At 50.0% G+C, this 53,280-nt stretch overlaps 5 protein-coding genes and 1 long non-coding RNA gene across 6 annotated transcripts in view; 2 read left to right on the top strand and 4 right to left on the bottom strand.

Annotated features, from left to right (window-relative positions):
- Window positions 1-8,599, bottom strand: part of LOC125400493 (uncharacterized) — a 22,031-nt gene extending 13,432 nt beyond the window's left edge. The window contains exons 1-2 of the mRNA XM_087904998.1: window positions 8,533-8,599; window positions 103-887 (exon numbers count right to left, since the gene is read on the bottom strand). Of these exons, the coding sequence (XP_087761124.1) occupies window positions 103-887; window positions 8,533-8,599 (852 nt within the window). The remainder of the gene's footprint in view (window positions 1-102; window positions 888-8,532) is intronic.
- Window positions 8,600-15,728: 7,129 nt separating this feature from the next.
- Window positions 15,729-27,660, bottom strand: Catsper4 (cation channel sperm associated 4). The gene is made up of 11 exons (XM_087904498.1): window positions 27,539-27,660; window positions 27,375-27,452; window positions 26,859-27,002; window positions 24,755-24,856; window positions 22,470-22,567; window positions 22,160-22,280; window positions 21,822-21,955; window positions 19,369-19,540; window positions 17,835-18,046; window positions 17,413-17,578; window positions 15,729-16,896 (listed from the first exon to the last, which is right to left on the bottom strand). Exons 1-11 carry the CDS (start codon window positions 27,584-27,586, stop codon window positions 16,846-16,848), a joined length of 1,326 nt encoding a protein of 441 aa, XP_087760624.1. The 5' UTR covers window positions 27,587-27,660; the 3' UTR covers window positions 15,729-16,845.
- Window positions 27,661-28,289: 629 nt separating this feature from the next.
- Cnksr1 (connector enhancer of kinase suppressor of Ras 1) lies at window positions 28,290-39,931 on the bottom strand. Its single transcript, XM_048434053.3, has 21 exons — window positions 39,774-39,931; window positions 37,304-37,461; window positions 37,006-37,187; window positions 36,213-36,297; window positions 35,751-35,792; window positions 35,570-35,674; window positions 34,520-34,579; window positions 34,348-34,410; window positions 33,931-34,029; window positions 33,790-33,851; window positions 33,182-33,255; window positions 32,932-33,038; window positions 32,823-32,853; window positions 32,189-32,361; window positions 30,871-30,944; window positions 30,634-30,705; window positions 29,872-29,945; window positions 29,669-29,730; window positions 29,491-29,575; window positions 29,225-29,406; window positions 28,290-28,914 (listed from the first exon to the last, which is right to left on the bottom strand). Exons 1-21 carry the CDS (start codon window positions 39,823-39,825, stop codon window positions 28,639-28,641), a joined length of 2,118 nt encoding a protein of 705 aa, XP_048290010.3. The 5' UTR covers window positions 39,826-39,931; the 3' UTR covers window positions 28,290-28,638.
- Window positions 39,932-39,980: 49 nt separating this feature from the next.
- Window positions 39,981-43,501, top strand: LOC146894142 (uncharacterized). Its single transcript, XR_015002240.2, has 2 exons — window positions 39,981-40,263; window positions 40,732-43,501. It is a non-coding gene; the product is annotated as an uncharacterized LOC146894142 (long non-coding RNA).
- A 4,182-nt stretch (window positions 43,502-47,683) lies between these two features.
- On the top strand, window positions 47,684-47,830 carry Znf593os (ZNF593 opposite strand). Its single transcript, XM_085690578.2, has one exon. It carries the CDS (start codon window positions 47,684-47,686, stop codon window positions 47,828-47,830), a length of 147 nt encoding a protein of 48 aa, XP_085546704.2.
- Window positions 47,831-48,125: 295 nt separating this feature from the next.
- Window positions 48,126-49,205, bottom strand: Znf593 (zinc finger protein 593). The gene is made up of 3 exons (XM_087904497.1): window positions 48,776-49,205; window positions 48,507-48,569; window positions 48,126-48,412 (listed from the first exon to the last, which is right to left on the bottom strand). Exons 1-3 carry the CDS (start codon window positions 48,973-48,975, stop codon window positions 48,271-48,273), a joined length of 405 nt encoding a protein of 134 aa, XP_087760623.1. The 5' UTR covers window positions 48,976-49,205; the 3' UTR covers window positions 48,126-48,270.
- Window positions 49,206-53,280: the final 4,075 nt, after the last annotated feature.

The raw sequence follows: 53,280 nt of genomic DNA, 5'->3' as shown, positions 1-53,280 counted from the left end.
TACTGAGGATGAAGTTAAAGCTGACTTCTCAGAAGCAGTGGGTGTCCCAGTTCCAGATGTTGGGATGGCGTCCTCTGGTGTGCTTATTGTGTTTAATGCCATTGAAGGTGTTGTCATTGTTCTACCTGTGTCCCCGGAGCTTGGGGACATTGATGAGCCCGTTCTAGTGCTGGTGGACTTTGGTGGTGATGGAGTTGTGTCTAGAGTCATGGCAGCATCAGAAGTCATCTGTGCAGACTGGGAAGGTGTCTGTGTAACAGAGCTGTGCTGTGTGTCTGGTGGCTTGCTTGTTGTGGGAGTTGCTGCTGGGGTTGGGGGTACAGCTGCAGTGTCTTTTTCCTGTGTCTCACCTGTGGCTGTGCTAAGAACAGTTGTCCCCGGGGTGACTGTGGTAGATGAAGGGTTGTGTGTAACTGCCATGGTTGTCATGGGTAAAGGTTCCTGTGTGTCCCTGGCTTTGTCCAGTGTTGATGAGGGTGGAGTTTGATTCAGTTGTGGGGTCTCAGCTGAAATGGCCAAGCTGAATAAAACTGTGGTTTTGGATGTCCCTATTGATTCCTTTACTGCAGGGGTCATTGTGGAATCTGACAGTGACATGCTATTAGTCACTGTCATGGCAGGGGTGTGCACTGCTGTCATTCGTTCCGTGGGCCCTGCTGTGCCTCTGCTCTGGGGTGATGTTGAAAGAGTAGGTGATGTCATTTGATCTTGGGACTTAGATGTGGGTGTCTCAGGCACAGACGAACTGTTGGGTTCTTCTGTGGAGTCATGGCCTTTCGTACTGTGAGACAGACTTGAACTTGTAGATTGGCAGGGCAGATTTCTGTTATGCACAGAGCTCTTTGTGGAGGACGAGTCTGAGGCAAGCACCCAGACCGAAGCACCACCTACAGAAACAACAACAGCAGCAAAAATAAAGACACCAACCACTATGCCTTTCTTTCCCCCCATGCTCTGACTCCAAGTCTCCTACTGAGGAGATCTAATGCAAACAACAGCAACATTAGTCCATATAACGAGCTCGCACATGAACTTTTTTTATTGGTCGAGCCAGGGTCTCACTAAGAAGCCCTGTGCTGTAACCTAAACTGGCCTGGCATCTGTGGCCACACCTTCCTGCCTCTGCCTCCTAAGTTCTGGGGTTGTAAGGTACTTGGCACCATGACCAGTTTTTTTTTTGGGGGGGGGTTGTTGGGTTTTGTTTTGGTTTGGTTTGATTTGGTTTTGGTTCTTCAAGATAGGGTTTCTCCGTGGCTTTGGAGCATGTCCTGGAACTAGCTCTTTTAGACTCGGCTGGCCTTGAACTTACAGAAATCTGCCTGCCTCTGCCTCCCAAGTGCTGGAATTAAAGGCCTGGGCCACCATTACCCAGCTGGGCCGTTGCTCTTTTCACTTGAACTTGCCTCCAACTTTCCCTACGTAACCAAGAGTGACCTCTGACATTTTGTTCCTCAGCTTCCACCTTCCAAGTGCTGGGATCACCCACGTGTGCCAATCATGCCTCTTGTTTTATTTTCTTTTGTTTTTTTTTAAATTAGTGTGTGCATATGTGTATGTGCCCCTGTGCAATTCCTGCCTCTGAAAATGATCTATCAGTTACTTAGCAGCCTTAGTTGGTTGCTTCAACATTGCAAATGAGACTTTGGGTGATTGCTCAGGCAGCCAGTTGTCTCTGTCATCTACTGCACATTTTGGAAGTTCCTTGATTGCACTTTCTGCCTACTCAAGTAATATTATCTCCCTTCTCAGGCCTTCGATGAGGTTGAATATTAGATAGTCATAGTTACCTTCTCATATGATCTAGCCATGCCATTTCCAATACAAGACTTAGACTCCTTAGGATAGAATGTTTAATAAAACATTAGGATATGTTCCTTGCTTAATATTGTCTATGCTGGTTGTAATTCTAACTTTATACTTGATATCTGTTCCTAGTACATAGTTTTGTATTGGGTTTGGAACTCTTATTTAAACAAAAGGGGGAGGTGTTGTGGGAGCTCCTTAAGCCAATAGCCTTTAAGATATCAGCCCACTTGGGTGTGGTCTCATACTACAAATGTAACTGTAAAGCATGCACTCATTCTTTTGCTTCAGGTTCTTGTTTCTATCTGCTAGATTCGGTTCCTGTTCCCTGTTCGTGCAGAGGACTGTGATCTGTGAGTCTACCCCTAAATAAATAGCCCCTTATTATACGTATCAATGAACTAGTGTGGGATGATTTCCTCTCTACCATATGTACATGGCTTCCTGGGTTTGAACTCCGGTTGTCAGGCTAAGCAGCAAGTGATTCCATCCACCAAACCACTGAACCAACCATTCCTACTTTGTATCTAGTTACTTATTTATGTATTATTTGAGACAGGGTCTTTCTATGTATCACAGGCTGGCTTCAAACTATGTAGACCAGGCTGAGCTTCAGACTCATAGATATTCGCCTGCCTCTGCCTCCTGAGTGATGGGATTAAAGGCATGTGCCACCATACCCAACATTTTTATGTATACACATGCTTTTCTGTATGTATGTGCACTGTGCATGTGCAATGTTCTTAGAGACGAAAAAAGGGCATTGGAACCCCTGGAACTGAAGCTACAAACAATTGTGAGTCCCCATGTGGGTGCGTGCTGGGAACCAAATCCAGGTCCTGTCCGAGAGCACCAGTGCTCTTATGGCTGAGTGGTCTCTTCAGCCCTCTATGTTGTTTTCATGCTGGATTTATTTCTTCTTTAATATGCTTGTGTGTTTTGCCTGCATGTATATGTGTGCCTGGTGCCGTTGGTGGTCAGACGAGGGTGTCAGCTCCCCTGAGACCCTCAGACACGCTGAACCCACAGGCGGCTGTGGGTGCTGGGAACTGAACCCAGGACCTCTGGAAGAGCAGTCTCCATGCTCTTAACCACTGAGCCATCTCTCCAGCCCCATTCTCCAGCCCTGCTGCGGTTTTTGTTTAGTTTTTTTTTGTTGTTTTTGTTCGTTTGTTTCATGTGTCTAGATGTTCCGTTTGCTTGTAAGTCTGTACACTGTGCGCATGTCTGGTGCCCATGGAGGCCAGAAGAGGGTGTTGGATCACTTGAATTGAAGTTACAGGTGATTGTGAGCCACCTAGTGGATTCTGGGAGCCAAATCCAGGTCCTTTACAAGAGCAGTAGCCAGTGCTCTAAGCTGCCGAGCCATCTCTTTAGCTGCCTATTTTTTTTTATTAATTTTTTCATTTATTTTACATACCAACCACAGTTTCACCTCTCTCTTCTATTTTTTTTAAAGATTTATTTTTTTAATTAAAGATTTATTTATTTTGTATAGTGTTCTGCCTGCATGTATGCCTGCATGCCAGAAGGGGGCACCAGATTTCATTTTATATGGATGTGAGCCACCACACGGTTGTTACAATTGAACTCAGGACCTCTAGAAGAACAGCCAGTGCTCTTAACTTCTGAATCATCTCTCCAGCCCTATGGGCTTGAATTAAACAAAGTAGAATAAATAAATAAGTCTTTATTAAAAAAGAAACAAGGCCTTAAAAAGCCTACCTTGTATACAGGGCTAGCCTTGAACTCACTATGAGCCCAGGGTGGCCTTAAATTCCCTATGGTCTCACTGAATTTCTTCTTTTGCTTTGTTGAGATAGGCTCTTACGTATCTTAGGCTGGCCAGACTACACGGCAGAGGATGACCTTGATCCTCCTGCATCTACCTCCTGAGTGCCCTCTGAGACTGGCTTTCCGCGTCTGATTTCTTGATAACTTGTTTGAACTTAGTTGAACTAGTGGCTCAGTGCTTAAGAGCACGGATACCCAAAACACCCACATTCAGTTCTGAGCATCCACATGGTGGTTCTCAACCATCTGTAAGTCTCGGTGAGCTACACCCTCTTCTGAATTCCAAGGGCACCAGGCACACACATGTTGTGTTGTACATACATACATGCAAGCAAAAACACTCATACACATTAAATAAATAGGTAAATCTAAAACTAAAGCAACATGGGGGTGGAGAGACAGTTTAGCAGTAGGAACACTTTCTGCTCTTCTAGAAGACTTGGATTCGGTTCCCAGCGCTCACGAAAGTGTTATGCAGCATAATGCAAGCAGGCTGGGGACACAGCTCAGTGAGAGAAAGTTTGTTTTGGCAACTTTGAGGCCTTGGCTTCAATCCTTAGTACCATAAACACCAGTGGTTCTCAACCTTCCTAATGCTGCGACCCTTTAATACAGTCCCTCATGCTGTTGTAACCCTCCCAACCATAAAATTATTTTCATTGCTACTTCATAACTGTAATTTTGCTACTGCTATGAATCATAATGTAAATATCTGTGTTTTCTGATGGTCTTAGGTGACCCCTGTGAAGGTTATTTGACCCACTACACACAAGGGGTCGTGACCCACGGGTTGAGAACTACTGACACACACAAAAGCCAAATGTGGTAGCAGATGCCTATAGTCTAGCACCTGGGAAACAGGGGAGGCATGCCTTGCAGCAAGTTTGAGGTCAGCCAGGGCTACATAGCAAGACCCTGTGTCAAAACACAAAGAACAAACAAAACCCCCAACAACCTAGGCTGGGCATATGGGATAAGCCTTCAATCCCAGCATGGGAAGGCAGAGGCAGGCGCATCTCTGTGAGTTCCAGGCCAGTCTAATCTACAGAATAACCTTTTTCAAACAAACAAATAAAGCAAAAACAAAGCAGCACCCCCCCCAACAATTTTACTTCTTAATTTTTTTTTCAAGGCAGCATCAGTAATATGGTTTATCAGGTAAGAGTGCTTGCCTGAGTTTAATCCCTGTATCCCAGTCAAAGAGAACTCACCTGAGGCTTGTCATCTGACTTCCTTCACCATGGTGCACTCCGACCCTAACACACACACACACACACACACACACAAACACACACAAACACGCACACACACACGGTGGGGAATGATAATAGTGGTAGTCATAACAATATATTTTTAAAAAATATTTATTTATTTATTATGTATACAATATTCTGTCTGTGTGTGTGCACCTGCAGGCCAAAAGAGGGCACCAGACCCCATTACAGATGGTTGTGAGCCACCATGTGATTGCTGGGAATTGAACTCAGGACCTTTGGAATAGCAGGCAATGCTCTTAACCTCTGAGCCATCTCTCCAGTCCATAACAATATTTTTTTAAAAGCATATCACTTGACTTCTGTAACTGAACCATGATGCACTCTCAGCCTGTAGCACACACACACACACACACACACACACACACACACACACACACACAGAGAAACACACACAGAAACACACATACACACACACACACACTAAAATAAAGGTGTTTTAAAGCACTGGTGGTTATGGATGCTCAGCATCTTTCCCTCTCATTTGTCCAGAGCAGAACTGATACGTTGTTTTCTCACTGCGGTGAGGCCTGCTATTTCTAGATACCAGATCAGGGAAATGAAGGCTGAAACAGGGAAGGCATCCGTCCAAGGCCACACCCCAAGGAAGTGGTGATGCTGCATTGGAAACCAGACCATCGGACCCCTCACTCTGCTTTCTCAACTGCGATATAAAGCCCTACAAAAACATCACCCAATTTCCAAGGCTGAGCTGGCCACTCTCCCTCGAGAGGAAAGCCCTCACACACACGCTGAACTAGATCCCCAGGGCACCTTGCTCTTTCTCTTGGGCGATGGGCAGAAACGGGCCATCACCTGATGCCCTGCTCTGGAGTCCTAGCAATTATCTGAGGGCTGATTCAGGTGCTGGCATGGGCGAAGCCCTCCTCCCGTCAGTACTCTGAAGAGGCACTGGCCTGGCCTTCCTCCACCCCCCCCCCACCCTGTTCCTGCTTGCACCTGGCCCACCTCTACTCTGACATCATCCTTGTGTACAGAGCTGAGGGGGCAACACAGGGTAGCAACTGCCTGGGAGGCTTGCAGAGAGTAGGGAGGCATGGAGTGGGGACTGATTCTATGATGTATTTCTTTTTCTTTTTCTTTTTTTTATTTCTTAACAAAACTTTATTCAAAATTACAACTAAAGCGTATGCACATAAATTTTGCAGAGTATATTTCACTGGGAATGAAATTTAAATATTCTTTTTGTGAGACAGTCTCCATCATAACTGTAAATCTATATAATGTGAGTCCTATAAACATACCAAGGAAACTTTTGTTATTTTTTAATTTTATTTTTTAAGAAAACAAACTATATTTTTTTCATTTTATATACCAATCCCAGTTCCCACTCCTTCCCCTCCTCCTTTCCACTCCACCTTCCCTCACCCCCATCCACTCCTCAGAGAGGGTAAGGCACATTGCTTTGGGGAAAGTCCAGGGCCCTCCCCCACTATATCTAGCCTGAGCAAAGTATCTATCCAAAGAGAATGGGTTCCAAAAAGACAGTGCAAGCACTAGGAATAAATCCTGGTGCCACTGCCAGTGGCCCTGCAGTCTGCCTAGCCATACAACAGTCACCCACATTCAGAGGGTCTAGTCTGGTCCTATGCTGGTTCCTTCCCTGTCCGGCTGGAGTTGGTGAGCTGCCATTAGCTCAGGTAAGTTGTTTCAGTGGGTGTCCCATCACGGTCTTGTATTTCTTGTGTGACCTTGTGGTATTCCACCCCTTGCTCTGGTCTCCATGGCCCACTCAGCATAGTGAGATTCCTGAGCTCAGTATTAGGGAAGCCACAACAGCCCAGACTAACAGAGCAGGTGACTTATTAGAGGGACTTAGGTTTGTATTTGCAAGGAGGGCTATCTCCATTGGCTTGGAATGCATGCCTTTTTTTTTTTCCTTTTGGATTTTTTGAGACAGGGTAGTCTAGGCTAACTTTGACATCTGGATCCTCCGCTTCCCCAGGGCTGGGACCACGGACGTGAACTATCACACCTGATCTGACTTTATGCTTTTTCTAAGCAGACAACCTGTTGCTCTGTCCCTATGCAGGAGTCCATCTTTGCCCACTGATGGACCACACTGAGCTGACATTCTGCAGCCAGCGCAGCTCCATGCTGTCTTCCGGTCAGCTGGTTTGCTTCTATACCACCGCACTAACACCACCACATCATCTGTCACTTTAAAGGACGTGGCAGTATTTGGTGGGCACGTGGGAGGGCTGGAGAGACAGCTCACAGAGAAAAGCACTTGCTGCTCTTCCACAGGACCCAAGTTCCATCCCCAAATGCCTGTGTCGCATGGCTGACGATGCTGTATAACTCTGGCTTCCGGGGCTCTGACACCTTAGTAATAGCTTGGACTTTCAGTGGACTGAGGGCCCGGGATTTTGGACTTGGTACCTTCCCCTACACTTCTCTGTTTTCTGTAAAATCACCAGTCTGATGCCTGACCCTCCCATCTTCCCAGGGCTGGGATTACAAGCATGTACCACCACACTTGACCTGACTTTATGCTTTTTCCAAGGGATCAACCAATTGTTCTTCAGGCTTCTTCATACACACATGCGCGCGCGCACACACACACACGACACACACAATATCGTGGATATTGTTGACCTCTGTTCTTTTATGCTATTTGTTGTTTTTTATTTTTGAATTCTTCGAGACTGGAGCCTAGGCTGACTTTGAATTTCTGATCCTCCTGCCTCCGCTTCCCAAGTGCTGGGATTCCAGGTATGTGCTAACACAATCGGCTTCCCTCTGTCCTTTCTTACACACTAGAGTCAGTTGATTTTAGAGTACAAGCCCTGATTGGGATTTTAGTTGGGAATAGGCTGAAATTTCAAATTTGGTGAAAATCTTCATGGTGATTGAGATTCCCTGCCTTTAGCAATGGAGTATCCTAGACTCTGGAGTCAGACCTGTGTGATTGGGAGGACGTGGAAATCGACATGTGACTGGAAGTTCCAGTTTCTATGGCGGCAAAGCAGGGATGTGATCCTGAGAGTCTTAAGGCCAGGGGAGCCTTCACACAGTGCTCAGCACAGGCACAGTGGACCCCGTTCTTGGAGTCATCGCTCTCCCACCCCGCTGCGGTCACCATACCTACTGATGTGTTTCTTCATTGCTTTATCATAGAGGCTCCCGTCCCTGGGCAAAGTTAAGGACCTGGGGAGCTGCTGGTGCACAGTGTGTGGCCTGTATCTTCCCTCATGGGATCTAGGAACTCAGAACCCAGAATGCCTTCCTTTCTCAAACTGTGAGGCAGCAGACTGCTGGTCTTCGTAGAGAAAGGCAGAGCAACTAGGCTGTAACACCTGAGCCCTCAGCCTGCTGGAACAGCCTCAGCTGTTAACCTGCCACAGATGGGAAGGATAGACAGAAAGACAAAGGAGAGGACAGATGGGATGGAGCAGGCAGACAGACAAAGATAGCGCTCTGGAAGAGATCTGTGGGAGAGGCCAGAGGCACGGAGGTCATTCTGTTATTAAAACTCCCTGGCGCCTCTGCCCCACACCCATTAGACAGCTGAAGAGGTTAGTTAGGGAGCGGCTGAGACCGGAGAGGTATTACCTGCCCTTTTAACACTTTCTTCCCGTCTCTGGCCGGTCAGAAAAGAAGCTACAAGTGGAGGATGAAAAAGGGATTGGGTACTTACTGGGTAGGTGGAAGGCTCTGTCCCTACTTAGGAGCAGCAGGAGCAGCAGAAACCAGTGGCCGCCCATGTCTATGCTGATGGATGGTCCTGGGGGTGTTAGGAAGGAGCTCTGGCCCAAACAAGGGGACAGACTGCAAGACAGAGTGGTACTGCGGCCACCAGTGCCACCTCTCTGCCGGATGGGCACTCTACCCACTCTGTTGTCCAGACTGCCCGTGGGCCTCAAGGGGTTTTTTAGTTAGAACCTATGCTGATGCAGTCAGGGGCGGGGTGAGGCAGTGTTTCCCATCAGCTGCAATCAGTGAACCTCTTGGGATTGCGGTGCCAACTAGTGAATATCCCCAAGGTGCTAGTCGTCAGCCTTTCCTGAACAGCAGGGCAGAACTCTGGGCCACACAGTGTCCCCATCACTACCAGCAGAGTGTCTGGGTCACAGTTTCCCCATCACCATCAACAGAGTGTCTGGGCCACACAGTTTCCCCGTTGCCATCAACAGAGTGTCTGGGTCACAGCTTCCCCATCAGCACCAGCAGAGTGTCTGAGGGTCAGGGATATTGGTCTTCTACTGGGTTTCCAGCTGACACTTGAGAATCCAGATCTTCTGCCTCTACTGATTCAGCTTTCTCTGGGGTGGTCTCAATGAGAATGGCCCCCATAGGTTCATGCATTAGAATGCTTGGTCCCTAGTCGGTGGAACCCTTTGGGAAGGATTAGGAGGTGTGGCCTTGTTGGAGGAGGTGTGTCAGTGGGGGTGGCTTTGAGATTTCAAAAGCCTTGCTAGGCAGCAATGGCTCATGCCTTTAATACCAGCACTTGGTAGGCAGAGGCAGGTGGATCTCTGAGTTCCAGGCCAGCCTGGTCGATAGAGTGAGTTTCAGGACAGCCAAGGCTATACAGAGAAGCCCTGTCTTGGAGAAACAGAACAAACAAACAGAAAAAGAGATTTCAAAAGCCTCCACCATCCCCAGTATCGCTCTCTCTCTGCCCCATGCTTACAGATCACGATGTGAACTCTCAGCTACTCCTCCAGCCTCCGGCCCTAAGTTCTCCCACCAACTCTGCTTGACCCACAAAATCCTCCCACTTCCTCCCAGCAAATCTCAGTGTTGTTCTTCTCCAGGAGATCTTTGGGGACTTATGCTTTAACCAGCCACCTTTTGGATGTCCAAGGGTAGAGTCACTTGTACAGCTTGGTCAGTGGTGACCCTATCAAACCTCCCCAGGGTGAGAGTCAGCCATCACCTTCAGACAGGGAGAGAGATGAGTAAAGAAACTCTTTCATCTGAGGAGCTTCTAATCATGAGGCCCAGAAACAGCACCCTCACCCCAAATTTAGGATTCTAAGGTCAGGAGTTGCCAGGCCTCCTTAGTTTTATTCCCCAGGGAAAGGTGAGTACCCTGTCCGCCCATTCCACAGTCCTACAACGCAGGACAATCAGATAGGATAGGGAGTTGAGTCAAAGCAGGAACTCAGTTTATTACTGTGAACATCAGCTTATATAGGTTAAGAGACATCGTGTGATATGGGGACACCTCTAGCCAATGAGAGACAGCCAAGCCCTCCCTCTGGCTGGAGGCGCATCTACCTAGATTTTGCTGTCTCATCCTCACTTGGTAGCTTTGAGACTATCCTTCAAACTTGAGCCAGGCTTTTCTCTGTCCTACAGGCCTTGAGGTACAGGCCCTGAGATAATTTTGGCCCAATATCTCCCCCTTTATTGTTTTATATCCCACCCTCTACCATGGTCACCAAGCCAGAATAGCCCACCTGGGAGAGAGTACTGGTCAGGGCCATCCCTAACTGGAGTTTCAGCCTGAATACCCTCAAATTGAGAGTTCATCCATGGGGTGAATGTATTGAGCCTATCATAATGTACTTGAAGGGCCATGAGTTGTACCTGCTGTATCTGTTTATAGAATGCTGTTTCAGCCTTTGGAGAACACATGGGCCAAAAAGACAGATGAATAAACAAATGGCTATCAGCCCAATTAGGGAAGAGATGAATGTGGTAAGCCATGGGGACCAATTAAACCAGGTCTCATAGGGGGTCCTTACCTAAACAAATCAATATCTTTTCTTTTCTTTTTTTTTAAAGATTTATTTATTATGTATACAGTGTTCTGTCTGCATGTATACATGCAGGGCAGAAGAGAGCACCAGATCTCATTACAGATGGTTATGAACCACCATGTGGTTGCTGGGAATTGAACTCAGGACCTCTGGAAGAACAGCCAGTGCTCTTGACCACTGAGCCATCTCTCCAGCCCTGAATATCTTTTCTTAACTCATCTAGGGTTCTTGTAACTCTCCCAGAATGGTCTACATAGAAGCAACAGTCCTCCCCAAGTGCCCTGCAAATTCTTCCCTGTTCCATAAACAGCAAGTGCAAGCCTCTCCTATTTTATAAAGTTATCCTTGCTAAGGAATCCAAAGACTTTTGCAAATAATGTAACATAGTCTCTGTCTTTTCTAAAGTTGCTGTCAACTGTGAGCAAATTATTCCCATTTATTGTAAAATCACCAGGGACGAGGTACCCAGGGCAGTCCCAGCCACCCCTAGCCCCATTAATGTGGTGATGGCCAGGGCCATTAGGGGCTCTCTCTTATGCCTTCGGGCCAGGAATTCTTGTGTGTGGTAAAGCACGTGAGGGAAAATTAATACAAGCAGGCATGTATCATTATGCTGTATGATCAGTGGGTCAGACAGGCAGGGAGGAACCCCCGTCTCTTGGCAGATCCAAAAATACCCATGATTTTTGGGCAACTCCATGAAGCTATACACCCATGAGCCACATCACAAGTGAGGCTAAGAAGAGGATGTCTGGTGTACGAGACACAAATTGCTTTTAACATCTGCCAAAGGGGGATAGCCAGTCCTGACATCTCCCCCGTCTTGGGGTTTTCCCATCTACAAATATCAACTTTATCTAGTATTTCATAAGAACCGTTTACCCCAAAGGCTTCAAAGTAGTAGGGGTAACGGCTGTGAGCAAAGCCAACAGGCCTCTGTGACCTCAGGGTGGGTAAGGTTTAAAGCTATAAAGGTCTTCCCCATTGTCCTGAGAAAAGGGAGTAATTTTAAGTTACGTTCAGGTAGCCATATTGGCGTTTTCCCTCTGTTGGGGAAGACACATCCATATCCTTAGCCCTGTGTCAACAAGGGATCTGGGCCCCTTCATTGGTTAGTGGGAGGATCCTTCCACCTAACCTTTAGGCAGGACCTTGTTGGGATCCCCAATGTTTCTGGAATCTATTTTGTTCATCTGATTTTTTGAAAATTTAAAATATTAATGGTTAATAATGCCTTTTGCAATTGTAGGTGGAGGGGAGACTTCTCCCCTTTTTGTTTTATATAGACCTCTTTGAGGTATTGGTGATGTCTTTCGACAATAGCTTGACCTTAAGGGTTGTATGCGATCCCAGTGGTATGGGATATAGTCCATCTCTGGAAGAATTCTTTTAATGTTTTACTTATAAAACAGGGGCCGTTGTTGGTCTTGACCTGTTGTGGTAGCCCAACATAGCAAAACACTGTAAGAAGTGGCTTTTGGCAAGGGTTGCCTTTTCCCCTGAGTGGGCGGTAGCCCAGCATGCCTTAGAATACATGTCTATGGTCACAAACATACATTTTAATTTGCCAAACAGAGGGTAATGTGTTACATCTGTTTGCCTGATGATATTGGGTCCTAACCCTCTTGGGTTCACCCCTGGCCTTTGTAAAGGGGGAGAGTGCGGAGAAACTGTTGGCAAGTCTTACATGTATGAACAATTCTCTTTAATTCTGTTGTGGGGATCTGGGGGTATAGGTATTTGAGTACTCTCCAGTTGACATGAGTTAAGTCATGCATTTGGGTAGCATTTTGTATGGGCAGAGTTGAGACCTCTATGAGACAGGCCCCTGAAGCTGCAGCATCCGCAGCGGTATTTAATTGGGAAATGAGGCCAGGAGGTTTTGGTGTCCTCTGAGATGTTGACTATATATGGGGCTTTTTCTCCCTCTAAGAGCGATCTGAGTTGTATCATTAAGGCAGAAATAGGATTAGCATCCAATCTGATATAGGCATAGGGTAAGTGTGGCAGTAGGTTCACCACATAAGAGCTGTCTGAACAGAGGTTGCAGGGTTCTGGGACCTCTTGTAGGGCAATATATATGGCCATCATTTCCTTTTATTGAACGGATCCCCCACAAAGGAGAATTTTGGTAATCTTTGTTTTGATCCCCCCTGCAGGGAAAACTACAAAGGTGGCCCCATTCTTCACACCATCTGTGAATGCTTGGGGCAGGCGCCTAGAAGAAAAGTCTAAGGGGGCTCTCCCTTGTGGTTCTTGATACAGCTTCATTAACCAGAACTCCCCAAAGTGGGTGTCCAGGGTTCCCAGAAATCCCTCCAGGGCGAGGCTCAGTTGAGAACAATGTCTGGCTGCCCATTCTAAATCTTAATTTTGAATGGGATTATTAATTTAGAGGGATCTTTTCCATAATGTTGGAGGGACATGTCCCTGATTTTTATGATCATATCAGCTATTTGATTGACTAGAGTACACTCTGGGAGTGCCCCCCAGGGTGGTGTGTACCCATTCTAGTGGTTGTGACTGCTGAACAATGGCAGCCAGCATGGACTTTTACCCTAATAATATCCAACCTTGGATTGGAATGTTAGGATTATATCTCTCCAAAGCAGCCTGATGGAGCTCATTGCTGAATTTAGTGAGTGCCTGACGGCCCTCAGGGGTCAAGGAAATGATCTCATAAGGTTGCCCCCTTTTAGGAGATCATATAACAACACATCTAGTCTCCCAGTCTCTGTAGGCAACCAGGGCCTTACACAGTTCATTTCCCCAGTATCTTTTGTAATATCGATAAAGTGAGAGACTCAGGCAGAATTGGGGTCCATTCACTTTGGCTTGAGTGAGTGTTAATTGGGATCCCAATATAGAAAATGGGGGTACCTTTTGTGTTTTGTTTGGGGCTATTTTAAAGCCATGTTGTTGGAGGATATCACCAATAGTGGTTATCCAGGGAGCTAGCCCTGATTCCTCCAAATGCCCAATGATTAGATCATTCATATGGAGAAATGATACTCCATAAATATTGTTGGCAAAAGACCGGACTATTGGTCATCTCCTGTGGGAGAATAGTCCATAGTATCTCTCGTCAGGTTGAGAGGAGTTAACTGTAGGAATGGAAAAGGCAAACTTTTCACAATTCTCTTCATGAAGAGGAACTGAGAAGCAGCAGCTCTTTAGATCAATTACAGTGAGGCAAAAGTGGGAGGGGACTGCTGGGACCCAAGGTAAGCCCCTTAAAGGGGCCTCTACTAGCTCCACATGGGCATTGATTGCTCCTAGGTCCTGTAACCTTCTCCAGGACTTTGATTGCTCGTAGGTCCTGTAACCTTCTCCAGGACCCATTAGGCTTATGAATCACAAACACAGGGCTGTTCCAGGGGCTCATCGAGGGCCTTGTCTGTCCCTCTTCAAGCAGATTTCTGATGATTTCCTTGAGATCTTAAGTTTAAATTCAGGAAATGGCCACTGCTCCGCCCATACTAGCTTACCAAGTATCCACCTAATGAGGGGACGCTAGGGACAGTGGCCTCTACTTTTGGGGGTGAATCCAGGTGTCTGGGGTCTGCCTGATGACACCTTGCTCAGTTTTATCATCATAAAAGGCTATGTGGTCAGTGGTAACAACGCTATCCACTTATCCTAACAAATCTTGTCCCAGGAGGTTTGTAGACAACCCCCAGGAGCAGCTCCCCTGGCTTTTGCATCGTGCCAACTGTAGGGGACTCAGTGGGTCCCTCCTCTAGCTTGGCCCAGGCCTCCAGGTCTGCTTGTCTATCTTGGTCCTGATACAGAGCTGCAATCGTGGCTTGTTAGATCCCAGTAGAAAAGCCTTCCCGGTACCAGATAGCATCAGACAAGTGATGGGAATAGGGGGTCAGCCGCTCTATTGAACTCTGCCCTAGTGTGACAGGCCTTCTTAAGAAGGCCATTTATTTAACATATTGGGATTCCCCCAGAGTAGCCTTAGCCAGATCATACCAGTCCTTGGGGACACAAGGATGGTAGGCTACCTCCTGAAGGAGGGTCATGGCCCAAGGAGAGTTGGGGCCATCCTTGGTCACTGCCTTCCTCAATTCTTTCAGGTCCTTAGATTCTCAAGGATGCCAGGCTAGGAGGCGATTAGGGTTGGGGGGCAACATTGACCAGGAAGGCTTGGGGTCGGTAAACCTTAGCCCTATAGGCCTCTGAGTAAGTAGGGTTAGGATCTCCAGGAGACTCCGCCCCACCTTTCTCTGTGTGAGAGCCCCAACTTTGCAGTTCCTTCCCGAGGCTGGTATATTCATTTCCTCCTGGCAGGATGGAGCCCCCTTATTTGTCCCCTTCCCCTCTTCCATTTTATCCGTTCCAAGGTGGCTGGGGGCATAAGGAGGCAGCTGCTCCTTGTCACAGGCAATACCTACTTTCCTTTTTGTCTTTGCCTCTGCCTGCCTTATTCCTTCCCCCTGGGACTGCTCTTCAGTACATTGTGCCCATTTTTGATCTTCCCCCTCGTCTGTCTCCTTTTCTCCCATTCCTTTGGTTAACTGGTTACTTTTGAATTCTTCAGACCTCTCCTGCTCCTCGCCTATCTCCTCCTCCCCTGCCCTTCCAGCTAGTTGTTATTTTCGGATTTCCTTACCCACCATTGGGGGTGGCAGAGCAGCAGGGTGAAAACATGCCTTAAGGGCCTTAATGGTTGGATAGAATCCCAATGGTGGGGGTATATCAAAGTGTTTTTCCCTTTCTCTGGCCAGAGTTTCCACCCAGTTCCATGTGTCCCATGAGAAAAGATTCCTGGTGGGTACTCAGGGGGCCAGGGTAATTATTTCTTCTCATACCTGGATCACACTGTGGTCTGATGATTCCAGGCCTCTGGAGAGTAGCATACATCTCAGTGCCTCAAGTGCTGGGTCATTTTTGTGTGAAGCTGCGTTACCCATCATGGGGTGCCACTCACCTTGACCTACCGCTTAGCCCTGGGACCAGCCAAGCCCCACACTGAGTGCCAGTTTCCGGGCCTCCTTAGTCTTATTCACCAGGGAAAGGTGAGTGTGCTATCTGCCCATTCCACAGCCCCCCAACACAGAACAGTCAGATCCACAGCCCCATGATGCAGGACAATCAGACGCGATAGGGAGTCCAGTCAAAGCAGGAACTCAGTTTATTACTGTAAGCATCAGTTTATAGAGGTTAAGTGACACGGTGTGATATGGGGGTACCTCCAGCCAATGAGAGACAGCCAAGCCCTCCCTCTGGCTGGAGGGGTGTCTACCTAGATTTTGCTGTCGCATGCTCACTTGGTAGCTTTGAGACTATCCTTCAAACTTGAGCCAGGTTTGAGAAAGGTTTCTCTCTGTCCTACAGGCCTTGAGGTTCAGGCCCCGAGATAATTTTGGCCCGACAGAGGTTTGTATCTCTACCCTTAAAGTCAAATTGATCAGGGGATAACTTTTCCTCCCTCATGGAATTGGAAGTCCTTAAGGGGTTCATCAGACCAACCCCAAGACTAGTTCTCACTGCGAAGCCCAGGCTAGCCTCCAATTCTCCTAAGTCCTCCTATCTCAGTCTCTCAGGTGCTGGGATTGAGGGCTACATCACCACATTCAGCACTAATGGGTGTTTGGTTTGTTTGTTTGCTTTGTCTTGTTTGAGACAAGGTCTCCTGTAACTCAGGCTGGTCTTCAGCTAGCTGAGCAGCTGAGGATGACCTTAAATTCTTAGTCCTCCTGCCTCAACTTCCCAAGTGCTGGGAATAAGGTGTGAGCCACCACACCCCATACAAACAGGCTTTTAGGAAGCACAATCTTTCATATCTAGGAGACCAAAGGCAAGGATGCAAAACAGGTTGAGAACAGCCAGTCAGAATAATTGATTATAACATGAAATTTTATTTTTGGTGCATACAGCCTTACTGTATGCACTCTTACTGGCCTGGCTCTTTTCAATGCTTGGGCCCACCCAGGCCTCGTCCAGCTCCAGCTGGAGCAGATGTCAGGGATACTCATCTTTAGGCTACCGCCTGGCTACCCCCTTCTGTGCTCATCCCTGCTGTGGGGCTTCCATTCTCGCCCAGAATCCTTTGTCCTGACTCCTCCGGATCTCAGGCTCACAGGCATAAGCCCTGCAGATGCTGCCACCATCCCAGCCCCGTGGCCTCTGCCACCCAGGTGGAAGGGAGAGCGATGGGCTCCAGTCAGGGATGCAGGAAGGTGCAGCAGCTGATCCCGTGTGTGTGCAGGCCCCTTGGCTCCCATTCTGCCTTCTCAGAGGCTGAACTTGTGTTTGCTAAGCATATTTGTGCTAGACTCATGAACCTGCAAACCAAAAGGTCTTCTTGTCATTCCACTTACCTTGAATGGACAGACTGTCCCTTCCTTCTCCTGTCTCAACAGCTAGCTGCCCCTGCTGGGTAACTCTGGCATGCCTAGAACCCACTCTGAACTGAGGAGCCCAGGCATTCCCAAGACTCCATTCCCATGAGATAAGAGGCGCTCATATGCACCCTAGATGGGTTGACAGGGGTTCTTTTTTCAATGTGGGAATAAGGGCCTGTTTCCAAGGAAGAGCTGAGCTGGCAAAAGCCGCTCTAAGAAAAAGATAGGTCTGAAGGTGCGGGGGAAGGGAAAGAGGGAGGGGGATGGCTCCTAGGGCAGAGTCTGATGGGAGGAAGGGGGGCCTCTCTGACTATACCTGACCAAATGGGTGCCAGCTGAGATGAGGGGGGGATTTTAGAGGGTCGACTGGAAAAGGAAGGAAATCTTGACTGTGGTGCCTGGCGGGGGTATTGGGGGGCGGGGAGGAGTTGATTAGGTAGGGAAGGGAATGCGCACCTTTTCCCTGCTGACCAGTGCAGAGATCAAGTCTTGCTGGGTAGCCACCTCACGCATGTCTAGGGAGGACTCGCTCTGGAAGGACAGGCTTTTGGAGGTGTGCTTTTGCAACAACTCTTTTTCCTGCTCCTGGTTGTAACGGATGGAGCGCACCTCCTCCACGATCCTGGGGTAGAAGAGACATTGTGTTCCTCCGCGAAGCCCTTCCGTTTCTTCCCTGGTGTGCACCCTCCTTCGTCTTCCCTCCTCCCTCACTGCTTCTGCCGCATCCCTAAGGGAAACCCTGGCCATGCAGAGACCTCCTGGGAGAAAGGTAGGACACCAGCTCCTGAGCTGGGAAGCTTGAACTCTGGGCAAATTACTTAGAAAATGGGCCTGACCTCAGTCAGGCCCTGTTCTGACTCCCCAGTACCCTCCCCTACGTGTTGAGCTCCTCTCGGATCTCTTTGTACTCCATCAGATTCTCCTGTATGGCTTCAAGCACCAGGCAGAAATTATCGCAGGTCTTTTCCGTGAGGTTGCACAGGGGACCCCCAACCAGCGGCTCCTGGGGGTGACCAGAAGCCTCCTTGCGGGCCTCTGTACAATGCACCAATGGCAGGTCGTCGCCAAAGTCTTCTTCATCTGCACCTGGCTGAGGACAGTGAATGGAGACGGTAGGCAGCTCAGGGCCACGTGACTTCGGGGAGGCTGAGTCTCTTAGGACATGCCCCCTTTAACCCTTTTGGTATTATAACATTTTACCTTATTTTATCTGTGCCTCCAGCAAGCCAGGCTAGCTACTCTACACTGGGTCTGGTCCTCAGCTCCAGTTAATCTTAGCCTCCCTTCCTGACTGTGATGACTCAGTTTCAAGTGGAACATAAGCCCCTCTCGGATCCCTTTGGAAATTCTCGCCCCAGCAAACCTTTAAAGCCCTACCTACTCTGGGAGATTATGATCCTGGCCCTCCGACCTCTCCAAAGTACTCAGCTCCACTCTGCCCCTTTTAAAGGCAAGTTCTACCAAGTGAACACCGAGGAGCTAACATTCATTAAGTTCTTTTTTTTCTTTCCCTTCCTTCCCTCTTTCCTTCTCTCCCTCCTCCCTCAGACCCCCACCCTCGTTTGCTTTTTTTGTCCCCCCTCCTTCGGTTTTTCGAGACAGTGTTTCTCTGTGTAGCCCTGGCTGTCCTATAGAACTAGCTCTGTAAACCAGGCTGGCCTCAAACTCACAAAGATCCACCTGCCTCTGCCTCCTGAGTGCTGGGATTAAAGGTGTGTACCACCACCGCCCAGTTTTGTTTTGCTTTTCAAAATGGGGTTTCTCTGTAGTGTGGCTTGAACTTGCTCTGAAGACCAAGCTGACTTCAGAGATCCACCTGCCTCTGCAGGGATTAAAGGCATGCACCGCCACACCCAGTCAATACATGAATGTTTTGCCTGCATGTATATCAGTAAGGGCACCATGTCCATACAATGCCTGTGAAGACCGGAAGGCAGCCATGGCTATGAATCCCCTGGAACTGGAGTCATAAACAATTGTGAGTGGCCATCTGGATGTTGGGACTTGACCCCAAGATCTCCGCAGGAGCAATCGGTGCTCTTAACCACTGAGCCCGATCTCCAGTTCATTTATTGAGCTCTTGCTTGCAAGCACTCATCAGATCCTATATCTCAAGAGGGTCCTGGCAAGCGAGTGCTATTATCATTCCCATCATCGAGAATAACTTCAGAATCCCACTGGGTGAATTGCCCTCATGCCGCCCCATCTCCCAGCTTTGAATTATCATGGCACAGCTAGGAACCCATATCCACCCCCCAAGAGCCTCAGTTACTGAGTGGACGTTACAGAGGTGGAGGTCTGGCCTCCGGGTTTTGGATTTGGCTTTCTCCGTGCACTCGAGTGTGCAAACACACACGTACACAAGTCCTTCATGCACACTCTCCTCCCTCCCGTCCTCCCCATCCCATGCACCTCACTAAAAGTTATCTGACGCTGTTGCCCCTCCTCTCCTATCTTCATCATCTGTTCCAGATTTGTGGTCACGACAACCACAAACAAGTTGAGGCCGATGAAAGCGCCAATGGTGATGAAGATGGCAAAGTAGATGGCGCCTCCAACTTCAATGGCTATCTCGCCTTCTACCCTGTGGGGGGCAGTCAGGAGCGCTGTCATTTCCCTGGCCCTTTAAGCCGCAGCTTTCTCATCTTTAAAACAAGGGACTATTTCCCACTCCTGCTGGCTGCAGAAGCAGCTCTTTGACTGAGGCCTACTGTGCTGCCTGCTAGGCAGCAGGGCCAACACTCTAACCAGCCCTGCCAGGAGATTGGTGTGTCAGCATTATAAAGCGCAGGCTATATTATATGTGCTATAAATAGAAGCACTCTGTGCTGAGCCACACTCTGAAGAGCTCTACAGAGTTTCTAGACTGACCCTCAGGGCACTCTATGAGGTAGTCAATATTGCACTGGAGTCTCTAATTACGAATTCGTAAACTGAAGATCAGAATCCCAGCACTCAGGAAGTAAAGATAGGAGATCAGGAGTTCAAAGCCAGCCTGGGCTACCTGAGTTCCTGTCTCAAAACCAACCAAACAAAAAAACCCCAAAAACAAAACTAGGAGTAAAACTTAGTTGGTAGTGTTTGCCCAGGTGCACAAAGCCCCAGCACAGCATAAACCGGGTGGGGGGTATGTATGACTGTGATCATAAACCGGGTGGGGGGTGTGTATGACTGTGATCATAAACCGGGTGGGGGGTGTGTATGACTGTGATCATAAACCGGGTGGGGGGTGTGTATGACTGTGATCATAAACTGGGGGGAGGGGGAATGTATGACTGTGATCATTTGGGAAGTGGAAGGAGCAGGAGCCGTTCAAGGCTATCCTGGGCTATACTAAACTCCACCTCAAAAATAAAAGAGACAAATCAACCCCTCCAACTTATTTTTTGTTTGGTTTTGTTTTGCTCTTAGAGACAGGGTTTCTCTGTGTTGCTTTGGAGCTGTCCTGGAACTAGCTGTTGTAGACCAGGTTGGTCTCGAAATCATGGAGATCCGCCTGCCTCTGCCTCCCGAGTTCTGGGATTAAAGGTCTGCGCCACCACCGCCCAGCTCCTCCAACTTTTAAAAGCTAGAGGTTGGAGCTATAGCTCCGTAGGAGAAGGCTTGCTTAGCAGGTCTAAGACCCAGAACTACAAAATACAAATAAATAAACAAGCAGGTCTTGGTGGCTCATTTCTGTAATGTCAGCACTTAGCCGACTAAGGCAGGAGGATTACTTCAAGCTTGAGCCCCACAGTGGAATAGTTTGTCTAATGTCACAGGGCTGGTGCAGGGAAAAGGACTCAAAAGCCCAGTGCCACTTCACTGAGCAGTCCATGTAGGTCAGGCTGGCCTCAGGGATTAGACTGCCTCTGCCTCCCCAGTGCTGGGATTAAAAGCATCTTCTACCAAGCAACCAATCGTGCTCAGGACTCTAATGCCCACCTTTTGCTGGTTTTGGTTTGGTTTGGTTTGGTTTTAGATTTTGTGCTTTTGGATTTGGTGGTATTTTTAGTTTTTGTTTTTTTGAGGCCAGGTCTTACCATGTAAGTCTGGTTGGTCTGAAATTGGCTATATAAACCAGGCTGACTGAGTTCTTACAGAGATCCTCCTGCCTCTGCCTCCTGAATATTGGGATTAAAAATGTCAGCTTTTTTTTTTTTTTTTTTAAGATTGGTTTCTCAAATTAGCTCAGGCTGGCCTCAGACTGTACGGTATAGGTGAATGTCGCCAATCTTGGTTTGTGTGGTTTGGGGGAATTGAACCCAGGCTAGGTAAACACTCTACCGACTAAGCTCCACCCCCAGGTGCCTTTCCTCCTACCCTTCCTCATTTTTTCTTCTTTGAAACAGGGTCTTATCACAGCCCAGGTTGGCTGTACTGAACTTGAACTCTTGATTCTCCTACCTCGGCTTCCTGAACGCTAGGCTCTCCACTCCCTATGACTGAAGAAACCCTTTGCCTACTTGACTTTTACTTCACAAAGGGGAGTGGGATGGAAGGACATCGGACTTGAACTTGACAGATAAGAAGCCAAGAACAGAACACAAAAATGGCTTTGGGGAGCAGATCTGAGAATGAGCGGATTGAACCCCAACTTCCCAGGCCTCTAGGTTGTTGGTTGTGCTCTAGTGTAACCTCAGGCACAACCACAGACCTACTCCCTGGCCCAAGGCTGAACCACACAGCGTGCTCCATGAACAGGGTCAGGTGACCCTGTGACTGTGTGAAGCTTCTGTGGAAACAAGGTTCAAGTACCATGATTTTCCTGGGTAGTCACTTCCTGTGAGGCCAGTTTCCTCCAAGTCCCAGGGGCCCCTCTCACAGTTTCCCTAACCTGCCCTAGCCAGAAGGGGAGGGAACCCCAGAACCCCACTTGGACTCACTGGAAGTCACTGTAGATGTCCAGCCAGCCATCCTGGGTGATGCAGATGAAGAGGGTGTACAGTGCCACCCCCATGTTCTGGAAATGCTTGGGCACGAACGCACCAAAGAGTGTGACCCCAAACACAGAGAATACCTGCCAAAGAGACCACAACCCACCTAACCTCACCCAGTGACCTTGGAGCTTGGCAAGACGTGCAAATGAATGCAAATAAATGCTCCCAGGGACTCACAAGGATTCCAACCCAAGCTCCTTGCTTTTCTAGGCATCCATCCCCACCCACTGCCCTACAGGTTCTGTTCAGGGAGGGAGATAGGCTGGGGCCTGGGAGACACTGACCAGCATGAAGAAGAGGATGAGGGCCACAACGTTGGCCAAATCCGGCACCGACTGCAGGATGACCCTGATGATCTTGGCTAGGGGCTCCACTGCCATGCACACATGTAGCAGCCGAAGTGCCCTGTGGCAGAGCCTCTCAGGGGTGCCCCTTGACCCTTCCCAGACCCCTTCCTCCTTTTTACCTCTTTTTTACTTCCCTTCCACCAACTTCCCAAAGAGGCAGAGCTGAGCCCCAGATGGTAATGACTTCCTTACTCACTCCTGTGGTCAGGATAGATACCCCTCTTACCTTCAGGGCTTCCAAACTCACCTGAGAGTGTAGGTGACGGCAATTATATTAAGATGTTTTATGAAGAATTGCATGAACAATAGAAAGACAATTGCGAAGTTGAGGATGTTCCAGCCATCCTGAAGGGGGGAGCGGCCCAAAAGGGTCTGTCAAGCCCAGCCCAGGGGAGCACCCGGAGACTTGATGTTCCTCTGAGAACAAAGCTAGCCAGCTGCCATCTCCTGGCTGCCACCCCCAACATGCCGCAAACACATAACCACAGTCCTATACTTATGAAAACAGTCCTTCTCAGAGACTCACAGTGAAGACGCGCCATACATACAAGGCTAGCCCTTTAGCCAATTACTTGATCTGTCTAGTTAGGTGACTTGAAAACTCCTGGATGCTCCTGCCTCAGTGTAAAGTGTGACAAACACTATAATTAACCACGTTAAAGTAGCTAGGTCTGGTGGTACATGTCTTTAGTCACAGCACTCTGGAGGCAGACGGAATGAGAGATCTGTGATTTTGAGTTAGCCTGGTCTACAGAGGGAGTTCCAGGCCAGCTAGAGTTACACAGTGATACCCTGTCTCAAAAATAAGTCATAAACATATAAATACAAAAGAAGTGGAAAACAACTAATGGACCCAGCAATGAGAGACCAGTAATATAAGCTACAGCCCATTCATTGTGCACTAATACAGAAAGATTACCAGGATCCCATAAGTACCAACTAAGAGCAAAGCATTGTTTACAGTAGGCTACAGTCAGAAAAGGGAGCGCTAAAAATACATGCTTACATGCCTAGGATTATAAACCAGCAGCTGAGAGGATAAACAGGGGCTAGAAGATTACCACAGAGGTGAGTGAAGGCAAGAGGGTGAGGGATTGGACTGGATCGGATCCAGGACTCTGTGTGGTTTTCTACAGCGATCTGTTCAATGTGTGATTGAGGTAAACGTTCAAAAAGAAAGCTCTGTTTTTATGGAAGATGCTCTTCACCTTGGGAGGCAATCAAATCAACTCAAGTCTTGCTCACCTCACCGAGTCTATGCCACACACCACACACACAGGGAGACACAATTCTGCCTCTCTGTGGAGTCAAGGCCTGTCATCCCAGTTACTCAGGAGATGGAGGTGGTGCGGGTGGGGGTGTCACAAGTTCTGGGGATACAGCTTTTGTCATGCTGGGTTCATAGACTCTTTTGAGGGAGGTAGATAGAGAACACTCTTTAACTCTGCCAGAGAGAACTTCTAGACCTAGGAAGGAGACACAGAGCAGCAAAAGCCCAGCCTGGAAGAGACCTCCTGAAGAGAAGACACCTCCTGAAGAGAGTCAGTGTGTGATATGAAAGCAAGGGAAGAGAGAGGATCAGAGGGGAAATGTGAAAATTACATGAAACTCAAACTGCAGGGTCCACACTTGAAGGGTTTTGTCTGTCTTCCGGAGATGGCAGTCCACGACTTAGCCCAGGTGTCCTTCTACCTCAGCCTCCAGACTGTCTGGGGCAAGTGGAATCTTACTGGACTAGAGCTGATCACTGGGAGGCTGAGGCAGGAGGATCACTAGAGGTCACGAGTTTGCGGTCAGTCTGGGCAACACAGTAAGACCCACAAACAACAAATAAAGAAACACCTCATCAACACACAGGGGACCGGGGAGCTATGCTGGAATACTACCACTCCCATCCATCCGCGTTCTGGTTGTGCTTCACGCTACCTGACAGAGGGGAGTACTATAGAGCCTATAAAACTTAAAATACAAGTTGGGCAGAGGTGGCGCACGCCTTTAACCCCAGCACTTGGGAGGCAGAGGCCAGTGGATCTCTGTGAGTTCAAGGCTAGCCTGCCCTACAAAACTAATTTCCAGGACAGCCAGGGCTACACAGAGAAACCTTGTCTGGAAAAACCAAGCCAACCAACCAAACAAGTCCCCTGCCCCCCCCCCCCACACCAAATAAAACGTAACAAATTACTGCACTGCAGAAAAAGTTTACGGAGTTCTGATCCAGAACCGTGTGAATTAAGATAGATACTCTCAGTTCCTTGACTCCGTTTCCGAAAGCCAGAAACCAGGGTTCGTGTGAGTAGAGAGAGCTGGGGAGGGAGAAGCAGGGGTTCAAACACATGGAGGAGCACTTCCTGAACAACATATGTTCTGCCCAATCACAAATTTCTCTGAAATCTCGCTCCCAAGGCCCCTTGCACTGATATACTCTCTCTCCATACAAACCCTTTATTTTTCAGGACAAAGACTTGATGTGCCCGCAGACCCCCAAGGAGGGATGAGGTGAGGGTATACTGACAGGAATTCCAGGGACCTTACCTTCCAGAAAACCCAGAAGCCATTGATCCAGCCGAGAAGAACCTCACACATAAGGACGGTCAGCACAATGTCATCTATGATCGCGAACAGCTCATAGTGTTTCTGCCAGGAGGACAGAGAAAGAGAGGGGCAGAGGCATCAGTGAGCAGAATCTGCGCCAGGCTGGAGAGAGGGTGTGGGGGGCTAGAAGAGGGGGAGCTGGAGAGAGGGTGTGGGGGGCTGGAGAGAGGGTGTGGGGGGCTGGAGAGAGGATGGGGGTGCTGGAGAGAGGATGGGGTGCTGGAGAAAGAATGGAGGTGCTGGGGAGAGGGTATGGGGGCCTGAAGAGGGGAAGCCTGGAGAGAGGATGTGGGGGGTACCCCTGTTACTCTTACACCTTAGCATCTCTATGGGTTCTTTTAGGAACGACTTTCTGCACAGAGGCCAGGCAGTGCAAAGTGCAGTCACGTGCTGTGTCAGGTGACTGTTCTGTCCTTTTCTGTCGCATCTCCCAGGTGGGGAGTTAGGAGCCCAGATACACTCGGCAGGCCTTCACCCCAGCCTCTAGAGTAGGCTATTTGGGAAAAGGGGTGGAGGAAGGGCTAAACAGACTCTGGGACTAAAGAAAACAAACAAACAAACAAACAAAAACATAAAAAGCTCCCCGCCAGGAGTTGCAGGACCCCAGACCCTAGGGAACTTCTCTGCTAGCCTGGTCCCAACCACGCCTGTGGCTGCAGCATTCCAAGCTCTCTGGGTTAGGTCAGAGGCATCCTCCCTCTGTAGATCCGGACATATACCCTGGGTGCACGGGTTGGCAGATTGGTAGCTACGCACTGTCCAAAACCATGCTCACTCTTCCCCAACCTCAACCCTGCTCTCTCAGCTTCCTTATAGCTGTGACCTCCTCCCAGTCCATGGAGTCCATCCCAGGAAACCAGTTATCTTGCCTCTTCTCTTTCTGTACCCCAGTAGCCAACAGATTCCCTGTTCTGTATGTGGGTCTCCTGCTGTCCACACTCATTATGGCCTCCTGGGCTCTGATCCTCAGTCATAAGCTCCACACTAGGGTCCTCAGGCTTTGCTTATTTTTCCTGTTCTACTATATTTTTTTGAGACAATCTCATGTAGCCCAGGCTGGCTTCAAACTATGTAGCCAAGGGTGACTTTGAATTTCTGATTCACCAACTGAACTACACTCTCAGCCACAGTTCCAGTATTTTTGACTGAGACCCATAATAAGATCTTGTTTTAACACTTTACAAAATGGTCCTCGGGGACTGACAAGGTGGCTCAGTGGGTAGAGGTGCTTGCCATCAAGCCCGGCAACTTTAGTTGGATCCCAGAGTGAAAGGAGAAGAGCTGGTTCCTGTAAGTCATCCTTCAACCTCCACATTCTTGCAATGGTACATGTATACACACACACACACAGACACACACACACACACATGCACGCGAGCACACGTGCACACACACATATACACGTGCAAAATAAAAGAAAAAAATTGCAACGCTGCTCCCTCTGTCCCCCCCACCTTCTTTCCTTTTGTCTCCCCAGCTTGAGTTCACTATCAGAATGCTGGGCCGTCTGCACTCATAACCCACCAATGGCTGGTGCCTGGACCTCCAGGGTCCTCACTGTGCTAGCTACAAGGCTCTTCTCACCTACACCAGACCGTGGCATCCAGCTTTTATTTGGGTTCTGGAAATCCAGACTCAGGTCACCAAGCTCAGGTTCTCCAGAAGAGCAACAAGTGCTCTCAGCCACTGAGTCATTTCTCTAGCCCAAAAAGTCTTTCTTGACTTGCAGATTCCACGAAGGTCCATGGAGACTGTCTTTTTTATGTATTTACTTATTTGAACATAATCGCACTATGCAGTCTGCTTAGCCTGGAACCTGCTACACAGACAAGACTGGCTTCTAACTCACAGAGATCGGACTGCCTCTGTCTTCCTAACATTAGGGTGAAAGGTTTGCTGCACTAGGTCTGTTTGGTGACCCGAGTCCTGAAGAACATCCAATCCAACCATCCATCATACACAGACAAGGAGTCAAGGACCTGGAAAGGAAGCACCTTGTCCCAGGTCAGAGCCAGTAGGGGTAGAGGTCAGGCCAGCAGCCCACCTGACCAAGGTGAGAGTTGGTACGGATAGCAATGGTAATGGCGTTGGTCAAAAGCAGCAAGGCCAGCAGCAGCTGGAAGGCGGGATGTCGAAGCAACTGCTTGACGAACAAGGTAGTGATGAACTCTTGCATGTCCAAGGCATCCTGGGAGGGAATGGAGGCCTTCCTTCAGGCAGGTGTCACCACAGGTGGCCTCTGCCTGGACTATTTACTCCCTGTTCCCTGGGAATGGGGATCCACCTGGGGGTCTGTCCTAGAGGGTGCTGTTGATGCCAGTAAAGAAGTCACAACAAATATCATAAAAAGGGAGTTGCTGTTGGGAACTTTTGGGGGTCCTGGAGTATCCGCTGGTGAGCGGCTATCACAACAGAGGGGTTCCTGTGAGGAGTCACTTCAGTGCGCATTAGCTCCTAACGAAGGTCCTCAGGATATTTAAAGGGAAGAGGGCCACAGAAGGGAACTATGGGGTCACTTAAGTCTCAGCCCAGCCTGTCCCTACCTTCCTCCTGTCCTTACCTTCTTGTCCACGATGTCCCTACGGCTGATGAGTACTTGCTCCTCATGTCGGCCCATAAGTGCATAGGTGTTGTTTGTCTACAGGGGATAGGAGCGGGCCTTTAGTGTGGTCACTGCCCCTGCCCAACCCAGGGGTTCCCCACCATAGTGTTCAAGTATTTTACCCTGCCATTTTCGGGCCGCTGCAGCCATGACTTTTGGTTTTCAGACATCTTTGCTCTGTCCCCTTCTCTCCAGTGAAGATTTGCTGCAGGCAGGCTCTCTCCCTGTTGAGGTGAGGTGTTGAGGTGAGGTCACAAAGGCGGCTGTTACCCACACCCTTCTGTGTTCTACCAAGACATTCCAACTGGATTTAAAAAAAAAAAACCCTCCTCCCACTCAGTACCTCAGACAGAACCAGGTATTTAGCCACTGGCTTCAGGATGGGGTCAGAGGTTAGAGGCTGGGCAGGGGAATAGGTCGCACTCCCACGTCATTTGAATACAGTAAACAGAGGTCCCCTTTCTGGATCCAGGGACTAGAGGTGAGGCTGAGTGAAGAAGAGAGGGCCAGGACTCTCTGCCTTCTGCTGCCTGTCCCACAGCTGCCCGCCCGGTCCTTCCAGAAAGGTAAGTTTTCTTATCTACGAAGAAGAGTGTCCCTCCCTGGGGCTAGGACAGGGGAGCAGGCCTGACCTCCCAGGACTAAGGTGAGATGGGCAAAGGAATGAATGACCAGAGTCCAGCACCCTGGCCCAGGAGCCTTGAGTGGGCACCTCAGGGTACTGAGCTACACAGGGAGCTTGTCACCCACCCTGTGTCAGAAAGCGTTCGCTCTAGCGGGACAGCTCTTCACCCCTGTGTGTGTGTGTGTGTGTGTGTGTGTGTGTGTGGAGGGGGTGTGTGCAGATTCCCAATTCAGAGGCAAGACACAGGGTTCATGGTGGAGAAATCAGCTTTATTTGGTAGAAAAGCATCGCTCATGTCAAATAAATGCCCATCCAGACGTGGTCTGGGAAACCTGTCCAGAGGACCCGGGAGGCAGGCGTAGCCCAGATCTGAGGATGGTTAGAGGTTCTCCACAGCACAGAGAGGAAGGCCACTTTCCCTCCACTCCAGGGGACACATGAGCAGAAACTGTGGAAGGCCAGGATAGGGTAACGCCAAGGACCAGCACTACTTCCAGCCTCACACAGACCCCTTGGGCATGCTGTCTTAGACATGTCAGAGGCTGGGGATGACGGAGCCCTCAGGGTCAGAAGTCAGGAGCCAGGTACTAGCCAGGGTCAGAGGTCTGGAGGTTGGAGGCTGTTCTCTGAGGTCAAAGGAAAAAGCTGAGAGGGCTCCTTGGGGTCAGAGGCAGCGGGCAAGGGCTGTGGGGACTGACCTCTGGAGTCAGAGGTTGGGGCTGGGGAATTGTTCTGGGCCCTTATCCCTCCCCAGGTGCTCAGGCCCTCTGAGTACAGCTCCTGATTCCGTTCCTTCCACTGCCGGAACTTTGCTCCCGTGAGCTCGGGGTCATCCAGCACTTCCTCCAGGGCCTGCAGTTCCTGCAGCTTTGCCTAAAGTGAGGGTAGATGGCAAAATTCACCCCAGGAGGGACAGAACCCAGAACTAACTTCATGTACTGTGCCCAGCACCAGGATACTCCAGCCCAAGAGCCTCTGTACACAGAACCTTCTAGAACTTGGCTCGGGAAACCATTGAGCCTCAAATGGGAGTATGAAGTCCAGAACTGGGCCCCAGAATCAGAAAGCCAGGGCTTCGAGCCTTCAGTCTACCGTCTGGAGCTCACAGTGGAGCTGGGAACCAGACGCCAGGGCCTGAAGCCCGGAGCCTCATCCTTGCCCATGCCCAGTGCTCCCAGCTCACCTTGAGGGTGCTCTGTAGTGCCCGCACGCGGTGCGCTCGCTCATTGAGATGAGGGTCACGGTTGCGCCGCATGAAAGAGCTCCGCCACTGCTCATGGGTCAGGGGCTGTGGCTGCCCCAGGAGGGACACACCCCCCTGCCTCAGTCCCTGTACCATTCCTTCCAGAACCCTGTCACTGCTGTCTGTGGGAGCAGGATACAGGATGAGAACACGTGAACATACTCAGGACATCTCTGCAGCCCAGTGCCCTTCATCCCGTGTAGCACCTGCTGAAGAGCCAAAGGACGTCCTCGGACTCTGCGACGGTGAAACCGTGGGTGATGTGTCACTCCACGCTGGAGCCAGGCTAGGCTGCATCAAGGCGAAGGAGAGCAAGGATCAGCCGGAGCCCCCCACATCCTGCTGTCCAGCCCCTACCTCCTCATGTGAAGTGACTCTACTCACCGAAGCGGAGCGGGACCCAGCCTCCTCGTCAGGGTCTTCAGCTTCTGTCTCGCTGTAGCAATCTACAGTGAGGAGTCGAAGAACCAGAGTGGCTTTAGGGAGGCCAGGGAGTGGGCCAGGGGATTCGAACTCCAGCACCCAGTCTGGGAAAGGCAGGAACTCAGTGATGTCTGGGCCCGTTCTCCCACGCTGTTGATACTCACCTTCTTCTCTGGCAGAGGCTGCCTGGCCTGGAGTCTGGTACTTGGAAATGCAGGTAATGAGATGACGTACCCACCTGTAGAGGAGGGAGCATGTGGGCTGTGGGGTTCCCATTCACTGATGCCCACTTATCTTTGAGCTTTTCACCCTTTACCTACAGTTTTTAACTTTTTTTCCCGAACTTTTTTGTATGACACTGGAGTCTGAGTGTAAGGAAGTAAGAAGCACTCTATACTGGATTCCATCCTCGGTTCTCTTCCCGGTTCTTTTTTCTTTCCTTCTTGTTTTTGTTTGTTTGTTTGTTTTTGTTTCGTTTTGTTTTTTGAGACAGGGTTTCCCTGTGTAGCTTTGGACTCTGTCCTGGAACTCGCTCTGTAGACCAGGCTGACCTTGAACTCACAGAATTCTGCCTGCCTCTGCCTCCCAGTGCTGGAATTAAAGGCGTGCACCACCACCACCTGGCAGTGTCTTATTATATTGCTCTGGTTGACCTGAAACTCACTATGTAGCCCAGGCTGGTCTCATACTTGCAATCTTCCTGCCTTAGCTTCCTAAATGCTGGAATTAAAGGGGTGAACCACCATGTCCCAGATACACAGATCTGACCCTCAGAGAGCAACTTAGGTTGAAATTCTCCTTTGCCCATTCTGCAGATGACGAAACTGAGGCTTTCTGAGAGCTGCGGTTTGAGTCCAGTCTCCTGAGCCCAGCTTTTGAGCATGTGGAGGCTGGGGACCCCATGAGAATAGGGAAGAGGTGCTCACATGCTCAGATCAGACAGGGTCTCAGCAGCAAAGACGAAGGGCTTGTACACGTCATGGGTCAGCAGGAACACACTGCCGGCAAGCAAAACCAAATCACAGTCTCTTCTAGGCATGCCCATTCAGAACCCAGAGAGAGGCTGGATCAGGAATCCCAGCCACCTGCCACATGTCCACCCTACCCCACCCTTCCTCTCCCTTTTTCTCCCCATCCCATCCCATCCCATCTCAAGACTTAACTATTTTTTCTTCTGGTCCTGTCCACTCTCCAGACTGTAGTTGGAGATGTTGATAAGCCCTTCAGCCTTTTCATCCTGGGGGAATCACAACATGAAGGTCAGCACCGAGTCCCAGATCGGCATGTATGTCGCCATGGAGCCCCAGGTCAGCACGGAGCCACGTGCCCTCAAGCTTCCTAGTTACCTGTCTGGGTTTCTAGAGCTCAGGGCAGGAGGTGTGGCCAAGGGGACCTCTGAGCAGAGAAAGGAGAGCAAAGGTACCAGAAAGATAGCCAAAGGGGAGGAGCTTGCTCAGACAGGCCCTCTCCCATGAGCTGCTTTGTGTCCTAAGTCTTTTCCCTTCCTAGTTTTCCTTTCCCCTTTCACCTGACAAACATCCAAACACAGCTTTCCGAAGAAGCTTATGGACTCCCTGGACTAGATCAGACACCTCTCTGGGCTCCCACACGTTGCCTGGAAGTCCCTTCATCCTAGCACATGGCCCATTGTTCTTTCTCCTTCAAGCCTATCCCCCATGGGCCTCTAAGTTACAAGAGGGGCAGGGACTAAACAAATCTCCCCTGTACCCCCAGGGCTCTAACTCAGAGCTGGGTCCAGTAGGCACCTGGATGTCTACCAAGTGAATAAGTGATTGAGCGGCCCATCACTAAGTTGGATAGAATATCAGAAGAAAAGGGAGGTAAGGAGAATAAAAATGACTTTCCCTACACTTTAAAAAAAGGCTTGCATTTATCTATTGTGTGTGTGTGTGTGTGTGTGTGTGTGTGTGTGTGCATGCGTGTGTGTGCACCCACCCATGCCACAAGACATATGGAGATCAGAGGACAGCTTACCAGACTATGTGGGTTATGGGAATTACACTCAGGCCATCAGGTTTGGTGACAAACAATCTCATTGGCTCTTTTCTTCTGAGACATGAGTCTCACTCTGTTGTTTGAGCTGGCCTGAAATTTGCTATGTAGCCCAGACTGATGCATGTCTGTGCACACATGTGTGTCTGGTGCCCACAAAAGTCAGAAGGGGACACTGAATATCTTAGAACTGGGGTTAGAGACAGCTGTGAGCTACCATGCGAGTGCTGGGAACTACACACCAGTCCTCTGCAAGAGTGGCCAGTGCTTCAACTGCCGAGTCAGCTTTTCAGTCCCCCTACAACCTTCTTTTACACATGGATAAACTCATTTCTCTACCAAGCCACCCCACTTTACAAATGGAATACTAAGGCCTAGGACTAGGTATGGCGCTTCCCTGTGTCAAACAGATAAGAACGGTGGCCTTAGGTCCACATGGTACCTAGGCAAGTGTTCATGGGGTCTCACCTGGGGCTGGCGGTACCAGTAGAGGGTGTGTCCTTTGAGTACAAACCAGCAGCGGCGCCAGCGTGGGCCCATAAAGCCTCCAGGTACCTTGCGTAGTAGAAGCCATCCATCACAGTCTGGCAGGCCAAGCTCCCGGCAAGACACCCGTCGGCGGCTCAACCTTGTGGCCATACCTGCCCCGACACAGCAGAGCATGCTGATGAGGGACCAGCAGGCATCCTTCCCTCAGTCTACCTGCCTCCATGGGAATCCCCAGTAGACTGTCTGAACTCACACTCTGGGCTCACAATGTCACAAATGTCCTCAGGTGGAGTGATTTTAGAGAGGCTGGACATACAGCTTAGTGGTAGAATGCACAGCTCTGGGAAGTTCTGGGACATGCACACGCACGCACACATGGACACACACACACACACATATGTGCGCGTGCGCACACACGCACACACCACATGAGATAAAACTGACAATCAGAGGGTACTTTCTCAGTCTCAGAGCTAGCAAGAGGCCTAGGCTAGAAGCAGGGGTCCACGGTTCCAGAAAAGACTGTTGTGTAGGAAGCATGTATGTGCACTGAGGGGTCCTGCCCAGCCCTATAAAGATTTCTAAGACCCCACCCAGTCAGGGGCGTTCATACCTTTTGATTTCTTCCGACCAAGGGTGGAACTCTGCAAAGACCACGAAGAGCTCAGAAAAGGTTCTAGAGCCAGAGCCCATGGCCCTCCTTGCTGAGTCCTTGAGTTTACCTGGTCAGAGTGTCCAGACGTCTCAGGAGACTCTGCTGTTATTTCTGAAACAGTGCCTGGGGCTGGAGGGGGCGTGGGCAGGGACTTAGTGTCAAGGGAGGTAGAGTCTGTCAGGCAGGAAAGAGAGAGAAGGGAAATCCATGAGCTCAGGCCCAGGCCTGTGGGTAGGAAAGTCAGCATGGAGACGCCATTTCCAGAGCATGTGCCACCTGCTGGGGCTCTGTGCCACCTGCCAGGACTGTGAAACTACCTGTCCAGGCAGCGCTGGGTCCAGGACTTCCATCTGCAGACAGGTTGAAGGCAAAAAGACTTTCGGACGGAACCCTGTGGAAAACAAGAGGACAGGAGATGGTCCCCACTTCAAGAATACCTGGAAGTCGGGCCTGACGACTCACTCCTTTAATTGTAGCATTTGGGGGGCAGAGGCAGGTGGATCTCTGTGAGTGAGACCAGCCTGGTCTACAAAGTGAGTTCCAGGACGGCCAGAGCTACCCAGAGAAATCCTGTCTCAAAAACCAAAACAAGGGCCAGAGAGATGGCTCAGAGGTTAAGGACGCTGACTGCGCTTCCAGAGGTCCTGGGTTCAATTCCCAGCACCCACATGGCAGCTCATAACTGTCTGAACTCCAGTTTCAGGGGATCTGATACCTTCATACCAACTCACATAAAATAAAGGTTTTCTTTTGTTTTTTGTTTTTTAAGAAAGAAGTAATACACGTTAAGCTTTCTTTTTTCTTTCTTTCTTTCTTTCTTTCTTTCTTTCTTTCTTTCTTTCTTCCTTCCTTCCTTCCTTCCTTCCTTTCTTTAAACAAAAACAAAACAAAAAACCAGACACACCCAGTAGACAGAGCTTGTTACCTGGGAGATAGTGGGGTCAGAGGCAGGGACTGGCTTGGCAGGTGAGGGGAGTCCAGGGGCATCTGTGAACAACCAGAGACAAAGTGACAGAGCTGCCTACGGGAGTGAGGAAGTAGGCAGGAGGGGTTGAGGGGCAGGTACCTGAGAAGGGGTCTCGGGCACTGGGATCTTCTTCAGCACTAGGCTGACCCTTCCTGGCTCCCTCAGCAGCTCCATCACGTTCTTGTGGGACCAGCCCACCTGGGGGACAGGGACACTGAGTGAGGTTCTAAACTGCCCAGTAACTCTTCCCTGTCAGGAGCACCCTCTCTGTCCACCTTCAGGGAGCCTCCAGGAGCCTCTTTAACTGAGCTCTGAGAGAGGAAAGGCCAGAACCCAGGTGAAACCCCACTCCTCAGGGGGTCACCCTGAGACCTTCCTATGTTGGCGCATGTCATGCAAGGCAGCTCCCGCAGCCCTGGTCTTCACAAGAGGCAAACCCCTCAGGCGACGCTCCTGTTGCCCCCACGCGTCTCCTCAGCACCCATCACCACCACCTTGCCCCCGTCCCTCACTCACCACCACCTGTTCATTAATCTGGACAATCTCATCTCCTGGCAGGATCTGGGAGCTGGTGGGAGCCTGGTGTGAGGAGGGGCAGAGAATGGGGCTTTCCTGGACCTGAAGCTGGCATGGCTTGCAGCTGAGAATTCAGGGTAGGCACGGGTGGTAAGAGCGGTGGGGCTCTTACCTGGGCACCGACTTGGGACACGAAGTGTAGGCAGTTGCTGGTGGTATGGATTTCTAGATCCTGCAGAGATAGGAGCTAAGTCAAGTAAACCGGGGTTGAGCAGAGCCAATGGGCAGTACCTCACCTGGGCACCAGGACTCTAAGGTACACAGAATGGGAGCAGAGCCTCAAGATGGGATTGTAACTGCTGTGTAACTTTGGGCTCGTTGCCAACACACAGACACACACACACAGACACACAGACACACACACACACACAAACACACACGGACACACACGGACCCATAAGACCACAGGAAAGCTGGGTCGCTGATTTCTGAGGTAGCAAAAGCAGAACCTCAGAACTTTTCCTGAAGGGAGAATGGGGGATGACATGGGGTTGGAGGGCAGGGGGAGCAACTCTGGTTTCCTTTCTTTCTTTAATAATTTGTTTTTATTTTATGTGCATTGGTGTTCATGTATGTCTGTGTGAGAGTGTCAGATCTTGGAGTTACAAGCAGTTCTTAGTTGCTCTGTGGGTTCTGGGAATTGAACCTGGGTCCTCTGGAAGAGCAGTCAGTGCTCCTAACTGCTGAGCTATGACTCCAGCCCTAATATTTATTTAACTTTATTTTGCATGCATTTGTTATGAAGGTGTCAGATCCCCTGGAACTGGAGTTACAGACAGTTGTGAGCTGCCAAGTGGGTGCTGGGAATTGAACCTGGGTCCTCCGGGAGAGCAGCCAGTGCTCTTAACCGTTGAGCCATCTCTCCAGCCCTAACTCTGGTTTTCTTAACTGGTCAAGTTTAAAGTGTAAGCGTTCCCTCCCATCTCTATGAATCTGCTCCAGAACCCTGTCAGGGCTGGAATGTCACCCAGGCCACACTAAATAGCCCCTCTGGCTTGGGTAAGGTGCCCAGCAAAGGTGAGACTCCAGGTAGGTCCTCTGGGCCCTCAAACATCTGTACACAACAGACTTAGCAATACAGATGCTGGAACTCCCGGGCCACAATTCAGGGCTCAGCCAAGGCTGCGGGCGGCTGCAGGAGAGGGTGAGAGTCAGAACTCACCGAAGGGTCGCCCAGCTGCACCTGCTCCAGCACAGCCCTCTGCTCCAGCAGCTCTTCTGGGCTGCAGCTCAGGATGTTGTGGCAGATCCCGGCCACGTGACTGCACTGGGGGAGGAGGGCAGGTTGTCTGGCTGCATCCGAGTCCACATCTTATGCCTCCCCACCCAGCCCCGAGACTCACAATCCTCAGGATGTTGCTTTCCTTCTCAGCCTCTGGGCAGTCCTGAAAACAGAGAGTACAGTAGCCCCCTTTTAGATGGCAGTGGGGGCCATTTTCTCCTGAGGACCTGGGGAGAGGCTAAGAAGGGCCTTTGATGTTCTTCACTTGCTTTCTCTAACTAGTAGAACTTGACAGAACTAGAATGGTCTCAGTGTTCAACGCCAAGGTTTCCTTCCTCCGACATGACACCTGACTCAATTACTACCCATGTCCTCTTCTGCCATCCTTCCCAAACGTCACCTGAACTTCTGCCAGAGACATCCCACAACCCACCCCATTACCTGTTACCCCATTCCCAGAGGCAGACCTTCTCCTGTGCTTGCTCTCCGCACCCCCGCCCCCCTCCAGCTCTCACACCTAATCTTGGTCTGATTCACAGGTTATAAAAAGCTCTGAGACCTGGAGTGGCCCCTGTCCTCCTACCTCCTGCAAGACCTGGCCCAGCTCCTGGCACAACACACCAATGTCTTGGCAGGCAGAGAAGTCATTTAACTGGGAGAAGAGGTACCTGGCAGGAAGGACAATTAAGACACTGTGTTGGGTATAATTCCTCACCTGAGAGGTGGAGACAACTCCTACCTCAGTGCGCTGGGCTCAGCACAGGACCTTTTTGTCCCGTGTGTGCCAGGCCCTGTAGTCGGCACCAGGGAGACAGTCATCAAACAGACAGTTCTATTATTAATGACTTAACTTCAACTGTTCTGAGTATTACAAATGAGCCGAAAGGGTGACACAGGAATCCCTGAGGAGGAGACACTTGAGGTAGGACATGTAGGACAGACAACTGCCAGCAAAGGGGAAGCTCTCTATTCAAGAGCTGTTGAGGGACCAGGGAGATTGTTTATCCGTAAGGTGCTCACCTACAGCGGTGAGGGCCTGAGTTCCTGAGTTCAATACCCAGGACTCACACGGTGGAAGACGAAAACTGATTCTTACAAGGGATGCTCTGACCTTCGCATACACTCCTGTGCAAGCCCACCCCCAAACACTCCAATACACACACATACACACAAATGTCAAACATGCAAACAAAAACTCAACTGTTCATAAAACCATTGGGATGACAAGCTCCAGGGTGGGGCGGGAGGCAAGGTGGCCCGGTGTCCCTGCACAGACTTTTGGGTTTGCTCTGACATATCTGATCCAGAGACAAGTACTGTTTTTCAGTCCCAGGCCCCAGGATGAGAAGGGTCAGAAGTCACCCCAAGCCTAATACCTGTTGAGCCAGGAGAGGAGGGCCTGGGCTTCCCGCACCAGCTCCACAGCAGCAGAGAGGACATCAGAGGGAGTCTCTGGGCAGTTTCCCAAACGGCCTTGGACCAAGCTCTGCAAGGCCTGGGCCCTTTCTAGCAGCCCCTGAGCCAGACTCTGAAGGTTCTCTGTTGGTAGCTTGGAGCCCTGCATCAAAAACGGGCATCTTACTGTCCCCTCGACAGCCAGCCCACATGGGTAAATCCCCAGACTGATGGATGCTACAACCAGTGTGGCGGATGCTATGGCCAGTGCTTACTCACCAGGGCCCGGAGTTGTTCCACCCCATCTAGAATGAGCTCCTGGTGGCCCAAAGGCCACACAGTCAGAGCCTCAAGGCTTTGGGGACAAAGCTGCAGCAGGTACTTTCCAGGCAGCTGCCAGTCCTCGAAGGGATAGTCCTGCAGAGCGTCATCAAGGCCTGGAGCAAGGGGTCAGCGTGGAGAAACAGGTGTCATTACCACTCTGAGGTTCCATTACATCAGAGCTCTTCCCCTCCTACCTGTCGCTAATGACAACCCTGAGACCCGGGCTGGCTTCTGTCCCATCTCACAGTTGATGCTACTGAGTTGAGAATGGTATACAGCAGCGATTCTAGCAAGTGTGTCCAACCTGCTGGCATTGCCATCTACCAAATTCATGCTCAAACACCTTGCAATCCAGTTACCAAAAAATAAAACAAAAGAGTCGAGCGTGATGCTCCAGTGGTTGAGAACTAGACACATTGCTCTGGCTGAGGACTGAGCTTGTTCCCCAGGATCCCTACCCCTTACCCCCCCCCCCCCGGAGTTAGGGAGAGCTGAGTGGGAGTTAACACTTAAGATAGTCCTGTGCAGCCAGGTGGTGGTGGCACATGCCCTTCAATCCCAGCATTTGGGAGGAAGAAGCAGGAAGAAGCAGGCAGATCTTTGTGAGTTTGAGACCAGCCTGGCCTACAGAGTGAGTTCCAGGACAGGCTCCAAAGCTAAAGAGAAACCCTATCTCCAAAAAAACAAAAACAGGAGAAATGGCTCAGTGGTTAAGAGCACTTACTGTTCTTACAAAGGACCCTGGCTCAGTTTCCAGCGCTCACATGGTGGTAGCCCATAACCATGCATAAGCACACCCAAGGTGCATACACATACATGCAGGTAAAATACTCATATACATTAGGGAAATAAAAATTTAAAAATAAATGGGAACAATGAAAGCAGCTGCCTTCTAACCATGTGTTTTAGACAACTGATGTGTGCCAATCACTAGGGCCACCGTCGGGTAGTAACAGCCATCACACTATTGCCAGGCTGTCCACTGTGACCTGACTTTGTGGGAGGCGATGTTTCAAGAGCTTTACCCTTAGTCAAGTGTGGTGGTGCATGCTTTTAAGCCCAGCACTTGGAATGCAGAGACAAGGGGATCGCTAAATTCGAGGCCAGCATGGTCTATAGAGTGAGTTCAAGGACAGCCAGGGCTGCACAGGGAAACAAACCCTGCCTCCAGAACTAATAAATAAAAAGAACTTCACCCATATTTGTAGCACAAATTCTAACTGGTATTACTAATAAAAAAACAGAGTCAAATGTTACAAATAAAGTATCACTACACGTATCGTCACATTGATCTTCACGTTTCTAGAAGGTGGGGACTACGCATCATCCCTGATACACAGTGGGAGACCTGATGGCGGGAGAGACAGTGGCTTGCTCATGCCTCCCACCCCACCCGGCTAGACTGTCACTGGGAATGTGTGTAGTCATCGGGTGTTTCTCAGTCCTCCTGTGACAGTAAGAGTCCTGACTGGCAGCTCACTAAGCCAGGGTTATTTGGACAACTTCCTTCCCATGTTACATGTCTCCCAGGAGACACCAACACTGAGTTACACATGCCAGTCACACCAGCATGGTCATATCTTGTCCAGTTTCATGGTAGAGAAACTGAGACCTGTGCTCACAGACCTGGGGAGTGGCGGCGCTGGCCTGGGCCCCAGCCTGGGAGCGTGACTGCAGCTTGGCTGGGCTGGCTGGGCTGGCTGGGCTGCTCACAATGAAGGCCTCCAGCGAGCTCCAGCTGCCCCTTGTGAGAGCAATGGCCTCCCCACTCCCTGCTGCGATCACAGAAGGCCCTCAGTTCTCTGAGTCTGCCTGTGTTTGCGTCTCTTGGTCGCCTGGGGAGTGATCTTCCCTCTGCCGGTAACCCCAGGGTGGGGCTGTGTTCACCCCTTCAGAACGGCCTCCTCTCACTGCCCGCCTCAGGTTGCTGCTTCTCTCACTGCCCGCCTCAGGTTGAGGAAGCCACACCAGCGAGGGCCCTGTTCCAAGACTGAACAAATCACTTCCTGGCTCTGTATATGTTTGGACTTCCGAAAAATGGGCTTAATAAGCAGCTGGCAGGGCCCTGGGGCACAGGGAAGATGACAGAGATAAAGGGGGCGTGGGCCACCAGGGCCACCCTGTTTTGCCTATTACTGCACCTGCCCGTTGCCACCCTGGCAGGCGCTTGAACATACAAAGACATACAAAGACGTGGAAAGACCCTTTCCTGTGTCTTAGGGCCTCTGGTGTCGCCTGGCCTATGTCTACCAGCACGGTGCCTGTTCAGGGGAGCCTGGTACACTGATACATGGCAGATCGTCTATAAATACCTGTTGACTAATAGACTTGGCAGGTTCTTTCTCCTTTTCCCCCCTCCCTACTTTCTGTCCAAAGGACACCACACTATTCCCTTCAAGTCCACCTCTGCCCCCAGCTCACCAACCTCTCAGCCAAGCTGCCACCTTCCCAGGGGTCCAGGCTTCCACGGGCTCCATGCTGAGCTCCGCTCACAGCGTCCAGCCCCTGCAGGAATTTCCGCTCCCAGACGGAGCCCGGAGTCCGCCGGGCTGGGCCAGGGTGGGGCCGCCGCATACCTGGGCCCACGTGGTCACCCAGGTGAGGCGCTGGACTGCCATTGGCCCCCGTCTGCCTTCCTCCTGCCCTGCCCCTTTGGCATCCTAGGACTTTGGCAGCTACGCCATCGGGCTCCGGGGTTGACGCCACGGGGGTGTGACTCGGGCAGTCCGGAACTGGCAGGAGATTCATCTCGAAACTGGCCTCACCAGGAGGATCCCTGTGAGTTTGACGTTAGCCTAATTCCAGGCTAGCCAGGGCTGCACAGGGAGACTAAAACAACAGAACAAAAAACTGGCCCCATCCCCCAGCCCGGGATTCTGACCTCTTAGCACCTAAAGCAACAACAAGAGAACCTGGTGAGTGGCTGGTGCAGAACAGAAGCGCATGGGTGGCCTCATCCCCCACTCGCGAGGGGGGGGGTCCCCGGATACCTTTTGTTATTGCCATCCGGAGTTGTTGCGCTGACAGCTGACCCGGTGCTCAGTTTCAGGGCATCACTGCCCTTGCTTCATGGGACATTTGTGAGTATCGGAGGAAATGGCTTGACATGTTTGGAGAGCCGGTCACGGTGACTCCAGCTTGTAACCTCCAGGCTCTGGAGGCTGAGGCAGTGTGCATGGCTTCAAGTTCCAGGAGGACCTGAACTACAGAGTGAACCCCTTCCAAAAACAAAAAATGAAACAGCAGAAATTAAAATTAAGTAAATAACAACCTTCAGAGAGAGCCTCTGCCTCCTCTTGTTGTGACCCCTTTGACAGTCTGTTGAACTAGAAACCCTTTCTCAAAGTAAAACTTTACATTAATTTAGCTATTATTTATTTTAGGGCACAAACAGCCTTTATTGGTAACAGATGAAGAGGAAACACATCAGCTGTTCGCCTGAAGAGACGTTTGCAGACACATGAGCTGCCTCCTGAATGCACGCTTATCGTTGCCACACAACTGTTGAGAAGCTATTCATTATTGCCGTGTTGCTCAAATTGCTCTCAACTCATGGATAGATGATTTTCCTGCTCTGGCTTCCAAAAAAAAAAAAAAGGGACAGTTTGTATCACAGAGCCAGCTAAATAATGCTCTCAAAAACAGCACAACTCGGGCTGGAGAGATGACTCAGCAGTTAAGAGGAGCTGCTCCTGCAGAGAACCCAAGTTCAATTCCCAGCACCCACATGGTGACTCACAGCCATCTGTAACTCTAGTTCCTGGGATCTGGTGCCCTCTTCCGGCCTCCTCAAAAGCTGCATGCATACACACACACACACACACACACACACACACACACACATGTATATATAGACAAAACACCCAGACACACAAAACCTTTTTGAAAAAGGTGATGGTGGTGCACGCCTTTAATCCCAGCACTTGCGAAGCAGAGGCAGGTGGATCTCTGTCAGTTCGAGGCCAGCCTGGTCTACAGAGCGAGTTCTGGACAGCTAGGGTTGTTACACAGAGAAACCCTGTCTCAAAAAACAAAAGAAAACATAAAAAGAGCACAAAATAATTTTTAGGATCACACCTTTAAGCCCAGTACTCGGAGGCAAAGGTAGGTGGACTCTGAGTCTGAGGCCAGCCTGGTCAATATTGTGAGTTCCAAGTCAGCCAGGGCTATGTAGAGATACCAATTTAAGCACCCCGATAAAAATTTTAATGTTTATATAATATTTTAAAGAATGCTGGGCAGATTTGGTGAAATACCTGTCTCAAAAGGCAAAACAAAGGTTGGAGAGGTGGCTCAGTGTGAAGAGCATTTTCTGCCCTTCCAGAGGACCTGGGCTCAGTTTCTAGCACCCAGAGGGCAGCTCACAACTGTCTGTGACTCTAGTTCCAGGGATCCTGGTAAGATAAAACAGTGGATTATTGAATATACTTTTAGAAAGCAATTACTGGTTTTAAATATTTTATAATTGATTGGACTCTTATATATTATATACAAATTTGAGATTATTATTAGTTTTCTTTTTTTTTTTAATTTTCGAGACAAGGTATTTCTGTAGCTTGGAGCCTGTCCTGAAAATCGCTCTGTAGACCAGGCTGGCCTCAAACTCATAGAGATCCCCCTGCCTCTGCCTCCCAAGTGCTGGGATTAGAGGTGTGCTCCACCACCACCTGGTGTGAGATTAATTTTGTTAAAACATACTGTACATACGTTTCTAAACTTGTTTAGGGAATTCTACCTACACACTTCATTTAACAATGTAATGCAAATTTCTAGTCTTTGAAAGTTATTAATACCAATTGTAATGGATTAATTAAAAATGCTGCAGGATCCTGGCAGCTGCAACGGCAGAAATGCTGCAGGTCCCTGAGCAGTGGCAGCAGGGGGAGAGGCAGAAGGTGCCTCTTCCAGAGGGAGATGGAAAAGGAAGAGACTCAGGCTGCAAGTGGAAGATCTGCCTGCCTCAGCAGAAGCAGGGAGGGAGTTGGCATGGCTTGTCTCTTAAAGAGACAGAACAGATCATTACACCAACTGCTTAGGATAATAAGAAAATGCAGGTTAGTAATTAGTCATCTATTTTAATCGAACTTGTCGTCACATTAGGAATGTTTTCAAGGTCAAGCAGAAATATTTTAGATAGACAGATCATCTTCAAACACTTCAGAGATCTATAGAATATGGCATTTAAGATGTTTTAATAACATAGGCTCCTTTTTTATGACAGTGAGGCATGTGTGCCGCTGGCAGCACCAATCTACTTCAGAGAAGAGGATGGGCAATGAAGAAACTATACATGGAGTTTACTTTTTTTTTTTCTGTTTTTTCAAGACAGGGTTTCTCTGTAGCTTTGTAGCCTGTCCTGGAACTACCTCTTGTAGACTGGCCTTGAACTCACAGAGATCCTACTGCCTCTGCCTCTGCTGGGATTAAATGTGTGTGCCACCACTGCGCAGCTGAGTTTACTTTTTTATGGCAAAAGTAAGCTCCTGGGCAAGAAAATGCCCTTGCCTTGACTGCTCACAGTATGCTGTTCTAATTAGACAAGCAGGACACCAAAGAAAGAGACTGTCAAACACTGTCAAGACAAGGAGGGTCAGCCCTTCAGAATATCCTGCTTCACAGAAAAGTTTGTCGGATATGCCAGGCCTGTAGGCTGAAGATGGATGCCCCAACATTGCAGAGGAACTTTGGGCGACTGTCCAGGCAGCCAGCTGTTTCTGTCATTTCTCACATTTTCTGGAAGTCGCTTGTTCACACTTCCTGCTTACTCAGTTAATATTATTTCCTTCTTGGGTCTATGAGAGAGTTGAAGACTAGAAAGTTATAGTTTTCCTTGCTTACCTGATGTAGCAAGCAAGTCATGATAGAGAGTAAATTAGGAGCCAGGCGGTAGTGGCAGACACCTTTAATCCCAGCACTCCAGAGGCAGAGGCAGGAGGATCTCTGTGAGTTCGAGCTAGTTCCAGGACAGGCAACAAAATGACACAGAGAAACTCTGCCTCAAAAAAACAAAAAAGAAGAAGAAGAAGAAATAAATCAGGTACAAGATTTTGGACTCACCAAGACCAGGATAGCTATGCATTATATTCTCTGAACTTGTCAAATGCAAATGGACTAGACATTATTGCATTATATATATTATATACAGTCATTGTACTTATTGTATATTGTCTTTCTTATATTAGTTATAGCTTTTTTATTTTAGAAAAAAAGGGGAAATGCAGTATTATTTCATTTGTATTTTAACAAAGAAAGCTTGCCTAAAGATCAGAGGATAAAACAGCTGCCCTGGTCAGCCTTACAGACCAGGCAGTAATGAGATACACCCTTAATCCCAGTAGTCACACTAGTTTGCCATAGAAACCAGGTGTTAGTGGTGCACGCCTTAAATTCCAGCACTAGAGAGGAATATAAATTGGGAGGAGACAGCACTCAGGCTCAGTCTCTTTCTGAGAATCCCTAGAGGCAGGATCGCGATTTTGGACTGAGGTTGAGGTAAGAGCCAGTGGCTGGCTGCTTTGCTTGTCTGGTCTTCGTGTTGAACCCCATTATCTGTCTCCGGGGTTTAATCATGCTACAGGATCCAGTGACCCCTTCCGGCCTGTGAGGCCACCAGGCATGCAAGTGGTACATAGACATACATTCAGGCAAATGCTTATACACACAACCTTTTTTATCTTAAAAAATAGCCGGGTGGTGGTGGTGACAGCGGCATCGCATGCTTTTAATCCCAGCGGTGTAGAGGCAGAGGCAGGCAGATCTCTGAGTTCGAGGTCATCCTGGCCTACATAGTGACTTCTAAGTCAGCCAGGGCTATGCAGAGACTCTGTCTCAATAAATAGGAACATTAATCAGGAGGGGTGTGCTGGCTTGCTTCTTACTACTTTTTGTGGTGTTGGGGACTGCACTCTGGGCCTTACGTGCTGGGCATGTGCTCCAACACCACCACACCCCTAGTCCTTCCCTTCAAACGGATCAGCAAACAACCAAAAATAGAGAATGCAGAAGCATGATGGAGAAGTCTGGGTCACCAGAGTGGGACAGCTTTAGAGTGGCCATTTGGTTATCTAAGTCTGCTGTGGAGACCCAAAGTGGCCAAAGGTCAGACAGTTTAGAGAGTTTGGGATTCTTTTCTTTTCTTTTTTTGGTTTTTCGAGACAGGGTTTCTCTGTAGCTTTGGAGCCTGTCCTGGAACTAGCTCTTATAGACCAGGCTGGTTTCGAACTCACAGAAATCCACCTGCCTCTGCCTCCTGAGTTCTGGGATTAAAGGTGTGTACCACCATCACCCTGCTGGGACTCGTTTCTTGTTCCTTTAAGGTTATTGTACTTCCCCCTCGAAGGTCCCACCTAGATGTAAATCAGAGTTGGTGCTCCTGGAATAGGGAAGTAGTTGGCTCCTACCTAAAACAAAAGTCTAAGGATCCAACTAAGTTCCAGTTCCCTTTATGGAAATAACATGGGATTCCACCCATGGAGTGGTTTGCCTACAGAGTATTTGGTCTAGGGTGTGAGTCTAGGGCAAGAGTGGTGAATGTAGCCCGTGACTTTCAATTTGTATGTTAATGCAGTCTCTTGTCTTATTCCTACTTTTGGGAGTCAGGGGTATATTAACCAGATGGAAATTAAACATTGGCGAATTTTCAGTACTCACTGAAATTCCCTTCCAATACTATCCTATATGTTTCTGCGTTTTAGTATTTTCATTTGTGTCTTCGTATTCTTTACTATATGTCTAAATCCCCAAGCCTCCACTCTGGAGAAAGGTATTTTTGTCGAAGATACCAATAGTCAGCTAGACATAGGTCTACCTAAGCAATGGTGGCTGTGTGACAGACCTGAGACAAAGAATGCCATCAGGTGTAGTCAAGAGTGGGCTAAGGACCACCATAGTCTGAAATAGTTGTATGCTGTTTCTCTGCTTTTCAGTCTTAGGTATCCCAGAAGGCCTGAATTTCCCTATATATCAGAGGATGATCTTAACCTAATGATCCTTCTACTGGGTCCTGGGGTCACAGACATAACAGCTACATTTGGTTTATGGGGTGCTGGGGATGGAAGTGCAGGGCTTCACACATTGACAGGTATGAACTCTGTTGAGTTTCATCTGTCTTCTCTGTATTATTTGTCTCTTTGTTTCTGAGACAGTCTAGTCTCTCTTTGTAAACCTGGCTGTTCTGGAACTATGTAGACCTGGCCAGTCTCCAATTCACGGAGATCTTCCTACCTCCGCCTCCAAGTGCTGGAATTACAGACTTGTACCACCATGACCAGCTAGTTTTTATTGCTTTTTTTCTGATGCTGAAGATCAATTCCAGAGCCTGTAAGTGACAAATGCTTTAGCCCTCTGATTCTTTAGGCAGATAATCTTTGTTTGTTTGTTTTCTTTTTTTGTTTGTTTGTTTTTGGAGACAGGGTTTCTCTGTAGCTTTGGAACCTGTCCTGGACCTTACTTTGTAGACCAGACTGACCTCGAACTTACAGAGGCCTGCCTCTGCCACCCGAGTGCTGGGATTAAAGACACGTGCCACCACCGCCTGGCCCATCTTTATACAGATTCTACACAGTATTTGAAAAATATCATCCTTTTTGACATTTTCCTTTTTTATTTTCAGCAGTTGGTACTTTTTTTTTTTAAAGATTTATGTATACTGTTCTGCTACATGTACGCCTGCAGGCCAGAAGGGGGCACCAGATCTCATTACAGATGGTTGTGAGCCATCATGTGGTTGCTGGGGATGGAATTTAGGATCTCCAGAAGAGCAGTCAGTGCTCTTAATGGCTGAGCCCTCTCTCCAGCCCCCTTTCTGTCATTTTCACAGAGAACAAAAGCTGGGTGTGATGGTGAACACCTTTAATCCCAGCACTTGGCAGAAAGAAGTAGATGGATCTCTGAGTTCAAGGGTAGCCAGGTCTACCAAGTGAGTTCCAGGACCACCAGGATTATGTAGAGACCTTGCCTCAAAAAAGAAAAAAGTGAGAGTGATAGCAAAATATACAGAAATTGCTTAGAACAATGACACATAGACTATATTTTAATCAGTTAATCTTTCAATACATTATGCAGGCTGTCAAAAAAACTCTGTGGGTAAAGGCATTTGCTGCCAAGCCTGATGAGCTGAACTGGACTCCCAGGACCCACTTGTGGAAAGGAGAGAACCCCTTAAGTTGTCCTTTTGACTTCCATATCTACACTGCCACACACGTGTATACAAACACACGCATACAAATAGACACAATTAAAATTTTTAACACATTATGGACAATTTTTGTTTTGTTTTTTCGAGACATGGTTTCTCTGTGTAACAGCCCTAGTTGTTCTGGAACTAGCTCTTGTAGACCAGGGTGGCCTCGAACTCAGAATCCGCCTGCCTCTGCCTCCCGAGTGCTGGGATTACAGGTGTGCGCCACCACCGCCCGGCCAGTATGGACAATTTTATCTGCATAAGCAGATCTCTTTCAAAGCCCATACAAGAGAAGTGCTTGTGGAAACTCCATCTTGTGGGGAAGGTGAAGTGACCCCTCCCTCCTAGGTGGTTGAATTTACAGAACCCAGATGGAAAAGTGGCTAACAAGTCATTCTTTTGCTGGATGCTGACTGGTTGCATCTACTTCTCCAAGGTAGGGGTACGGTCCAGACCAGGGCTGAGGAAGCCTGCCCAGAACCTGGTTGCCTGGATTCCTGTACACTGGCAGCCAAGGCTTTGCCTCCAAGCCTGGCCTGGCTTCTGGCGAATGGGGGAGGAGCTGCTGCTACTCAGACCTGATGCTGATCTCTCCTGACAGCTGCTCCTAAGGCTGGCAAGGCAGGGGGGAAGGGACCAGATTTAAAGATCCAGCTGCCCCGCCCCCTGCCAGACCTGGGCAAGCCAGCGGTGGTGAGCATCCTGAGGGCATAGTGCCCAGGCAAAACAGGCCAGGGACCCCGATGTCCTGATTTCCACCTCTTGGGATACCCCACGCAACATTTCATCTTCATTTCTGCTCCCATTCCAGAGGCTGACAGGGAGACCAGTGCCCCCCCACTATGAGATTTCGCCGCCTGACCCCTGGCTACTTCCGGGTGCTACAGGTAAGAACCACTAAATACTGGCTCTCTGCACCACCAACCTCTTCCTCCAGGTCTCATGTCGGGGCTGATACCCCCAACAGCCAGACTGTCACGTTCCCTGCCGCCTGACTAGCCGGGACCTAGATGGGCAATGAGGCGAGAGGGATTGGGGTGGAATCTCCCTGGGGCAGAAATGGCGTCCGTATCTTCTCCACCCAGCAACACCATCTTATCCCCTTCCTAGAAGTCTCAGTTGGCACTTCACGTTCACCCTCTGTGTTCTCCCAGATGCAGGTGGCCGGGGAGCTGAAGGCAGAGCCCCGGAGTCCACTGGTTGGGATTGTGGCTACGATGTTGGCTGTCCTCGGGTTAGGCGGCTCCTGCTACGCGGTGTGGAAGATGGTGAAGCAGCGGCAACCATCACAGGCCCCGTGATGAAGCGGGCGGCCTCTCACCCAGGCTCGGAGGTAGGGGACCGAGGGGAGAGGGCTGCAAGCTCAGAAAACCACGTTTTTTCCTTTGGGGATCAGTCTCCGCCATCGCCAGAAACACAGAATAAACCTGATCCTACTCCCCAGTTTCACACTGCACCTGGGCTCCAGCCCAAATTCAAAGAAGGCAGGCGAGGGTACTTTCCAAAGCTGGGCCCGGTAGGGAATATAGATATCTTGGCTCAGAAACTCTTGAGGGCTGGAATCTGGAGGACTGGAAGAGAAGTTAGAATCGGAGGTACACCCTCTCATCCAGGTCCTTTATTTCGGGTAGAATTATCCAGAAGAGACCATCTCCCCCAAACCCCAAAGTACACACTCTCAGTCTAGCCGCTGAACCACTCACTGTCCATGGAGTTTCTCTGTCTTGCATCCAAAGGCCCCTCAGGTGGATGTGTCCATCTCAGGGATCTCAGTGGACACCTCTGTGGGCACGCCCAGGCGCTGGGGGGGCACATAGGAGCCCATGCCCGCTGCCCTCTCAGCCTCTTCCTGACTGTAGGGTTCGATGCTCAGCTGCTTCAGCCTGGGAGAAAGAAGAAGAGGAGTTTGGAGCTGATCGGGTGCAAGACCTACCTGCATGGCACCCGTCCACCAACCCTCTCCTGATCCCTTCGTACCTCTTCTTGTGGTCTTTGGATCGGAAGTGGGTCTTCAGGTTGGCAGAATCGATGAAATACCTCCTGCAGGAATGTAGGATGAGAGGAAGAGTAAAGAGGTGAGGCTTTTCAAGTATACCTACCTCCTTGCCCCAGCTCGTTCCCGGACAGATTCCAAGCGCGAAGAGACCCACGGGTCCCAAGACAGGAGACCCCGCCCGGCTCGCCGCCCGGACTTCCCCGCTATGGGCTGGTATCGCAGACCCTGCTCGGTCCCGGGCTGAACTCACGCGCAGGCCAGACAGCGATGCAGGCCGCCCCCTGGCAGGTCCGGGTCGGGCTCGGCGTCCAGCTCCGGCTTGGCCCGCGAGAGGCTCTGCGGCCGCAGCTCGCGGTGAATCTCATCCAGGTCCGGTCGCCGCTTCTTGGCCTTCATCTGGCGGGCTAAGGAATGTGCTCGATGCGCTCCGGTCCGGCGGGAGCGACCCATGATCAGTGACACCAAGGCTGAGGAGCAGGGTAGTACGGAAAGACTCACACGTGCAGTCGCTTCCGGGCCGCCCACTGACGTCACGAGAGGTCCGCCCAAGACGGAGCAGGATTGCCCGGACCGCCTGTGATGACGTCAGGACGGGCCGGTGACTTGAGCGTCCCCACGTGGTCGTGGATGATAGTGACTGGGCTCTTGCGGGGCAGAGGCCGGCCTTGGGTTAGTGGATCCTATTCTGTCAGCGCCATCATCACTTCCCGATTTCTACACCTCGGATTTCAGCTGTAGAGCATACTTTCAACGTCTCTGGAAAACACTGATGTTTGTGCCATGAATAAAGTATTTTGTGAATGAGAATAAGTTTGGAATCTCGGATGGGGCATCTGGAGATACCCCTAGGCTCTAACAAAGGGCTCCTTCTTACCTCTCCCCCGTTATTTTCTTGAGTCTATGTCACTTCTGTCTTCCCTCCACTCCCACGCAGATATACAGGACAAAGAGTGGAGAATTGTTTCCCAGAGAATCTAGCCCCTGGGGGTCTGTCCCTGAGTGGGCAGCTCTTCTGGTTTTGTTCTGTTGGTTGGTTGGTTGGTTTTTCAGTACTGTGGAAGAAACCCAGGGCCTCAGATGCTAGGCAGGCTGTCCAACAGGCAGGCTACATCCCCAGTCCAAGAGGAAATGTCCGTAGAAAAACCCCCGTCTCGGCTTGCTTTCTCTACCAGGTTCCCTTCCCTGGGCCTCAGCCTTCTCTTTTGTATGGTAGAGATGTCTGGAATCTTCTAGTGCTTCTGAGCATGCAGTGAGGAAGTGGAGATGGGATGACTGGGCCAGGTGCAGGTGCAGAGCTTCTGGGGGCCGGGGCGGGAGAAGCACGTGCTGTGCCTGTTCCCATGCAGCTGACTTTCTGTCTGGAGGGGTGGGGGGTGTGGAGGAGGGGAAGACAGCCAGACACATACCCGGGTGGACCTGGTGACTGTGTGCGTGTGTGTGTGTGTGTGCGCGCGCGCGCGCGTGCACACACATGCTTGTGTGACGGTCTTGTTATGTGGCAGGACTGGCCTAGATCTTACCTTGTAGCCTAAGCTTAGGGGTTGAGGCACGGGGATCTTTAAGGAGGACTCTCTAAACTGAAATGTGGTAGCTATGGGAAGATCCTCAAGTGAAAGGGGCCTAGGGTAGGATTCCCCTTGATGCCTGTGAGTCAGAAAAAGGGAAGAGGAGGAGCTTTTGTGGCAAGGAGGCTGTAGGGACAGAGATGTGAGGTATGCAACAGTTTGAAATTTCCTTGGAGTTTGTTTTTTTACAGGGTCTTACTACATAGCTCTGGCTGGCCTCAATTCACTATGTACACCAAGTTGACCTTGAATTCCCAGAGATCTGCCTGCCTCTGCCTCCTTAGTGTTCCAATTAAGGAATCATACCAACATGCTCCGGAAGTTCCTGGAAGTTCTGGATCAGAAAGCCCCAGGATGCGGGTTCCTGTAAAGATGCTCGGGAAGTGTCTAGGTTCCAGAGGCTTTGTGCCTCTGCAGAATGGTGCCCTGCGGCCGCTGAGCCCTCCTCAGAGTCAGGCCTGGTGGGGAGGGGTAACACCAAGCTTCCCATGAGATGAAACAGAGGGAAGGCTGTGTGGAAAGATCTAGAAGGTCTGCTGGAAGATTAAAAACAAAGTGCTGCCGCTTGTGTTGCTATGCTGCCTTGTGTAAGATCAGAAAACACATTCAGGGGCCTGTGTGTGGCGCAGCCACTACCCTGAGAGGAAAGGCATGGGATGCATTCACCTGGAAAGGGACAGTGCAAGAGAGGTGAGACACCCAACTGTGTGCCTTGTTGTATCTGGAGTTTTGAGCCTTATCGGTGAGGTAGGCTCAGAGCATGCAGGAGAGGCTGGGGTGTTGACTAGCAGTAGAGTGTGTGGTTAGTGTATCTAAGGCCCTGCGAGCCACCCCGAGTGACACAGAGAATAAACCTCCGAACATCATACAGAGCTGAAAGCCGTCAGTGAACGGGTGTTTGCTTGTGAGTGAGGGCTGGTGTCCATATCCCTGTGTTCATGACCTCGTTGAACAGGCCGACTTCTCCCTGGCACGATCTGGGAAAGTTTCCACAGAGATTACATTATATGGTGCCAAAGTCACGCTTTGCGAAGTCCAGCCAGTGAGCAAAAGAAAATACCTCCCCTCTCTCCCTCCCTCCTGTCTCTCCCTCTCCTTTCCTCTCTCCTCCTTTCCTGGTTAATCCCCGAGGGCTGTCTGGAATGGGCATTTGGCATTTGGTTGGGAGTGTGTGTCCTCATTTGGTCTTAGGTGCATAGTCCAACTCAGGGGACCGGCTCAGACCCCACCCTCGCATGGGAAGAAGCTGGTGCAGAAGAGCCTGTTTGGCTTCGTATGAGGTTCACAGCTCTTCTGTCCAAACATTACACTTGTTCAGGCCCATTGGCTCACTCAGCCTCTGAGCCTCAGTTTCCTTCCTTTCTCAGCTTTGTCAGAGAAGACGTGCCTTCATCCGGCCAGTGTTCACTGAGTACCACTGAGTGCGGAGGATAGTGCAGTGGTCCAGGCCACATGCTCCACATGTGGTGGGAGATGCAGACCAGAGGCAGGTGGTGCACATATCCATGTGAACAGAGGGGCATATGAGGTTGCCTAGAACAGAGTCTGACGGTGGGCTTAACATTAGGGACCCCACCCTGGGTAATGCCACCAGGAGAGACATTAAGGCAAAGACATGTCAGGAACAAGTGACCAGAACCAGCTATAGGATGAGACCCCTCCCCACCTCATAACTCATCAAGATGGATAGCCGTGGAGGTGGGAGAGGATGGCCACTGGGGGTACTGCACTGCTAGGAGATTCTGATGGCTTAGGGTGGTCTGTTGAAATGAAAGATCCCCATGGCTGCAATCAGGATAGCAGCCTGGAGGTGACATCAGGGTTATCCCCCCCATCAGATTATCTCCTGCCTACTACTACCATTGGAGGTTGGAGCTAGGACAAAAGTGGCCGGGCTGGAAATGTTGGGGCTCCCGAGTTTGCTCCCCAAGCTTCCTGGCTGGGGAAGGTGCACAGAGGGAGGAGGATATCTCTCATGGCAGTCTTGAGGGTACACAATCTGGAGTGATGGGAGTTCAGAGGCCTTGAAGCTGAACCAGGAGACAACTACATTCAGCTAAACCTCAGGGGAGCTGGGGAGCTTCCTGGGCATGTGGGGGGACCACCATGTTGATGGAAAGGGAGAATGAGAGATACTGGGGCTCTGAAAAAGCGTGCTTCCTCTTGGGGAGTGGATTGATCACGAGAGGGAGGTAGAACCTTGGGAATGGAGAACCCCCAGTTTTGAGGGAAGGACCGGGGACAGGCACTTCAGAAACTCTAAACACAGGAGGGACAAGGCCAAAACTCTTGAGGTGACAAGACAGGTAGAAGAATGCACTGGAGTCAACTCTGTCCACCTCCATGTTCTCAGTGGTGAGGTGCTACAGGCCTCCTTTTGGCATGTTCTTTTCCAGGGTGCCTTGAGGGTCAGGCTGTGCATCATTTATAGCCATTGTCCTCGAAGTTACTGTAACTTGGAAAGGGTTCAGAAATGCCTCTGCATGCAGGCTGATTGCTGCAGAGAAAGTGCAGGTCTAGGGGAGGTTGTTTCCTTCCTCAGGGTGGGAGCCTGACTGTATTGTCCTTGGCCAGGGTCTCCACCCACGTCTTCCAGCTGGTGAGGAAATGGTGCCACCCCAGCACTGGGCAGAGGCCAAGGGGATGGTGGGAGCCTCAGGAGGTGGGGGCTGGGGCACTGAGCACTCATGCTGCATCCACGAGAGGACATTGCTTGAGGCAGACCTGATCCCCCCAGGTCTCTCTTCCCTTTGGGCCTCAGGTGGCTCATCTCTGAGGTGAGGATAGCACCTTTGGGCCCAAAGATGGCTTGCATGTGGAAAGAGGCCCTGGAGCGTGAGGAGGGCCAGGCAGTGCATACGATGTGTGGGGATGGAGACTGGCTGGTCACTTGCCTTTGGCCTTAGCCACAGGTTATCTCTTCCAGCTTCAGAGTCTCCATCTGGGGAGTGGTTGAGTGACAATATCCTCCCAGAGGCAGATGGAGGCAGAAGGATGGTCACAATCTGTGCACCCCTCCCGAAACACATGCTGGGCAGGTGAGCAGCACCGAGTGGCGGCTTCTCTCTTGGTACCTTTCACTCATTTGGTTGCTGAGGTGTCTTTGCCAAGTTGATCTTTGGCCTCGTGGTCCTGCTTCTGTGCTCTTGGTGCCCCCAGAGTCCATCCTCCCTTACCTGTTACTCCCCCA

Source organism: Myodes glareolus, chromosome 3 (assembly GCF_982192425.1).
Source record: "Myodes glareolus chromosome 3, mMyoGla1.1, whole genome shotgun sequence".
Lineage (NCBI taxonomy): Eukaryota > Metazoa > Chordata > Mammalia > Rodentia > Cricetidae > Myodes > Myodes glareolus.
The sequence above is the reverse complement of the archived record's forward strand: the minus strand, read 5'-3'. Positions and strand labels throughout refer to the sequence as shown.

Bases quoted from the DNA above. Each gene is read 5' to 3' on its own strand.
- Catsper4 (XM_087904498.1), bottom strand. From the start codon at position 27,586: ATGTCTGAAAACCAAAAGTCATGGCTGCAGCGGCCCGAAAATGGCAGG. The intron at 27,003-27,374 runs GTAAGGACAGGA...ATTCCCTCCCAG, and splicing joins GGGACATCGTGGACAAGAAG to GATGCCTTGGACATGCAAGA. The intron at 18,047-19,368 runs GTGCATGGGATG...CACTGTCCTCAG, and splicing joins GTCAGATAACTTTTAGTGAG to CCAGGTGCAGATGAAGAAGA.
- Cnksr1 (XM_048434053.3), bottom strand. From the start codon at position 39,825: ATGGAGCCCGTGGAAGCCTGGACCCCTGGGAAGGTGGCAGCTTGGCTG. The intron at 33,256-33,789 runs GTAACAAGCTCT...TGTTTTCCACAG, and splicing joins CTGACCCCACTATCTCCCAG to GGTTCCGTCCGAAAGTCTTT. The intron at 29,407-29,490 runs GTGCTACACGGG...CTGCTCCCACAG, and splicing joins GTCCTTTGGCTCTTCAGCAG to ACAGCAGTGACAGGGTTCTG.
- Znf593os (XM_085690578.2), top strand. From the start codon at position 47,684: ATGCAGGTGGCCGGGGAGCTGAAGGCAGAGCCCCGGAGTCCACTGGTT.
- Znf593 (XM_087904497.1), bottom strand. From the start codon at position 48,975: ATGGGTCGCTCCCGCCGGACCGGAGCGCATCGAGCACATTCCTTAGCC. The intron at 48,570-48,775 runs GTGAGTTCAGCC...ACATTCCTGCAG, and splicing joins CATCGCTGTCTGGCCTGCGC to GAGGTATTTCATCGATTCTG. The intron at 48,413-48,506 runs GTACGAAGGGAT...TCTTTCTCCCAG, and splicing joins TCCAAAGACCACAAGAAGAG to GCTGAAGCAGCTGAGCATCG.